General features: G+C 41.2%; 2 protein-coding genes across 2 annotated transcripts; both read right to left on the reverse strand.

Moving 5' to 3' along the window:
- Window positions 1–4,560: 4,560 nt before the first annotated feature.
- On the reverse strand, window positions 4,561–24,636 carry LOC133614508 (THAP domain-containing protein 5-like). The gene is made up of 5 exons (XM_061972509.2): window positions 24,112–24,636; window positions 18,770–18,953; window positions 12,679–13,325; window positions 7,729–7,915; window positions 4,561–4,875 (listed from the first exon to the last, which is right to left on the reverse strand). Exons 1-5 carry the CDS (start codon window positions 24,183–24,185, stop codon window positions 4,774–4,776), a joined length of 1,194 nt encoding a protein of 397 aa, XP_061828493.1. The 5' UTR covers window positions 24,186–24,636; the 3' UTR covers window positions 4,561–4,773.
- Window positions 24,637–26,617: 1,981 nt separating this feature from the next.
- ppp5c (protein phosphatase 5, catalytic subunit) lies at window positions 26,618–36,477 on the reverse strand. Its single transcript, XM_061972508.1, has 13 exons — window positions 36,267–36,477; window positions 34,058–34,299; window positions 33,542–33,689; window positions 33,346–33,467; window positions 33,202–33,267; window positions 31,550–31,648; window positions 31,369–31,474; window positions 31,163–31,305; window positions 30,958–31,045; window positions 28,068–28,108; window positions 27,801–27,979; window positions 27,638–27,719; window positions 26,618–27,548 (listed from the first exon to the last, which is right to left on the reverse strand). Exons 1-13 carry the CDS (start codon window positions 36,325–36,327, stop codon window positions 27,486–27,488), a joined length of 1,440 nt encoding a protein of 479 aa, XP_061828492.1. The 5' UTR covers window positions 36,328–36,477; the 3' UTR covers window positions 26,618–27,485.
- Window positions 36,478–72,089: the final 35,612 nt, after the last annotated feature.

Below are 72,089 nucleotides of genomic sequence, written 5' to 3' on the forward strand. Positions count from 1 at the left end.
AAATGCGCGAGCAAATTGTTGAACAGTTTAAGAAAAACCTTTCTCAACCAGCTATTGCAAGGAATTTAGGGATTTCACCATCTACGGTCCGTAATATCATCAAAGGGTTCAGAGAATCTGGAGAAATCACTTCACGTAAGCAACTAAGCCCGTGACCTTCGATCCCTCAGGCTGTACTGCATCAACAAGCGACATCAGTGTGTAAAGGATATCACCACATGGGCTCAGGAACACTTCAGAAACCCACTGTCAGTAACTACAGTTGGTCGCTACATCTGTAAGTGCAAGTTAAAACTCTCCTATGCAAGGCGAAAGCCGTTTATCAACAACACCCAGAAACGCCGTCGGCTTAGCTGGGCCTGAGCTCATCTAAGATGGACTGATACAAAGTGGAAAAGTGTTCTGTGGTCTGACGAGTCCACATTTCAAATTGTTTTTGGAAACTGTGGACGTCGTGTCCTCCGGACCAAAGAGGAAAAGAACCATCCGGATTGTTATAGGCGCAAAGTTGAAAAGCCAGCATCTGTGATGGTATGGGGGTGTATTAGTGCCCAAGACATGGGTAACTTACACATCTGTGAAGGCGCCATTAATGCTGAAAGGTACATACAGGTTTTGGAGAAACATATGTTGCCATCCAAGCAACGTTACCATGGACGCCCCTGCTTATTTCAGCAAGACAATGCCAAGCCACGTGTTACATCAACGTGGCTTCATAGTAAAAGAGTGCGGGTACTAGACTGGCCTGCCTGTAGTCCAGACCTGTCTCCCATTGAAAATGTGTGGCGCATTATGAAGCCTAAAATAGCACAACGGAGACCCCCGGACTGTTGAACAACTTAAGCTGTACATCAAGCAAGAATGGGAAAGAATTCCACCTGAGAAGCTTAAAAAATGTGTCTCCTCAGTTCCCAAATGTTTACTGAGTGTTGTTAAAAGGAAAGGCCATGTAACACAGTGGTGAACATGCCCTTTCCCAACTACTTTGGCACATGTTGCAGCCATGAAAATCTAAGTTAATTATTATTTGCAAAAGAAAAATAAAGTTTATGAGTTTGAACATCAAATATCTTGTCTTTGTAGTGCATTCAATTGAATATGGGTTGAAAAGGATTTGCAAATCATTGTATTCCGTTTATATTTACATCTAACACAATTTCCCAACTCATATGGAAACGGGGTTTGTAGTTCATTTAAATGTTGTTGTCATGTATTGGTTACTCAGGTCACGGGGCAAAACCGGAACCATTGTAGGGGGAACTTAAGGGAGGGGGACAAAGGATATGATGACATGTGTTATGTGTTGGACACCAGGAAGTGACGGAAGGAAGAGCAGGAATAAAAAGGCAGAAAAAGACAATAAGCTTTATTTGTGTATTATTTAAGCTTAGAGTGCACTAACTAATAAGTGACAAGTTGGGCACACAGCAGATGTAAGCCAGTAATTTCCTGATTAATCATGATTAAAAAATAATCCTTTGACAGCACTAGTTAAAAACCAATTCAATATGCTAAGCACATATTGCAGCTTGCAATGAAAGGCTTTTATTAATCGCGCCAACATTTATATTTTTCTCATTCCTTTTTGAGTCATTTTCATACACTTTTTGCTGTTTTTTTTAAGTGATTGTATTTTTTAGAACATGCATGTAATGGACCTTAGCCCTACTTTGGACACCCCTGATTTAGTTTAACAACAACCAAATAGAATTGAGTAGAAATAATATCACTAAATACACTGGGCTGCAAAGATGAATCAATCTGAAAAAAAGAGCTTTGATTTGTATTCTGTTGCTCTGATTAATTGTTGAATGATTGTGACTACCGTAATTTTCGGAGTATAAGTCGCACCGGCCGAAAATGCATAATAAAGAAGAAAAAAAACATATATAAGTCGCACTGGAGTATAAGTCACATTTTTGGGGGGAAATGTATTTGATAAAACCCAACACCAAGAATAGATATTTGAAAGGCAATTTAAAATAAATAAAGAATAGTGAACAACAGGCTGAATAAGTGTACGTTATATGAGGCATAAATAACCAACTGAGAACGTGCCTGGTATGTAAACGTAACATATTATGGTAAGAGTCATTCAAATAACTATAACATATAGAACATGCTATACGTTTACCAAACAATCTGTCACTCCTAATCGCTAAATCCCATGAAATCTTATACGTCTAGTCCAGGGGTCGGCAACCTTTACCAGTCAAAGAGCCATTTTGACCCGTTTCACAAAATGAAGAAAACAATGGGAGCCACAAAACTCTTTTGAAATTTAAAATGAAATAACACTGCATACAAAGTTGTTTTTTTTGCTTTGTACTATGTATAAACCAGGGTTCTCAGACAAGCTGCCCGCAACTTAATTTGAAAATGTTATGTTTGTGCTGCCCGCGAGTTTTATATGAATGCCGCTTGACAGCATCACACTTGTCAACCCTCCCAATTTTTCCGGGAGACTCACGAATTTCAGAGAAACTATTCTCTCAAATGTCTGCTGATTTTCACCCAAACAACAATAATAAGGGCGTGCTATGATGGCACTGTCTTTAGCGCCCTCTACAATCTGTACAAACAGCTTGCCAGCCCAGTCACATGTTGTATGCGGTTTCTGCAGACACACGTAAGTGACTACAAGCCATACTTGGTCAACAGCCATACAAGTCACACCGAGGATGGCCGTTTTAACAACTTTAACACTCTTACTAATATGCGCCACACTGCATACTTGCCAACCTTGAGACCTCCGATTTCGGGAGGTGGGGGCGTGGTCGGGGGTGGGGTGGGGCGTGGTTGGGGGCGTGGTTAAGAGGGGAGGAGTATATTGACAGCTAGAATTCACCAAGTCAAGTATTTCATACATATATATATATATATATTTTTTTTTAATATATATATATATATATATATATATATATGTATATATATATATATATATAGATATCTACATCCTGAAAATATGCAAACAAACTGTGTTTAGATAATTGATACTACAAACTTGCATAAATAAATATTAAGGAATGTAACATAACTTGGCTTCTGAGAGCTTCAAAATGTAATGAATAAAATGCTAAAGTTGTTGATAAACAAACAATTATTTTAATAATTAAATATGGTCATTTTAAATGAATTATTATGATAATTTAAAATCAATTATTTCAAATATGTTTATTTTAATGTATAATTCTATGGCTGGATGTAATAAGGAGTCACGAAAAAATACAAATAAAAATACAATTAATTTTGATGTTTTTAGCAAAATATAGTAAAAATGTATTTTTTTTTTTTTTTTTAATTAATAAATATATTTATTTTTAGGTAAGATAAACATAATAATACAATTTATCTCTAGTCTGGATGATTTAGTTCTTGTCACCCTGTTGTCCTCCCGTCATGAAAAAAGGCTGTCCTCACTCAGGTCCGCATGGAGCTGGAGGGGGCGTGGCTTCCAGCTCCGGCTGAAAATCGGGAGATTTTCGGGAGAATATTTGTTCCGGGAGGTTTTCGGGAGAGGCGCTGAATTTCGGGAGTCTCCCGGAAAATTCGGGAGGGTTGGCAAGTATGCACACTGTGAACCCACACCAAACAAGAATGACAAACACATTTCGGAAGAACATCCGCACCGTAACACAACAGGTTTGGTGGTAGCGGGGGTGTATAATGTAGCCCGGAAGAGTTAGGGATGCATGGGATTCTGGGTATTTGTTCTGTTGTGTTTATGTTGTGCTACGGTGCAGATGTTCTCCCGAAATGTGTTTGTCATTCTTTGTTTGGTGTGGGTTCACAGTGTGGCGCATATTAGTAAGAGTGTTAAAGTTGATTATATCACAATCCTCAGTGTAACCTGCATGGCTGTTGACCAAGTATGCCTTGCAGTCACTTAAGTGTGTAAGCAGAGGCCGCATACTACATGTGACCGGGCCGGCACGCAGATAGCATGGTGTAAAAGAGGACGCGATGACATGTAGAGGACGCTAAAGGTAGTGCCATCACGCCACGCCCTCAATATTGTTGTCCGGGTGAAAATCGGAGAATGTTTGTCCCGGGAGATTTCCGGGAGAGGCACTGAAATCTGGAAACCTCCCGGAAAAATCGGGGGGGCTAAATGGGAGCTAAATAATATTATTTTATATTTTATGCTAATGTGTTAATAATTTCAAACTATGAAAAAAACTGCGACTTATAGTCCGAAAAATACGGTAATACAAATGTATAAACATCTTGACCGCATGGAGAGGCTGGAACTTTAAATATGAGGCCATATTTCCCACACAGCTACTGCAATAACACACAAGTGGTAGTGTGTTTTGTTTTTAATAATACATACATTAACTGTGCAATTTCAATGTTGATGATGTGCATTTATTACAAAAAATAATGAAAGTTATGACAAGTGGAAGAATTGCTGATCATTTCAATTATTTTCCCTAAAATACACATTGAGGCTATAAAGTGTGTTTTATCCGATTACTCGATTAATGTGTCAAACTATTGATTGGATTTAGATTTTTTTTAACTGCGGAGGAAAACAAAAGCGACACAAGCGGCGCTGAATGAGCGTTATATTTTAATTGGATTTCAGCTGAAACAAAAAAGATGGCTGCGATGAAAGAGTGAAAACTTCAAAAAGACATTCAATATTGTCCCCAGTTATCATCCAGAAGTGTGCAAATATCACAGTTTGTCAAGCCACACCCGCGTTTCAAACGATTATTACAAAAATAACAGTAGTGTTTGTCTTTCTTTGGCCCCTGAGTGTGGAGACCTTCACAGCTTCTCCTCGCCGCCGTTCAGAGAGTAAAAATAGGCCGCCTCGTCTTCCTCGTAGATGATGGCCACCGTCTCGCTGGCGCTGGTCTGTATGTACGCCTGAGGAGAGACAGCGCCACACACATACTTTTCTTATTATTTACAGCGGCCCGTCATGTCATTTAACTATTTACTTCGGCCTGTGAAAGGCTGGAAATGATTCAGCACTTTCTGGCTAAATGTGTTTGTGCTTTCAACTTTGACAGAAAAACAAACTGCATGCATTTGCAATAGCATATTTTCAACACTTTAATATTATTTTATCTGAAATGATCTGAAATTATTGCGTCATTTGATGTGGCTCTCCACATCAGCCACCGTCACATAATTTAAATTGGCCTGTCAAATCATTTTAACGGGCCCGCGATATCATTTAATTTGGCTTGCCCCATAATTTAAATTGGGCAACCACGCCATTTAAAATGGTCAGCCACGTTACTTAAAGTTGCCCGCCACACCACTTAATGCGGTCCTTCACATTATTTAAATGTGGCTGCTGTATCAAATAAATTGGCCCGTCATATCATTTACATTGGCCCGCCATATCATAGAATTTGGCTCGCCACATAATTTTAATTGGGCAGCCACGCTATTTAAGGCGGTCCTTCACATTATTTCAACTCGGCTGCTGCATAATTTAAATTGGCTCCCCATGTAATACAATGGCCCGCCACATCAATTATTTTGGGCCCCTATATCATTTAAATTGGCCCGCCAGGTCATATCATCTAATGTGGCCTGAATTTAAAGTGCCCAACCATATCACATAATGTGGCCCCCTTAACGTCATTTAATGTGACCCGCCATGTCACTTAATGCGGCATTTTCACATCATTTGAAGTGGCCCGCCACATCACTTATGCGGCCTTTCACCTCATTTGAAGTGGCCCGTTACATCACTTAATGCGGCCTTTACATCATTTGAAATGGCCCGCCACATCACTTATGCGGCCTTTCACATTATTTGATGTGGCCTGCCACATCACTTATTGCGGCCTTTCACATCATTTGAAGTGGCCCGCCACATCACTTCTGCGGCCTTTCACATAATTTGAAGTGGCCCGCCACATCACTTATGCGGCCTTTCACATAATTTGAAGTGGCCCGCCACATCACTTAATGAAGCCTTTCATATCATTTAAAGTAACCTGCCACATCACTTATGCGGCCTTTCACATCATTTGATGTGGCCCGTTACATCACTTAATGCAGCCTTTCACATTATTTGACGTGGCCTGCCACATCACTTATTGCGGCCTTTCACATCATTTGAAGTGGCCCGCCACATCACTTATGCGGCCTTTCACATAATATGAAGTGGCCCGCCACATCACTTATGTGGCCTGCCACATCACTTAATGAAGCCTTTCATATCATTTAAAGTAACCTGCCACATCACTTATGCGGCCTTTCACATCATTTGATGTGGCCCGTTACATCACTTAATGCAGCCTTTCACATCATTTGAAGTGGCCCGCCACATCACTTATGCGGCCTTTCACATCATTTGAAGTGGCCCGCCACATCACTTATGCGGCCTGCCACATTACTTATGCAGCCTTTCACATCATTTGAAGTGGCCCGCCACATCACTTATGCGGCCTTTCACATTATTTGATGTGGCCTGCCACATCATTTGAAGTGGCCCGCCACATCACTTTTGCGGCCTTTCACATTATTTGACGTGGCCTGCCACATTACTTATGCAGCCTTTCACATCATTTGAAGTGGCCCGCCACATCACTTATGCGGCCTTTCACATCATTTGAAGTGGCCCGCCACATCACTTATGCGGCCTTTCACATCATTTGAAGTGGCCCGCCACATCACTTATAGCGGCCTTTCACATTATTTGATGTGGCCTGCCACATCACTTAATGAGGCCTTTCACATCATTTGAAGTGGCCCGCCACATCACTTATGCGGCCTTTCACATCATTTGAAGTGGCCCGCCACATCACTTATGCGGCCTTTCACATTATTTGACGTGGCCTGCCACATCACTTATGCGGCCTTTCACATTATTTGAAATGGCCTGCCACATCACTTATAGCGGCCTTTCACATCACTTATGCAGCCTTTTACATTATTTGATGTGGCCTGCCACATCACTTAATGAGGCCTTTCACATCATTTGAACTGGCCCGCCACATCACTTACTGCAGCCTTTCACATCATTTGAAGTGGCCCGCCACATCACTTATGCGGCCCTTCACATTATTTGATGTGGCCTGCCACATCACTTATGCGGCCTTTCACATTATTTGAAATGGCCTGCCACATCACTTAAAGCGGCCTTTCACATCACTTATGCAGCCTTTTACATTATTTGATGTGGCCTGCCACATCACTTAACGAGGCCTTTCACATCATTTGAACTGGCCCGCCACATCACTTACTGCAGCCTTTCACATCATTTGAAGTGGCCCGCCACATCACTTATGCGGCCTTTCACATCATTTGAAATGACCTGCCACATCACCTAATGCGGCCTTTCACATCACTTAATGCAGCCTTTCACATCATTTGAAGTGGCCCGCCACATCACTTATGCGGCCTTTCACATTATTTGACGTGGCCTGCCACATCACTTATGCGGCCTTTCACATTATTTGAAATGGCCTGCCACATCACTTATTGCGGCCTTTCACATCACTTAATGCGGCCTTTCACATCACATCACTTAACGCGGCCTTTCACATCACTTAATGCGGCCTTTCACAACGTTATTTAATATGGCCTGCCACATCACTTATTGCAGCCCTTCACATCATTTGAAGTGGCCCGCACATCATCCAATGTGGTCTGTCACATTATTATTATGTAATGTACGTCTGAGGGGAGTCGGCGCCACACATGGAATCACATGACTCGTCACAGGAGTCGCATTGAGCAAATGTCTGGCGTCCTCACCCTCTCCAGCAGCTGCAGTCGCTCTTCAGTCAGCAGGTTGCTTTGCCTCAGCTGGCTCACAGTCGCCTCAAGGCCTAGAAGCTTCTCCAGGTGGCGCCGGTGGCGCTGCTGCAGAACTTTCACCTTCTTCTGCAGCTCGGCCACGATGGCCTCCAGCTGCTTCTTGCTCAGATGGTGCTTGTGGTAGCTGGGCAAGGCGGGGGAAACGAGATTGGAATGGAGTCCAAGCTATGTTTTGGACTCAATGCATCATACAAGAAACACATTGTCCTACACGACAATTATGAAGACAAAATGGCAGTGATCAACCATTTTAAGGACTTAGTGACGTATACAGTATTACCATCTACTTACTTCTATAAAACACATTTTGATTGAATTGGTTCTATTTGAGGCTTACCAGCATGTTGCCAGCATGCATTCGAACAACCATGTTTTTCAGACCATAGGGCGAACAGGATTATAAGGTGCACTGCCGATGAGTGGGTTTATTTTCATACAAAAGGTGCACCGGATTATAAGGTGCATTAAAAGGGGTCTGGTTGGTCATTGAAGCACAGTACATCTGACTATGGCAGCCGTAATGCTCCGCATTCCTTCATGCGGCGTTGCTTCGTAGCTCAACAAAGTCGTACTAAAACATTTTGACATATTTTTGAGCGCCTTGTCGGTGTATGTTTTTTATTCTCAATGAAACAACGTTTTGGCGTATTTTGCTTACCGGTACTTGCTAGCGTCATTTATTGAACAGGCGTCAACCTGCAGTCCGCACGAATCCATCAGAACCGTGGTTACAGAGAGCCAACCCAGATTCAGGTGATCTCCTCAATGATTGTTAAAAAGGCAGTCACGTGACTTCAGAGCGCCATGATTGCTACCAACTTTGCTGCTGGTCCTATGCTGTACTGCACTTTCTCACCAGAAATGTATTTTATTTGAAGAGTTTTTCGCCACATAAACATGCGCTGCTTGAGGCTGACAAAGGACCCGTTTACCTATATCCTCTTGAAGACCCATTTTTTACGATTGTAAGTAGAGATATCCGATAATATTATCGGCCGATAAATGCTTTAAAATGTAATATCGGAAATTATCGGTATTGTTTTTTTTTAATTATCGGTATTGTTTTTAAAAAATTAAATAAACATAAAAAACACAAGATACACTTAAAATTAGTGCTCCAACCCAAAAAAACTCCCTCCCACATTTACACTCATTCACATCCATTCACACAAAAGGGTTGTTTCTTTCTGTTATTAATATTCTGGTTCCTACATTATATATCAATATATATCAATACAGTATGCAAGGGATACAGTCCGTAAGCACACATGATTGTGCGTGCTGCTGGTCCACTAATAGTACTAACCTTTAACAGTTAATTTTACTCATTTTCATTAATTACTAGTTTCTATGTAACTGTTTTTATATTGTTTTACTTTCTTTTTTATTCAAGAAAATGTTTTTAATTTATTTATCTTCTTTTTTTTTTTTTTAAAGGACCTTATCTTCACCATACCTGGTTGTCCAAATTAGACATAATAATGTGTTAATTCCACGACTGTATATATCAGTATTGGTTAATATCGGTATCAGGAATTAAGGGTTTGGTCAATATCGGAATATCGGATATCGGCAAAAAGCCATTATCGGACATCCCTAATTGTAAGACAAGATTGCGGACGACTATTGGACCAGAAGCCACATATGGCTGCGGAATGGAGAACTGAACAGAGCTGCGGTAGTGACATCGTTCTCTTTATGCGAATGGCTCACAAACAATTACCGTATTTTTCAAACTATAAGTCGCAGTTTTTTCATACTTTGGCCGGGGGTGCGACTTATACTCAGGAGCGACTTATGTGTGAAATTATTAACACATTAGCGTAAAATATCAAATAATATTATTTAGCTCATTCACGTAAGAGACTAGACGTATAAGATTTCATGGGATTTAGCGATTAGGAGTGACAGATTGTTTGGTAAACGTATAGCATGTTCTATATGTTATAGTTATTTGAATGACTCTTACCATAATATGTTACGTTAACATACCAGGCACGTTCTCAGTTGGTTATTTATGCCTCATATAACGTACACTTATTCAGCCTGTTGTTCACTATTCTTTATTTATATTAAATTGCCTTTCAAATGTCTATTCTTGGTGTTGGCTTTTATCAAATAAATTTCCCCCAAAAATGCGACTTATACTCCAGTGCGACTTATATATGTTTTTTTCCTTCTTTATTAAGCATTTTCGGCAGGTGCGACTTATACTCCGGTGAGACTTATACTCCGAAAAATACGGTATGTTGATTTCAGTTTTGGAGGGTTAACTAATCTTTCCAAGGAAAGTTTTTAGCAGCTGAGAGCTGAAAAACTGCTCCCCGCCAAGACATGGCTCCTCTTGGGACTATGACTAAGAACTTCATTGGAATCCCTATGAAAATATGAGTTGTACATTTATCTGTGAGTCTGACAAACATCTTTTCAATTGATTGATTCGCACACTGATTTTTTTAGACACACCGATTGCCTGTTTGTTTTGTGATTAAGAAGTCGAGTTGTAGGTCCAAAACTAATGAAGATTTTTGCAAAATCAGAGTAATACGTTTATTTTTAGTCGTTGAGTATTTTCTGACGTAAATTGCGCTGACAGGAGCATTAGTCAGCCAGCTGGTGAATTAACACGGCATGAATATAGAGGCGGAGTGCATCAAATACGGCCACTAAATTGCCACAAAATGATCCATCCATCCATCCATTTTCTACCGCTTATCCCTTTGGGGGTTGCGGTGGGCACTGGAGCCTATCTCAGCTACAATCAATGTTCAATCAATCAATCAATGTTTATTTATATAGCCCTAAATCACAAGTGTCTCAAAGGGCTGCACAAGCCACAACGACATCCTCGGTACAAAGCCCACATAAGGGCAAGGAAAAACTCACCCCAGTGGGACGTCAATGTGAATGACCATGAGAAACCTTGGAGAGGACCGCATATGTGGGTAACCCCCCCCCCTCTAGGGGAGACCGAATGCAATGGATGTCGAGTGGGTCTGACATAATATTGTGAGAGTCCAGTCCATAGTGGATCCAACATAACAGTAAGAGTCCAGTCCATAGTGGGGCCAGCAGGACGGAATGTGGGGTACACCCTGGACAAGTCGCCACCTCATCACAGGGCCAACACAGATAGACAGACAACATTCACACTCACATTCACACACTAGGGCCAATTTAGTGTTGCCAATCAACCTATCCCCAGGTGCATGTCTTTAGAGGTGGGTGGAAGGAGGGAACCCACGCAGTCACGGGGAGAACATGCAAACTCCACACAGAAAGATCCCAATCCCAGGATTGAACCCATGATTACTCAGGACCTTCGTATTGTGAGGCAGACGCACTAACCCCTCTTCCACCGTGCTGCCCGCCACAAAATTATACTTTGACAAAATAAAATCACGTTTTTTTGTAAATTTAAGAGCTGGAGTATATATAGAACTATATTTAGACTCATAATTTTGTTTGATTTTGTCAGGAAAACTAACGCCAGAAGGACTGAAATTGCATGCTTACAGGCACAGCCGCACACGTTATCGGTAGCAAAGATGGCGCCTCTCATTCAATTGGCCATACTCGCTATACATGGCTCTAGAATCTCTTATGTGTGAATGCCAACTACAGGTCACACTTATCATTACACAGTGTACCAAAAAAATTTGCTTTGAGGTCGTAAGCACAACCAGAATTAGTACGCACCGGGTTATAAGGCGCACTGTCCCTTTTTGAGAAAATTAAAAGATTTTAGGTGCGCCTTATAGTTCGAAAATACGGTATGAAATGATGTGTTAAAGGGGAACATTATCACCAGACCTATGTAAGCGTCAATATATACCTTGATGTTGCAGAAAAAAGACCATATATTTTTTTTAACCGATTTCCGAACTCTAAATGGGTGAATTTTGGCGAACTAATCGCCTTTTTATTATTCGCTCTCGGAGCGATGATGTCACAACGTGACGTCACATCGGGAAGCAATCCGCCATTTTCTCACTTTCGTCGGTGTGTTGTCGGAGGGTGTAACAACACGAACAGGGACGGATTCAAGTCGCACCAGTGGCCCAAAGATGCGAAAGTGGCAAGAAATTGGACGAAATTTGTTCAAAATACGAGGCTGTGGGGAAAGCCGACGAAATGGTCAGTCGTTTGTTCCGCACACTTTACCGACGAAAGCTATGCTACGACAGAGATGGCAAGAATGTGTGGATATCCTGCGACACTCAAAGCAGATGCTGACATCAACTCCAAAACTGGACAGATCCGCTTTCAGGAAAAGAGAGCGGATGAGGGTATGTCTACAGAATATATTAATTGATGAAAACTTTATTCATTACTCGCGGTTTTACGTAAATTGGTTAGAAGGCGATCGCCAAATTCGTCCTCGCTTTCTCCTGTGTCGCTGGCTGTCGTGTCGTTTTCGTCGGTTTCGCTTGCATACGGTTCAAACCGATATGGCTCAATAGCTTCAGTTTCTTCTTCAATTTCGTTTTCGCTACCTGCCTCCACACTTCAACCATCCGTTTCAATACATGCGTAATCTGTTGAATCACTTAAGCCGCTGAAATCCGAGTCTGAATCTGAGCTAATGTCGCTATACCTTGCTGTTCTATCCGCCATGTTTGTTTGTATTGGCATCACTGTGTGACGTCACAGGAAAATGGACGGGTGTATATAACGATGGTTAAAATCAGGCACTTTGAAGCTTTTTTTAGGGATATTGCGTGATGGGTAAAATTTTGAAAAAAACTTTGAAAAATAAAATAAGCCACTGGGAACTGATTTTTAATGGTTTTAACCCTTCTGAAATGGTGATAATGTTCCCCTTTAAAAACAGAACATGAGTAAAATATTGCCTGAATTAAATAAAACACAGAATAAATTTCTCACCAGTGCTCCTCCAGCTGGTGGTCTCGTCCCCGTGTGACGGCGGCATCCTGCTGGTTGTAGCCTCCATCTGCCCCAAAGTTGCGGGAAAGCAACGGCATCATCGCGTGTTTGGACACGATAGGTAGAGTGGACGCGATGGGCGCGGGGCTCAAGGCGGACGAAAGCACCATGTCCTGGGAGACCAGCAGATGGGCGCACACGTCGCTGGGGAGGACATTGGGTATGGTCTCAAAGTAAGCGATGACCTGCGTTTCGTGGTCTTGCTGGACGTGGCATGACTCCACCGTGGGGATTTCTTCCGTTGTTGGGTCTCTGAAAACAAGTCTGTGGGCGGAGGTGGGAACAGTGACGGCGATCTCGCCCAGCAGCTCATCCTGGCCGTCACAAGACAGAACCACCACCTCGCCGTCGCCGTGATCATTGACCGAGTGCATTACCGTCAAAGGCAGGTTTGCGGTATTTGAACCCATGACCACAGCCCACTGCTTGGATTCTGGACCCTCTCCCGACTCCCTCAAGTTGATCCCATGCATCTGTGACGAGTCAACTTGTTCTACCGTTCTGTCCACTGACGGTGCAAGACTTGGATTAGTGTTTGGGCAAAACACTTTCTCTTTCTTCTCAGTACCATCCATCACTTTGCGTTTCTACAAGGATAACAAAAAACAATGTTTTTGCAGAGGCTACATATGGAAGGAACTACTACCTGTACTTGCATTAGAATATAAGTGGACATTCCTAATCTACTAGATCCCATGTGTCAAACTCAAGGCTTGTGGGCCACATCTGGCCCGCCACGTCATTTAAAATGGCTCGTCGCATTGAATAATGTGGTCCGTCACATTATTCAATGTGGTCCTTCACATTATTTAATGTGGCCCATCACATTATTTAAAGTGGTCATTCACAATGTTTATTGTGGCCCATCACATCAACAATGTGGTCCTTCACATTATTTACAGTGATCCATCACATTTTTTAATGTAGTCCATTACATTATTTAATGTGGTCCATCACATCATTTAATGTGGTCCATCACATCATTTAATGTGGTCCATCACATTTTTTAATGTGGCCCATCACATTATTTAAAGTGGTCATTCACAATGTTTATTGTGGCCCATCACATCAACAATGTGGTCCTTCACATTATTTACAGTGATACATCACATTATTTAGTGTAGTCCATTACATTAGTTAATATGGTCCATCACATTATTTAACATGGTCCATCACATCATTTAATGTGGTCCATGACATTATTCAATGCGGTCCATCGCATTATTCAATGTGGTCCATCACATTATTTAATGTGGTCCATCACATTATTTAATATGGTCTATCACATCATTTAATGTGGTCCATCACATCATTTAATGTGGTCCATCACATCATTTAATGTGGTCCATCACATCATTTAATGTGGTCCATCACATCATTTAATGTGGTCTATCACATTTTTTAATGTGGTCCATCACATAATTTAATGTGGTCTATCACATTATTCAATGTGGTCCATCGCATTATTCAATGTGGTCCATCGCATTATTCAATGTGGTCCATCACATAAATTAATGTGGTGCATCACATAATTCAATGTGGTCCATTGCATTATTCAATGTGGTCCATCGCATTATTTAATATGGTCCATCACATTATTTAATATGGTCCATCACATCATTTAATGTGGTCCATCACATCATTTAATGTGGTCTATCAAATTATTCAATGTGGTCCATGACATTATTCAATGTGGTCCATCGCATTATTCAATGTGGTCCATCACATCATTTAATGTGGTCTATCACATTATTCAATGTGGTCCATGACATTATTCAATGCGGTCCATCGCATTATTCAATGTGGTCCATCACATTATTTAATGTGGTCCATGACATTATTTAATATGGTCCATCACATCATTTAATATGGTCTATCACATTATTCAATGTGGTCCATGACATTATTCAATGCGGTCCATCGCATTATTATTGGACTCTCACAATATTATGTCAGACCCACTCGACATCCATTGCTTTCGGTCTCCCCTAGAGGGGGGGGGTTACCCACATATGCGGTCCTCTCCAAGGTTTCTCATAGTCATTCACATCGACGTCCCACTGGGGTGAGTTTTTCCTTGCCCGTATGTGGGCTTTGTACCGAGGATGTCGTTGTGGCTTGTGCAGCCCTTTGAGACACTTGTGATTTAGGGCTATATAAATAAAGATTGATTGATAAAGATTGATTGATTATTCAATGCGGTCCATCACATTATTTAATGTGGTCCATCACATTATTTAATATGGTCTATCACATCATTTAATGTGGTCTATCACATTATTCAATGTGGTCCATGACATTATTCAATGTGGTCCATCACATCATTTAATGTGGTCTATCACATTAGTCAATGTGGTCCATGACATTATTCAATGCGGTCCATCGCATTATTCAATGTGGTCCATCACATTATTTAATGTGGTCCATGACATTATTTAATATGGTCTATCACATCATTTAATGTGGTCCATCACATCATTTAATGTGGTCTATCACATTTTTTAATGTGGTCCATCACATCATTTAATGTGGTCCATCACATTATTCAATGTGGTCCATCGCATTATTCAAAGTGGTCCATCATATTATTTAATGTGGTCCATCACATCATTCAATGTGGTCCATCACATTATTTAATATGGTCCATCACATCATTTAATGTGGTCCATCACATCATTTAATGTGGTCCATCACATCATTTAATGTGGTCTATCACATTATTCAATGTGGTCCATGACATTATTCAATGCGGTCCATCGCATTATTCAATGTGGTCCATCACATTATTTAATGTGGTCCATCACATTATTTAATATGGTCCATCACATCATTTAATATGGTCTATCACATTATTCAATGTGGTCCATGACATTATTCAATGCGGTCCATCGCATTATTCAATGCGGTCCATCACATTATTTAATGTGGTCCATCACATTATTTAATATGGTCTATCACATCATTTAATGTGGTCTATCACATTATTCAATGTGGTCCATGACATTATTCAATGTGGTCCATCACATCATTTAATGTGGTCTATCACATTAGTCAATGTGGTCCATGACATTATTCAATGCGGTCCATCGCATTATTCAATGTGGTCCATCACATTATTTAATGTGGTCCATGACATTATTTAATATGGTCTATCACATCATTTAATGTGGTCCATCACATCATTTAATGTGGTCTATCACATTTTTTAATGTGGTCCATCACATCATTTAATGTGGTCCATCACATTATTCAATGTGGTCCATCGCATTATTCAAAGTGGTCCATCACATCATTTAATGTGGTCCATCACATCATTTAATGTGGTCCATCACATCATTTAATGTGGTCTATCACATTATTCAATGTGGTCCATCGCATTAGTCAATGTGGTCCATCGCATTATTCAATGTGGTCCATCACATCATTTAATATGGTCCATCACATCATTTAATGTGTTCCATCACATCATTTAATGTGGCCCATGACATAATTTAATGGTCCACCACATTCAATAATATGGTCCATCACATTATTTATGTGGCATGTGAAAAGCTGGAAATATTAAAGCACTTTTTGGCTAAACGTATTTGAACTTTCAAATATGACGAATTAACTGCATGCAACTTTCTACACTTTATTATCATTGCAACAGAAACGATCCGTCCTGCAACATCATTTATTTTGTACCACCAACTTCATTTAATGTGGCCCACCACGTGATTTATGTAGCCTGGGAAAAGGCTGGAAATAACAAATGCACTTTCTTGACAAATGTATTTGTTCTTTCAATTTTTCCAGAAAAATTAACTGCATGCGATTTCATATTTTTATACTTATCCGACTGTGCAGCACCTTTTTTTTTGTTTAAATATGTGCTTGACCTCCTCAGTGGCCTTGTGGTTGGAGTGTCCGCCCTGAGATCGGTCGGTTGTGAGTTCAAACCCCGGCCGAGTCATACCAAAGACTATAAAAATGGGACCCATTACCTCCCTGCTTGGCACTCAGCATCAAAGGTTGGAATTGGAGGTTCAATCACCAAAAATGATTCCCGGGCGTGGCCACCGCTGCTGCTGCTCACTGCTCCCCTCACCTCCCAGGGGGTGAACAAGGGAATGGGTCAAATGCAGAGGACAAATTTCACCACACCTAGTGTGTGCGTGACAATCATTGGTACTTTAACTTTAACACCTTGACTTGCGATATCCTTCAAACTGTAGTTAAAAAATATAATAATCAAAAACAGCTATTATACGTTTTATTCATATATTCACTGTTACGGATGGATAAAATAGAGTTTGACACCTGTGCACTAGATGAAGTAAATATACTTGGAGATTGTACATAGAAGCATATATATATACACACACAGGTAAAAGCCAGTAAATTAGAATATTTTGAAAAACTTGATTTATTTCAGTAATTGCATTCAAAAGGTGTAACTTGTACATTATATTTATTCATTGCACACAGACTGATGCATTCAAATGTTTATTTCATTTAATTTTGATGATTTGAAGTGGCAACAAATGAAAATCCAAAATTCCGTGTGTCACAAAATTAGAATATTACTTAAGGCTAATACAAAAAAGGGATTTTTAGAAATGTTGGCCAACTGAAAAGTATGAAAATGAAAAATATGAGCATGTACAATACTCAATACTTGGTTGGAGCTCCTTTTGCCTCAATTACTGCGTTAATGCGGCGTGGCATGGAGTCGATGAGTTTCTGGCACTGCTCAGGTGTTATGAGAGCCCAGGTTGCTCTGATAGTGGCCTTCAACTCTTCTGCGTTTTTGGTCTGGCATTCTGCATCTTCCTTTTCACAATACCCCACAGATTTTCTATGGGGCTAAGGTCAGGGGAGTTGGCGGGCCAATTTAGAACAGAAATACCATGGTCCGTAAACCAGGCACGGGTAGATTTTGCGCTGTGTGCAGGCGCCAAGTCCTGTTGGAACGTGAAATCTCCATCTCCATAGAGCAGGTCAGCAGCAGGAAGCATGAAGTGCTCTAAAACTTGCTGGTAGACGGCTGCGTTGACCCTGGATCTCAGGAAACAGAGTGGACCGACACCAGCAGATGACATGGCACCCCAAACCATCACTGATGGTGGAAACTTTACACTAGACTTTAGGCAACGTGGATCCTGTGCCTCTCCTGTCTTCCTCCAGACTCTGGGACCTCGATTTCCAAAGGAAATGCAAAATTTGCAAGGTTGGGTGATGGTTTGGGGTGCCATGTCATCTGCTGGTGTCGGTCCACTCTGTTTCCTGAGATCCAGGGTCAACGCAGCCGTCTACCAGCAAGTTTTAGAGCACTTCATGCTTCCTGCTGCTGACCTGCTCTATGGAGATGGAGATTTCAAGTTCCAACAGGACTTGGCGCCTGCACACAGCGCAAAATCTACCCGTGCCTGGTTTACGGACCATGGTATTTCTGTTCTAAATTGGCCCGCCAACTCCCCTGACCTTAGCCCCATAGAAAATCTGTGGGGTATTGTGAAAAGGAAGATGCAGAATGCCAGACCCAAAAACGCAGAAGAGTTGAAGGCCACTATCAGAGCAACCTGGGCTCTCATAACACCTGAGCAGTGCCAGAAACTCATCGACTCCATGCCACGCCGCATTAACGCAGTAATTGAGGCAAAAGGAGCTCCAACCAAGTATTGAGTATTGTACATGCTCATATTTTTCATTTTCATACTTTTCAGTTGGCCAACATTTCTAAAAATCCCTTTTTTGTATTAGCCTTAAGTAATATTCTAATTTTGTGACACACGGAATTTTGGATTTTCATTTGTTGCCACTTTAAATCATCAAAATTAAATGAAATAAACATTTGAATGCATCAGTCTGTGTGCAATGAATAAATATAATGTACAAGTTACACCTTTTGAATGCAATTACTGAAATAAATCAAGTTTTTCAAAATATTCTAATTTACTGGCTTTTACCTGTATACTGTGACTGGACGTTGTGTATAGAACTAGTGGATTAAGACGATGTTCCAGTCATGTTTTTTTTTTTGTCTTACCTCGGCTTTCCGGAAGATGGTGGGCACGGCGTCACTCTCGAGGTAACGGATCCCCCAACGTACTTTGAAGCACGGCGCCGCAAAGTGCTCGTGGCAGATGAACTGGTGTCGTGAGGGAGTCCAGTTCTCCCGTCCCATGTTGCTCAGCCACAGCTGCAGCCGCTCAGGGTCCTGCAGGGGGAATCTAGGATGAAGCGAAGGACAAACTTTATGAATGATGTCGCCTAACTTGCATAATTCGCTGTGACACATTTGAATTAGGGATGGGCGATATGGCATGAAATCTATACTGCGATCTATATTGCAACTGCTATAACAATATATGTCACGATATATTGTTTGGTATATAAATGATAATAGAACCATTTTAAACTGGGTTACAAAGGCTCCTCATTTGGCTACTGACGTATTTGGTAACATATTGCGTCATTTGCGGTGATATTTCCTCAAAATTATTATTAATCTATTTGTTAATCTACTGTTAATATCTGGTTACTTTCTGTTGTAACAAGGTTCTATCTAAAGTTCTGCTAAAATTATTGTAATGCGGATCCTTATACATTTACATTCATAAATGATCAGCTGTTACAAGTGGCCCTCCAAGGGGAAGCCATAACTCAGTGTGGCCCTCAATAAAAATGAGTTTGACGTACGGTCCTACGGTGTTTACTGTATCACAGTGTTTCTTTTCCATAGGGCTGGGGCCCATTAATGGGCTGTGAGCGTCTACTAAAGGGCCGCAAAAAATTGTTTTTCTTAGCTGTGGTCTGTATGGGCCACAGCGTTAGTCAGTAGCAATACACTTTTCCACCACTTGTGGCAGTAATGACATTAGCAAACAGAAGTCTAGAGAACTTTTTAGGCGCAAACATTATGACTAAAGTGGTAAAGCTGTGTTTTCATTTACATTTTCATTTTGTCTAACTTTAGTTAAACATATTATCTATTACTTTAGTCTAACTTTATTTATTTTGGCACTGCATAATTGTATGTAAATGTACTTTTCATCAGTTATTTAGGAGTCCCTCCTTTTGCAGGATATTTTATTTGTATTTATTGTTGTAATCAACCTGACCTAAGCCTAACTTGATATTATTTGTAGTTAACACATTGTTAATATTATTTGATAAGGTTGAAGTTCTTCTCATTCAATGTGTTTTCTTTATTTTCATGACTATTTACATTGTAGATTATGACCGAAGGCATCAAAACTATGAATGAACACAAGTGGAGTTATGTACTTAACAAAAAAAGGTGAAATAACTGAAAACATGTTTTAAAGTTCAAAAAGTTAAAGTACCAATGATTGTCACACACACACTAGGTGTGGTGAAATTTGTCCTCGGCATTTGACCCATTCCCTTCTTCACCCCCTGGGAGGTGAGGGGAGCAGTGAGCAGCAGTATTCTAGTTTCTTCAAAATAGCCACCCTTTGCTCTGATTACTTTTTCGCACACTCTTAGCCCACTACGGAGCCCCTAAAGGGACATGGGGGAATTTTTTTTTTTAGGTATGTACCTCGTGCGCACGAGGAACTATCTCGTGCTCACGCAAAAGTTTATTGTGCGCTCGAGATAGATTCTTGTGCGCACGAGATGGGGAAAATATTTTTTTAGATAAGTTTCTTGTGCTCATGGGAAAACATCTCCTGCGCACGAGAAACCTTTGCGTGAGCACGAGATAGTTTCTCATGCGCATGAGATACATATCTAAAAAAAAAAAAATTCCCCCATGTCCCACTAGGGCAGTGGTCCCCAAACTACCGGTTCCAACCCGCCAGTGTCCAAAATCCGGCCCGCGAGAAGCCCCAGGTTGAATTGATTTATTTTTTTATTTTATTTTTTTTTAATATTGTTTTTTAAAATCTGTCCTTTCTAATCCATTTTCTACTGCTTGTTACTCTCTGTGTCTCCTAGCCGCTCAGGCAAATCATATTGTCTATAAATGCATTTTCCCATCGGTAACGTGACATCATCGGCAAAGTGCACACTCTTTCAGTCAATTAGTGCGTGACGAATATACTGTATTTATTTATATATATATATATATATATATATATATATATATATATATATATACACCCATACCCAAATGCAGCTGCGATAGGCTCCAGCACCCCCCGCGAACCCAAAAATGGACAAGCGGTAGAAAATGGATGGATGGATACACACACACAGCCTGGCCCCCGACCAAATTGTTTTAACCCAATGCGGCCCCCAAGTCAAAAAGTTTGGGGACCCCTGCTTTAGGGGCTCTGTAGCATTCTCTCGATGAGTTTCAAGAGGTAGTCACCTGAAATGGTTTTCACTTCACAGGTGTGATTGAAGCTCATCGAGAGAATGCCAAGAGTGTGCAAAGCAGTAATCAGAGCAAAGGGTGGTTATTTTGAAGAAACTAGAATATAAAACATGTTTTCAGTTATTTCACCTTTTTTTTTTGTTAAGTACATAACTCCACGTGTGCTCATTAATAGTCGTGATGCCTTCAGGGACAATCTACAATGTAAATAGTCATGGGAAAAAAAAAAACCGCATTAAATGAGGAGAAGGTGTGTCCAAACTTTTGGCCTGTACTGGATTTAATGAATACGATTAAAATCGAGAATAAGATTTCTAATTCAGTGTTAGTATTTGAGTGGGCACCTGGCCCTTCTGTAGTGGAAAAGTTGGGCCCAAAGGTCAAAAAGATTAAGAACCCTTGGTGTAGCACATGGTGTCAAACTCTGGCCCGCGGGCCAAATTTGGCCCGCCGGGTAATTTCACTTGGCCCTTGAGGCGATATCAAATTAACACGAGAGCTGGCCCGCCGATTATATACAGCGGCGGTGCCGCGGTAACACCGCATTCACCGCTAATTCTCATACTTGCCAACCCTCACGGGAGACTCCCAATTTTCAGTGCCCCTCCCAAAAATCGTCACGTCCCCGAGTGCTGTCACAGTCATAGAATATGTGCAGCTTTTGACACACACACACAAATGAATGCAATGCATACTTGATCTTCAGCGATACAGAACAAATACCCAGAACCCTTTGCAGCACTAACTCTTCCAGGATGCTACAAGGTGTGTGTGTGTGTGTGTGTGTGTGTGTGGGGGGGGGGGTGTATATTGTAGCGTCCCGGAAGAGTTAGTGCTGCAAAGGGTTCTGGGTATTTGTTCTGTTGTGTTTATGTTGTGTTACGGTGCAGATGTTCTCCCGAAATGTGTTTGTCATTCTTGTTTGGTGTGGATTCACAGTGTGGCGTATATGTCTAACAATGTTAAAGTTACTTATACGGCCACCCTCAGTGTAAACTGTATCGCTGTTGATCAAGTAAGCGTTGCGTTCGCGTATGTGTGCGTTCAGAAGCCGCTCATATCTTGTGACTGGGCCGGCACGTTGTTAGAAGGGATAAAAAGCGGACGTGACGACAGCTCGTAGAGGACGTTGAAAGCAGTACTTGGAAGGCACGCCCCCAAGACTGTGGAAAACGAGATATAATGACTGATGAACACCTTCGTTCGATAATGAAGGTTGCCTCAGATCAAAGCCTGATTAATGAACTAGCATCCAAGAAAAGATGCCAGGTATCTGGCTTGGGCACATCAGATTAGATCAGTGTGTTGCAAACGGAGCAGTTTAAAGTCCAGAATGGTTGGTTTATTCATTATTTTATTTTCAAATTTATTAGCCTGTGGAAAGTTAATGTTGATATTTACCTCAAAGGCTGCAAATAGAAAAGAGGCATTCCATTTTTATTTAAATTGTATTTGAGATGCCATTGATATTTTATTATTATTATTATTAGGGACCGCAATGTCCCTTTGGGACAGAGGACCCTATTGAATTTGTAAGGTTTTATTATTCTTTATTGTTATTCTTCATTATACCGCCGCCTCTTTGAGCTGTAATTTGACCCCCTTAACATGCTTCAAAACTCACCATATTTGACACACACATCAGGACTGTCGAAAATTGCCATCTAATAAAAAACAAACAAAAAAAACCCCTCAAAATGCGCTCTAGCGCCCCCTAGGAAAAAACACAGACAAAACGGCCTGTAACTTCCAGTAGGAATATCGTAGGGCCATGAAACAAAAACCTCTATGTAGGTCTGACTTAGACCTAGATTTCATACATTGACATCGTTCAACAAAAATCAACAGGAAGTTGGCAATTCCCCCTTCAAAACAAAAGTTTCGTAAAAACAGTCACTTTTGCCTCTTTGAGCTGTAATTTGACCCTCTTAACATGTTTCAAAACTCACCAAACTGGACACACATCAGGTCTGGCAAAAATTGCGATCTAATAAAAAACCCAACCCCAAAACTCCAAATTGCGCTCTAGCGCCCCCTAGGAAGAAAACACAGACACAACTGCTCCTAGGAAGAAAACTCAGACAAAACTGCCTGTAACTTCCAGTACGAATGTTGTAGAGACATGAAACGAAAACCTCTATGTAGGTCTCACTTAGACCTACTTTTCATATATTGACAACCCCTAGCAACAATCAACAGGAAGTTTGCAATTTCCCCTTCAAAACAAAAGTTTTGTAAAAACCGGTCATCTTTTTTCAAACATTATCTCCTCTGAGCGCGTTTGTTGTGTCGGCTTCAGACTAGCACAGGAAAGAGATTGAACCCTTCTGATTAAAAGTTGACAAAAGAGTTTTACTTACTGCTCTGGTTTGGATTTTATGTGCCGTCAAAGTCGGTCCCGTCCATCGCTGCTTGCAGCTTTAATTATTATTTGAAACTCGATTTTGCATGTCACTATAAAGTTATACAAGCCTTGCTTGTTCAATATTTAATGCAAAACTTGTTTGGGTCCCTACCAAAAAGGTTAATTTGTTCAACCTTGGCCCGCAGCTTTGTTCAGTTTTAAATTTCGGCCCACTCTGTATTTGAGTTTGACACCCCTGGTGTAGCATATTTAGCCATTCCTCCTCTTCTAGTGATAATACTTGAAAAAAACAAAAAAAAAACAAAGACCAATTTTGTTTGTGGCAGGCATGGGAAACACTACAATTAATAATTGATGAGTATGATATTAAATGGAGAGGGCAGTAGAACTCCAATTACTTGAGAAGCTCCACTTCAAACGATAACGGATCAGTAAACACAAGCAGTGATTGAATCGAAACTTAAAGAGTCTCAAAGGTCAAAACAAGACACAACGAACCCAACTCCTCCATAAAAGCATAAAATACCAACATCCGTGTTATTTCGACAATAGATAGGCCAAGCAGACATTTGTATACAGACATGTGTTGGTAGTAATTTGAAGAAGACGCGCCTTGTCACCACGACGACCTGAGAGGCAAAGGACTCAAACAAACCCAAAACCCAGCTCGTTAACTTACTTGTAGAAACTTTTCCGGTCGCTGCCGCCCGCTGAGTCATTTTTACAGTTGGGCACCGCGCAATATTTCGGCATGTCGTCCTTCGTCTCGTCGTCGTTGTTGTGTCAATCAGGTGTCTGCGCGTCCACAACAAGGTGAAACTCGTGCTGTATTGACAAGGCGCGGCGCATAGTTGACGCGTCGTGATCAGCTGTTTGGACCACTGACGTCATATTAGAGCGCTTGTTACTGTACGACTCACTGGCGCCAAAAACAACCTCACGAGAGCACACATGGCACTTCCACCTCAGCGATGTTGTTTCCCATTCCTTTTCATGTATGTGCGAAACGAGTTCCTCCAAACACGTTAACATAAGTTTCATGTCGGACTGCTTTTTTAAATAATGTTTTCTGCTTGATAGACGACGCATGCAGAGTTTAAACGCCAGGAAAAAGACACATCCGGTGACGCGGCTGGAAGTGATCTATGAGGTGTGTCAAAGTGATATACATATCTTGGTGACGACTCAAAAAGTCGTACATTGTGTTCGTCAATGTTCCTTTGAAAACGAGAGGCAATATAATTATTACGGGGAATATATTAGAATCGAATTTTCGTGTTTGAATATTTTCAGCGTGTTTACGATGAGCTAGCATGCTAATGTATACGATGAGCTAGCATGCTACCGTGACGTTGCAAAAACTGCGTCTTGATTTACCGACCAAAATTAAACTCAAGTAATTTACCGTTCACTGAAAATCTATCTCAAGAGAATTCTCTGTTGTAATAACATCAATTCAATGCACAGAAAAACAATTAACTTCTCAGGCCCAACTATTTGTCAACAATTGTTTAAAATATAATTGAGAAGCTGATCAGGCGGGCAGGTGTTGTACCGAAATCTGTTACCCATCGGAATTTGTAACTCCAGGGGGCGATGTTCCCATGGCGTTTGTTTGATGGTTAAACGGCAAACCCAAAGAGGAGGAGAAGAAGAACGCTTGCGTAAATGGCGTAAACTATTCTTAATGCTGAAACGTCACTTGTCAGAATTTCAGCATTAATAAATTACACATATTCTGGAAATCAATGACTTGCTTTCATTATAGTATGAGTCCATTGTATCAGCTGTTGATTCTCTCTCACACACATACATTTCCCGGATTAAAAGCTACCATGGAATGAAACGTCAGTTGTCAGAATTTCAGCATTAATAAATTACACATTCTGGAAATCAATGACTTGCTTTCATTATAGTATGAGTCAGTTATTATTAATGCTGAAATTCTGACAACTGACGTTTCAGCATTAAGGATAGTTTACGCCATTTACGCAAGCGTTCTTCTCCTCTTTGGGCTTGCCGTTTAACCATCAAACAAACATCATGGGAACATCGCCCCCTGGAGTTACAAATTCCGATGGGTAACAGATTTCGGTACAACACCGGCTCTACGATCGGAATGAAACTGGACTCTCCGGTGACGGTGGCAGAGAAGAGGACTGTGGAAAAACTAGTGAGCATCATGGATGATGCCAGTCACCCTCTGCATAGCGTTATTAAAGTACCAATAATTGTCACACACACACGAGGTGTGGCGAAATTATTCTCTGCATTTGACCCATCACCCTTGATCACCCCCTGGGAGGTGAGGGGAGTAGTGGGCAGCAGCGGTGGCCGCGCCCCAGAATCATTTTTGGTGATTTAACCCCCAATTCTAACCCTTAATGCTGAGTGCCAAGCAGGGAGGTAACGGGTCCCATTTTTATAGTCTTTGGTATGACTCACAACTCACAACCTACCGATCTCAGGCGGACACTCAAATCAGTAGCCAGAGCCTGTTCAGTGCTAGACTGCGTCATCCCAAGTGCAAGACTAATAGACTCAAAAATTAATTTGTCCCACACGCCATCAGACTGTACAACTCCTCTCTGGGGGACAGGGAGGTACTAGAATGACAGGGAACGCAAAGCAATAATAATACTGAAATAAACTGCAACAAAAAACAGTGCAATACATTTTAAAAGGTGCAATATACACATCACATCTTTCATATAATCGACAGTATTACTGGTTTCTGAATGTTTTCCTCTTCATAACATGGTCACTACTGCCTAGTTTCTCTTGCTATATTCTTACTTTTTACTGTTATATTTTTATTCTTATTGTTCCTTTTAATTTTTATTCTTATTGTTATATATTAAATTTTATTTCCATTTATACCTCCATTATTTACTTTTTAAATTATATTTCAAATCTGTACACTGCTGCTGGAATTTAAATTTTCCTGAGGGAACTCTCCTGAAGGAAATCAATAAAGTACTATATCTTAATTGAAAATTGTTTCCCATACATAAAAACTAAAACAGTGGAAACTACAAATGCTTTCAGTGTTGTACATGAATATATTGATTTTGAATTATTGCTGTCCCCCACAAATGACCCACACATTTCTACAACCACTGTATTGATTTTTTGTAATTTTTTTTTCTCCAAACGTTACATGGAATCTCAAATGATACAGAATATATACACATTTTTCTATTTATTGTATTTCTTTACCTAAAAAGTAGAGGGTCATTAGACAATGCAGCTGTGCGTTTCAACTAAGACAGGATACATTTTGGACGTTTTGTGTACTGGAGAACTCCACAAGTCAGTCACAGGTCATCGAACATGTTGAGGAGACTGGAGCAGTGTCTGTGTAGGGCCAACACCAGAACTGGTTGGGACAGTGAAGAGTGTGCAAGCTGTCGGGGTGGTAAGACAGAGCAGCAGTATTTTCCTCCGTGGGAAACTGTGCAAATTAAACGTTACCAAGTCTGTTCTAGCTAAAACCTCACAAATGGCAAACAGCACCTCTGTGTGGACCCAGAGTCAGTCTCTCTTTGTGAGCTGGGATCTTTTGTATATTTAGTTTTCATATTCCTGTCAAGTAATAAAACATGAAGAAAATGACATACTGGTTGGAGACACAATGATGGAAATGCCATCCTTAAGCGTTTCAGATGTGCGCACATGCTAACAGTATCTCTTGGAGTTACTCCTTGTGAAAACTTGACAATCATTCGACTACAGATCTTTGGTACGGACCAGATATTTGATTCCATCTGCTGAGTACATCAAACCTTTAAAAACCAAGCAGCTCCAAGGAGACACGTCTGGGATATTGGATTTGTGTACGAGGCGAGCAGACTGTGGAAATGGGGATTTTCCAGTTTGAACTGATAACCTTGTGGACTGGGCGGGTCTAAGCGATCTCCTCCCATCTGAACTACACCGCACCGTGAAAAGGGAGCGGGATCCCTTAGGCCAAAGCTGGAATCGAGGACACAAAGATTGAAGTGTGTTGCTTCGGGTCAGACGGGAGGTCGTCCTGACGAACCAGCGCCGCTTCTACATCATCCCCAACTGCATCAGCGTGTTGGCGTATGCCATGGGCTTGACATTCGGATGAGGCTGGAAAGAAGAGTGATGATGTCACTTTAACTGTTGAATTAAAGTGAAACAGAGGAAGTTGTCGTCATGCGGTGGACGGTGCTACTGACCACAGCAGTGAACTGGTGGAACTCTGGCTTGAGATCAGATCCCCTGAGGTGGATAAAAGCTCCTTTGTTTCCCATCTGGTCACTGGTTGGAGCAGAAGACGACACACGTTACGAGCGAGCAGCCCCAGTCGCTACTGACTATGCTCTAAAAACGGGTACGCACCAGTAGTTGGGTGCTGAGAAAACGGTGATGCACTTTCCTGAGTGAGTGACCTCGTAACCCTCAGCCTTGACCTCGTGACTCCGGATGATGTAGTCCAGTTTGTTCTGATCCAAGAAGCGCTCTGTCACGTCCGGCCCAAACTGACAGCTCACCCCTCGCTTGCTGATCGACCGGCCGTTCTACATCAAGCACACGCTTATTAATTAGTTCATTTTGGATTGAATGGGAAACAGGAAGACACAGATGAGGTTTTCGGGCGGTGCTGACCTGAGGTTGGGGGTCTGACCAGAGAAGGTCACACATGGGACCTGCAAGGAAGATGTTGAGATGTTCTTCTTTATAATCATCATTAGGGATGTGGCAACGATCAGCCGATTGTAATAAAAAGTATGTCATCGCCATTGTCTATTAATTACTTTTAAAGCCGATCCCCTGTGGCAGACATTGTATTTTATAGCCCCCCACCTGACAAAGCGGCTAGCAGCTAATTATGTCTCACCACACAATATAGCTGCTCCCCAAGTTAACAATACCGTATTTTCCGCACTATAAGGCGCACCTAAAAACCACAATTTTTCTCAAAAGCTGACAGTGCGCCTAATAACCCGGTGCGCTTTATTACGATTCATTTTCATAAAGTTTCGGTCTCGCAACTTCGGTAAACAGCCGCCATCTTTTTTCCCGGTAGAACAGGAAGCGCTTCTTCTTCTACGCAAGCAACCGCCAAGGAAAGCACCCGCCCCCATAGAACAGGAAGCGCTTCACCCGCCCCCATAGAACAGGAAGCGCTTCACCCGCCCCCGGAAGAAGAAGAAAAAACGCGCGGATATCACCGTACGTTTCATTTCCTGTTTACATCTGTAAAGACCACAAAATGGCTCCTGCTAAACGATCCGGTTCATAAAAAGACGCAATCTCTCCATCCGCACACGGATTACTACCGTATTTCACAGCAACTGAACCGCACTGTGGAACGGGAGCACGTACGGTGAATATTCGCTCCACAGGGAATGAAGTCATCCTTCACTGTGGTTCTAGCTTGCCATGCTAACTTCCACTCATGGTGATATTCAAAAGGAAGACCTTGCCAAAAGAGACCTTTCCAGCCGGCGTCATCATAAAAGCTAACTCGAAGGGATGGATGGATGAAGAAAAGATGAGCGAGTGGTTAAGGGAAGTTTACGCGAAGCCGGGTGGCTTTTTTCACACAGCTCCGAAGGCGAACACACCTTCACTAAGACGGGCAGACAGCCTCGGACGACATACGCCAACATCTGCCAGTGGATCGTAAATGCTTGGGCAGATATTTCGGTCACAACTGTGGTCCGAGCTTTCCGGAAGGCAGGATTCACAGAACAACAGCGACACTGACTCCCGATGACTTCTACGAGACGGAACCGGCCATTTTGGATCCCACGCTTGCGCAATTTTTCAATTCGGACACCGAAGACGAAGAATTCGAAGGATTTACGAATGAAGAATAACTTCAGAAGGTGAGCGCTATGTTTATTTTGTGTGTTGTGACATTAACGTTCGAGCAACATTATGTTACTATTGCTCTACACCATTTTGAATTTTACTATGTTTGTGATTGCACATTTGCGTACATTTTGGGACAGAGTTGTTAGAACGCTGGTTTTCAATATATTATTAAAGTTTGACTGAACTATCTGACTGTTTTTTTGACATTCACTTTAGCGCAGCGTTTTTTTGACATTCACTTTAGCGCAGCGTAGGCGCGGCTTTTAGTCCGGGGCGGCTTATTGGTGGACAAAATTATGAAATATGTAATTCATAGAAGGTGCGGCTAATAATCCGGTGCGCCTTATAGTGCGGAAAATACGGTAATCACTTCTATTACTGCAAATAAACTACACTTCTTAGTACCATTCATTATCAACTATCATTATAAAGAGAAATGAAAATATGAATGTATGATGTATCATATGGTATCTGTATGTATGTACAAAATAAACTTCAACCATAGTCATAATCATTAGAGGACGAGGCTAAACATGTTACACACCGAAAGCAAGTCAGGCGCAGACATGCTAATAGCTAAACTAACTGCTAAACTAGCTTTAAACACCACCAATAAATAAGTGCTTAGAAAAGTTTAAGAAGTGTAGATAGGTTTGTTACAGCAGATATTAACAAGGAGATTAATAAGAGGAAAATATAAAAACAGCTGTTGGTGTGTCAGCATTATGGCAATCAGTACGCGTTGTGTGGGAGTAGGGCAGCTCAATCCAAAAAATTGATGTCCATACGAAAGGTACTATCAGTGTATGATTGATATTAGAGTGATTGGGTCGATATTGTTACTCTCAGAAAATGTTTCTTTAATGTTTCCAAAATCAGCGAATAATTCTCTGAACTTAAACTAAATCATATTTTTTTATACATATAAAACACTTCCCTGTGGTCTACATAAAATATAATGGTGGTTATTTAGTCAAAATTTTGCATAGATTATGTTTGACAGACCATTTTCAAGCCGCTTTATGAACATCTCTTCAGGATACACCGTTTTGTGGGCGGCCTTAATTACATAGCTCCACTTCGACTGCATCTTCTCCCTGTCAGCCATGTTGTTGTTTTTAGCGCTTCCATAGAGAGTCTACTGACAGATATAAGTTAGAACTATACGCTACTTTCTATTAGAAATGGCAACAGCGGAGGATGCATGTGCATGTACGAGCCAGTCTTCCCCACAACAAGGAAATAAATAAAGGAGCTTATTGACTATAGCGTCGGATTACAATGGGGGACTCACGCAAAGCATTTTGGGTAAATTTCTACCATATATGGAAAATCCGCAAACATCACTTAAAATAATCGACACAAATGGGGCAAGGAAGACAATATCTCCGCAATGCCTCCATGGTTTGATTTCATATTTTCAGGACTTACGCAGATCCAAAATACAAAAATACAGGTACCAATAGGTAAGAATGGTTGGTTTTGCATAATAGGTTCCCTTTAAAGTGGGCAAAAATTGATTGATTTAAAACACTCGTAGATAGTCATTTTTGAATTTATTTAGTTATTGTGTACTGTTGACCATGTTTTGATTAAACAATTGTAAGTAATAAAAGAGATGGAACCTTGATCGGAACATCCTTATTCATCATCTTCAACTACTAGGAGATCATACCTGAGTCTGGAGGTTGTCTGTTCCTTTCGATCTTTCGGAGGTCTTCCAACGTGACTCCATCTTCACTGAACAGTCCCCCGTGCATCACCTGAGGTGCAACACGTCACAGGCGTTAATATTTTAACAGTTCCATAAAGTTTTGCTTTATTGACATGTGCTGTAAAAGTGTTAAATCATGTTTTAGGTAACATTGCATAATGCTCACCAGTATCTTGTTGTTGATACACTGAGCAAGCGGCAGCCACTGGAAGACCTCACTGAATAGCTGGAACATCTGCGCCGTGTATTTGGCCTTGACCTCGCCCTCAAAGCCGTACATCTGGTTCATGTTGTCCGTTTCGTGGTTACCTGCAAGTCAGCCAACCTTAGCTCACAACTCCAATTGAAACGGACGAACATGTGACGCCTCACCTCGAAGCAGGTGAAAGTTGTCGGGGTAGAGCAGCTTGAATCCAAAGAGCGTGAGAATGACCTCCAGAGAGAAAGAGCCACGGTCTACAAAGTCACCATTGAACAGCTGTGTTCACTTGAGTTAAGAACTTTAGTTGGAAGCACAAACTGAAGGCTGCGGCAGTCAGACACAAAAGGATACGTAGGGATTGCTCTCAGTCGGGAGGCCGTTCAACTCGAAGATGTTGAGGAGATCATAGTATTGCCCGTGTGTGTCGCCACAGATGGTTATTTTTTCTGGCTGTTGGATGACAGAACAGATTGAAGTATTTCATGAAGGAAATAAAGAACAAATTGAACAGTTCACCTCAGCTTTATATCGTACTGTGATGCTAACATGCATCAAATGTGAACTGCTTTTAGAGCTGCAGCTACCGATTATTTATGTAATCTATCGATTCATTTGTTCGATTAATCAAAACAATAGCTGGAAAAAACAAGGATTTTTCTAATGACATATTTCTTTCTATAAATGCACATAACATTGAAATTGAATTTTTGCCAAGGGAGCATCACTATACACAGTATTACATATATAAAAACATGAAAATATGTATGTAGTATGGTAAATTGAGTGACAATGTATTTTATGATTTAACACACACATTTAAAAAGGTATTAATGGGAGGTTTGATTTTTGGACAAACAACTCATCAGCATTAACATACAAACAGTAGATGCTAACATGCTCTCACATGTTTACATGTGATTGAATAAAACATTAATTCCTTATGTAAGTCAAACATAAAACAGCGTTCGATACCAAAATAGACTTTAACCTATAATATAAAATACTTCCGGGGTTGTGACCTCCGTTTACATTTCGTCAAGTCAAAATTATACCTTCTCACTGGCTACTAATAAATGCCCTACAAGTACAACTGGTTCGGAACCAACAGTGTTCGGATTGTAATCATCCAAATATGATCAGCAGCAAAGTGGACAGTCGTCAACGTTGTGGCTCGGAGAGCAAACAGAGGCGACAACAAGTAAGGTCGCTAAATGGTTAGCTAACTAGCAGGCTTGTTTCACTGCTGGTCGTCTCCCAGTCCTGCAACTCAGTGCAGCTGAGGCAACCGTTCAACATTTTTTGTTTATATCTTATTTGTATTAATATTTCATTTAAAAAAATATAGAAGTGATATTTTGTTGCGAAAATCTATTTCTAAAAACGCGGATATCCGCGTTTTCGCAGACAGAAAGACATCCGACAAGCGGTAGAAAATGGATGGATGGATTTCGCATGCCTGCACTTAGTAGGCTGTCAGCGTTAGCCAAGCTAGCCGCGGGCTACAAACAACGTACCGGTACACCATAAAAAAACAAAAAACATGTCTGTTTATTTTACGTTTTGGGTAAGCACAGAAAGTAATAAGTATTATTTTCGGAGGAGAAGCGCTGTGATCAAAGTATTTTAAAGTAATAATGGATGTCTGTTTTTTCATGGTGAACTGCTTACAAAATGAATGAGTTAAAATCTTGTCAGTGGTCATATGAATCAATTCCACCAATTTTACTTATTTAAAAAAAAAAATGGTTCCAGTTTGTCTCTGTACAATCCCTTTTCATCAGTTTTTGCTCCCTATTGCACGGTACTACAAATACAGTACAGCTATGTAGACAAAAGCTTTATCCAGCAGAAATGGCAGCCACAGCCCCACAATGCATCCTCTTCCACTTATTTCCTAAAATCACGTGCCCTTTCGAGCCGTATAGGTGCACTACTCTCATGTGCACTCTGTTGCAACAGTCTGCTTTACTAGCTATCTTGAGAAGTTTGAAAGACATTCTCACCTCTTTTATCGCAATGTCAACAAGACTTGGTAGTTTGGATAAAAGATCTTTAACTTGCACCAAAATCTGTAAAATAGAACAAACAACTTATTGCATGCACAAAAGTTTCCTTCATTGTGTCTTTTTAAGCAAGTAAGTGTTTACCTGATACGCACACTTTCTGTGCAGTTTCTTCTGCTCTTTGAACCATTCCATCATTTCCTTCATGAACTTCATTGTGACCTTTCCATCCTCCAGTTTGGGCCCGGCGTAGTCGTCCTCGATCGCTGCCGTGAGAGAGAATTGTCATTTCAGAGCAAACATGTAGGGATGCATGCATTGATTTTATTTTTACACTCACTCATGCTTTCAATGTCCAGAGAGTCGACGACTGACTTTTTGATCTCGTCGCTGGCGATGGCTCTCTCGAAGGCCTTCTGTTTGACAATCTTGTTGCATTCCTGATATTTCATTTTTGCATCCTTGTCGTTCGGTCGAACACGCACCACCTGTCATGACATTACACATTATAAAATGTTTATGTATTGATTCATTGGTCCAAGTGCTATTTTAAGGGGGCTTAATCCAAAAATGAACATCCATCCATCCATTTTCTACCGCTTGTCCCTTTTGGAGTCGCGGGGGGTGCTGGAGCCTATCTCAGCTGCACATTATTTCTTATATTCCAATAAATGAAACAACACCAGATAAGAATTGATGCCAGTTCTTGCACGCTCAACCACTTTGGAATTATGACTGGATTACAGGCTAATCCCCGTTTCAAACTGTGGAGATTAAGATCTACACACATGCTTAACCTGGCCAGGTCTACATGGTTCTTTCTTCCTTACTCAGTTTCAGGCTGTGCTGTTCTTACCGTCTCATAGTCCTTTAATGCAGCCTTGAACTTGCCCAGCGCCATGTTGGAAGTGGCCCTGCGGTAATATCCTTTGATGTAATTTTTATCTATATCCAAGGCCTTGGTCGCATCCGCCAAGGCATAGCCGTAGCACTCAGTGCGCAGGTATGCCAGACTGCGGTTACTGTAGTAGATGGCATTGGATGGATTGAGGTCCAAGGCCTCTGAGTAGTACTTGATTGCATTATCATAGTCTTTATCTGCAAAACACAAAGCACATTTTCACTGGATAAAATACTACTATACTATACTTGAGACAGTTTGCAATCAAGACATTATAGTTTATCTGCAACAGTTGATAAACAGTAGTGATGGGTCCGGCAACACTGATGCATCGGCGCATGCGTCGAGTTCATAGAGCAAAACTCTATGTCGGTGCGCATACCGCTTTTAGAAAGTCACGTGACCGATCATGAGCTGTTTCGGTCACGTGACCGATACGCGAACTGTGTCGAACTGACGCTTGCGCGCCAAACTGTGTTTATAAGGAAGCGCATCTGTCAACGAGATGCTGCTGCCAACAGAATCGCCGCACTTCAGTCGTTGGTCATTTGTAGTTTATCGTCGTCGAAGATCATGGAGCAGCCTCAGGCAAAAAGAAAGATTTCCGCCGTGTGGGAATATTTTGATCATATATCGGAAAAAAAGGTATTTGTGTTAATTTCCTTGTCGTTTCATCCTGTTCTCTCAAAGTTTCCACTTTATCTCTTAGAATTCAAAATCTCTTCAAAATGATTCTTAGTTTACTATTCATATTTTCTGCAGATTAAATGTCGCATTTGTACGACAGAATTGTCGTACATTAACAAATCCACCTCCTCAATGCTGAGGCATTATATGGCCAGGCATGAAAATTAAGTTCCAGAGACACCCAGGATAATAACTAAGAAGAGAAATCGTCTAAAATGTAGTACGTTGGAAAAACTGTGTTTTTTGGATAAAAATGTGCAAAAAAAAAAAAAAAAAAAAAAAAAAAATCCCAGTCCACAAGCATCCTCATTCACAACACGTTCTCTTAGATTTCCATGTTATGATACATGTTCACATTATTTATTGACTGTATCTAAAAAAGATACAAATATATTTTTATTTAAATGAGGATATGAAATAATCCTAAATGAAATACAATGACTTGGTTTATATTATTGTATATACTAGGTCAGTGGTTCTCAAATGGGGGTACACGTACCCCAGGGGGTACTTGAAGGTATGCCAAGGGGTACGTGAGACTTTTTTTTTAATATTCTAAAAATAGCAACAATTCAAAAATCCTTTATAAATATAAATAAAAACCTATTTTTTTTCCAAATAGTTCAAGAAAGACCACTACAAATGAGCAATATTTTGCACTGTTATACAATTTAATAAATCAGAAACTGATGACACAGTGATGTATTTTACTTCTTTATCTCTTTTTTTCAACCAAAAATGCTTTGCTGAATTAAAACAATTGTCACAGGTGGTACTAGGTCATGACATCAGTGTCAGTTGAGTCGGTCCATAGGTTGCCTGTAGGGATTTTTAATGTCCAGCCGATGTCAGTATTTAGTGACACAGTATCGACACAGTATCAATACAGTTTTGCAATGTGTCGAAACGCTTCATGACGCCTCATCAACCCATCACTAATAAACAGTTAAAAAGCTGAGCAATATGATATGTTGATCACAAACTTAGAATATCCCCCAAAGACAAATTATTATTTTAATTGTTAATGTGTTATATTCCCATTAGAAGAACGCTATAAATAACATATGTAAGGGTGGCAAAATCGATATAGCGTGACACCTTAATTATGGTGGTGGGGCTCACATGCTTCCGTTGGCCATTAGAACATTCTAGCAACTGCTCCGAACAACGTTTTATACATTTTTATAACTTATTGAGTAAACGATGGCAAATTGGCCAGTGAAACACAGTTATTTGCACGGGGCAATAACCACGCGGTGTACCTCAAAGCCGAGCAGGGTAACCGCTCTCAGGAGTTCAATGAATGGGCTTCACGCTTTAGCACGCTCGCTGCGCACTGCTAGCCTAGCTTCACATTGACGTGTGGCTGTTAGCGTTTAACAGCAATAGTTAATTCTCAAATGCAAACGCTAGATAGGCTTTATTTTGCCTTAAGACACCAATTAAAGCCGCCGACTTGACAGTGTTGCCAGCTCACCTTTAAAGTATTTATTAGCCTTCTCCTTGAGTAGCTCAGCATCGTTTACTCCCTCCGCCATCTTCTTCTCGCTGCCGTATTCCGATGCTTACACCATTGACGATTGTCGCAAAGTAGCAACGTTGCCAGACAGGTAATGGCAAATTATCGTACCAGAAGCGGAAAATTATCGCACATAACCGATTTAACGTTGAGCAAGACTATCTAGTATAGTATAACATTTTCATATATCGTTTATAGTGTAGCTCGTGATGCGGTTTTGCCTTTAAATAGACAAACAGCACCGTCGGAGGGAGACCAGGCCCCCATGTGTCTGTGGAAATGTACGTGAGACTTTACAATGCACAATATCAAGTTGGAAGGCGCGGAGTAGGTTGTGTCCCGTTTGTGTTTGCTGATACCCATGTGTTGAAGGGGAAACATTATCGCATTTTATGAGAAATGTGTCAATAATCCTCCTGGGAGAAAAATTGTCGTACACATGCAAACACTATCGTACGTCTGGCAACGGTGAAGGGATATTTTCCTTGACGGACGATTTGTAAATAAGCGTTTTATGCGTTTACTGAATGCTTTAAGTGAAAAAACGGGGGGAATTATTGCACTGTTATTATTATTTACAAAGCAGGATGTTTTTATGTGACGTTTGGTACTTGAACGTTATCTACAACACTAGCAATTATGACATTGATATATTTACTATATAGATCAGGGGTCCCCAAACTTTTTGACTCGGGGGCTACATTGCGTTAAAATTTTTTGGCTGGGGGCTGGGCTGTATATAAATATATTAGAGATTTATCGCCGATATTATCGATATTATGCGTTAAAATGTAATATCGGAAATTATCGGTATCGTTTTTTTAAATTATCGGTATCGTTTTTATGTTTTATTTTCTTAATTAAATCAACATAAAAAACACAAGATACACTTACAATTAGTGCACCAACCCAAAAAAACTCCCTCCCCCCTTTACACTCAGTCACACAAAAGGGTTGTTTCTTTCTGTTATTAATATTCTGGTTCCTACATTATATATCAATATATATCAATACAGTCTGCAAGGGATACAGTCCGTAAGCACACATGATTGTGCGTGCTGCTGGTCCACTAATAGTACTAACCTTTAACAGTTAATTTTACTCATTTTCATTCATTACTAGTTGCTATTTAACTGTTTTTATATTGTTTTACTTTCTTTTTTATTCAAGAAAATGTTTTCAATTTATTTATCTTATTTTATTATTTTTTTTTTTAAAAAGTACCTTATCTTCACCATACCTGGTTGCCCAAATTAGGCATAATAATGTGTTAATTCCATGACTGCATACATCGGTTGATATTGGTATCGGTAATTAAAGAGTTGGACAATATCGGATATCGGCAAAAAGCCATTATCGGACATCCCTAATATATATATATATATATATATATATATATATATATATATATATATATATATAGGGCAGCACGGTGGAAGAGGGGTTAGTGCATCTGCCTCACAATACGAAGGTCCTGAGTAGTCTTGGGTTCAATCCCGGGCTCGGGATCTTTCTGTGTGGAGTTTGCATGTTCTCCCCGTGACTGCGTGGGTTCCCTCCGGGTACTCCGGCTTCCTCCCACCTCCAAAGACATGCACCTGGGGATAAGTTGATTGGCAACACTAAATTGGCCCTAGTGTGTGGATGTGAGTGTGAATGTTGTCTGTCTATCTGTGTTGGCCCTGCGATGAGGTGGCGACTTGTCCAGGGTGTACCCCGCCTTCCGCCCGATTGTAGCTGAGATAGGCTCCAGCGCCCCCCGCGACCCCAAAGGGAATAAGCGGTAGAAAATGGATGGATGGATATATATATATATATACATATATACATATATATATATATATATATATATATATATATATATATAATATATATATATATATATGTATACATACATATATACATTGTCTTTATATTCCAGCGAGTTAATCCATTTTGTCATTCAACATTAATGTTCATCAACATTTAACATTGTCACGTTATCGATGGGAAAATTATTTTTTAGACAATATGATTTGCCTGACGGGCTAGGAGACACTGAAAGTAACAAGCGGTAGAAAATGGATTAGAAAGGAAAGATAAAAAATAAAAATTTTTTTAAAAAAAATTAACTTGGGACTTCCCGTGGGCCGGATTTTGGATGCTGGGGGGCCAGATCCGGCCCGCGGGCCGTAGTTTGGGGACCCCTGATATAGATGTACAGTGAGGTCCACAAGTATTTGCACACCCTGCAATTTTGCAAGTTTTCCCACTTAGAAATTAGGGAGAGGTCTACTCTGAAATGTTCATCATAGATGTATTCCCACTGTTAGAGACATAATCTAAAAAGAAAAATCTGGAAATCATATTGTATGTTTTTTTAATGATTTATTTGTATGTTACTGGGGTTCATAAGTATTAGCACACATGAGAACATCTGTTAATATTTAGTGCAGAAGCCTTTGTTTGCAATTACAGAGGTCAAATGTTTCCTATAGTTTTTCACCAGGTTTGTACACACGGCAACTGGGATTTTGGCCCACTCCTCCACACAAATCCTCTCTAGATCTGTCAGGTTTCGTGGCTGTCGCCGAGCAACACAAAGTTTTCTATTGGATTTAGGTCTGGAGACTGGCTAGGCCACTCCAGAACCTTGATATGCTTGGTATGGAGCCACTCCTTGGTTATCCTGGCTGTGTGCTTCATGTTGGAAGACCCAGCCACGACCCATCTTCAATGCTCTGACTGAGGGAAGGAGGATTTTGGCCAAAATCTCACAATACATGGCCCCGTTCATCCTCTCCTTAATACAGTGCAGTCGTTGTGTCCCCTTTGCTGAAAAGCACCCCCAAAGCATGATGTTTCCACCCCCATGCCTCACTGTAGGGATGGTGTTCTTGGGATGATAGTCATCCTTCTTTTTCCTTCAAACCCGACGAGTGGAGTTTATACCAAAATGTTCTATTTTGGTCTCATCTGACCACATGACTTTCTCCTATGACTCCTCTGGATCAATCAGATGGCCATTGGCAAACTTCAGACGGACCTGGACATTAAGCAGGGGAACATTCCGTGCGATGCATGATTTTAAACCACTACGCCGTAGTGTTCTACTGATAGTAGCCTTGGAAACAGTGGTCATAGCTCTCTTCAGGTCATTCACTATAGTTCTGGGCTGATTCCTCACTTTTCTTATCATGAGTTATGCCCCACGAGGAGAGATCTTACATGGAGCCCCAGTCCGTGGTAGATTAGCAGTCATGTTTAGCCTCTTCCATTTTCTAACAACTGCTGCAACCAAGCTGCTTCCCAAATGTCCCATAGCCTTTTCCAGCTTTGCAGAGCTCGACAATTTTGTCTCTGATCTCTTTTGGCAGCTCTTTGGTCTTGCCCATGGTAGCAGTTGGACCTTGACTGACTGTGGGCTGCACAGGTGACTTTAATGGGCTCAAAGAGGTGGTGGGTGGGTGATTAGTTGTGGGGTAAAGGTGGACTGACAACTCTTTGAGAGTCATAATTCTTGCTGATTCTTATGTGTGCAAATACTTATGAACCCCAGTAACATACAAATAAATCATCGGATTTTTCTTTATAGATTATGTCTCTAACAGTGGAAATACATCTATGATGAACATTTCAGACCTCTCCATAATTTTTAAGTGGGATAACTAGCAAAATTGCAGGGTGTGCAAATACTTGTGGACCTCATTATATATATATATATATATATATATATATATATATATATATATATATATATATATATATATATATATATATATATATATATATATATATATATATATATATATATAATATAATATAATATAATATACTGGAGGCTCCAGCACCCCTGCAACCCCGAACGGGACAAGCAGTAAAAAATGGATGGATGTATACTGGAATTTAAACAAGAAAAAATGGAAGCATTCTGTAATTACGTATGTATGCGTTTTGCGTTTTGAACCAGCAGAGGGCGTTAAAGTCAATATCATCCTCATTTTAACTGGCTAGTGTTTGTGATTGCAATGATCAGGTCAACCACGCGGTGAATTATACATAACACCCCATCTCATTGGGGCATGAATGACCTGGAGGATGACTTCATTTTTTTCTGATTGATGTCCTGTGCAATGGCAAATAAAAAAAAAACAAGTCTCAGAACAAAGTACAACAAAAAAAAAACACAGCTTTGATTTATTTTGTTCTTCTTCCAGGTGCCTCCAGGGGTGAGGATGTTGCTCAGGAAGTTTCCTGCCATCTGAACCCAGCAGGTGGCCTCCGGCCTCCGCAGATGTCAGAGAGAAGGGACAAACAAAGTGCAGGTGCTCATCCACACAACTTCTCTCACACAGCGTCTGACACATTGTCGCCTCAATTAAGCGCTTTGCAAAAAAACATCACGCGGCCTGAGGTTGAGGCTCAATTTTCCTTTGCCAGAACTCGACTGGTCGGACTAATGAGAGTGGCGCCCGAGGAAGGAAAATGCAGCTTTTTATTTAAAAGTTTGTGGCTGTCTTCGTTAATGAGGAGAATATGAGGTCTTTAATAAATTACTATGACATAGAGGATACAGCCCAGTCCGGTCTCCTGCTCTGACTCACAAAGCACATCCCACAGTAAAGAGTAAGAGTCGGACCAGCCAGGTGAGTCACCGTGACCCCTGGTGAACGCTTACTAACCCCACGGTGAGTTCACTTTCCCTCAGCCGGATTACCCATGACTAGTGTCTCCCTCTGAGTCGTAGAACACGTCTCGCTCGCTCTCCGACGGTTTTACTAGTACAAGAGCGAAGGTGGGATGACTTTGACTGAGATTGAGGTGACGTGACCGCCCCACGCGAGAGTAAACGCAGACAGTGAGTGGGAGAGACGGTGTGGGAGGGAATCTGGCAAGCCGGGAGCACGGAGGAGGGAAATCGCCGTCCTCTTGGGTGCGCGATGCTCCGGCATTGGAGGTCCTGAGAGAGTTAAAATAAACAAATGCTGTAGTGTGGAGTTGAGGGGGCAAGCACATGAGACAGATGAAGGCTGCTGGGAATGTGAGTGACATTCCAGGGCGGCGAGCCAACGAAGGATGAGGCCTAGAGTGAGGGCGGTGTATGTTACATAGACCCGATCTGGGCCTTTCCCCTATTTATTATTCTGTAGCATGTACAAGCCCCACTGAATTGGGTTGTTTCTAACATCTCCAGGGGCTGTTTTCCAAAGACTTCCTCCCCGGAGCTGAAAGATAAGATGAGAAGAAGTGTGCAGATTCTTTCCAACGTTTACATACTTTAGGAGTCCTTTATCTTATCTTGGGTTATGCAATCTTAAATACTTAATACATCACGGGTTATCAGCATTTATGTCTGTGGCCCTGCAAACCTTTTTACGCAACACTGGGAGGAACTCAGCGAGTGAGTTCATGTTGTACAAACCAGTAAAAATACACATTAACAAAGTGTATTTGCTGTATGTCACGGATTAGTTGCTGCCGAGGGGGCGCCCACGTTCGACTGAGCTACAAGCATTATATCCCGCACTCTTCCTGGTCTAACCATGTAAGCTCCGCCCCATTAAAAAAGTACACAGCAAAATTATGGAGGGTCAAATGTAGAGATGGGTACTGAATTCTGTGCTTTTATAAGTACTGACCGAAGTGCATAGGTGCTACGGGGCGACTGACTCATGTTAAATCAAACTACCATTTTTCCATAACTTTGTTGCAAGTGACATTAAATCCGGGAAACAATAAGCCAAGCACTCAGTGCGGACTCAGACGGACTGCCTCAAGGTAATTTTGCAATTTCCCATACCAACAAAAGAAGAAGAAGGTGCTCAAAAGTACAGTAAGGCCATGTCTACACTAAGTCGTTTAACCCCTTAAACAAATAATTATTTAGCCTCAACCCCGTTTCAGCAACACTACACCATCGTTTAAGGTCCCGCTCCTCGGACAAATCTTTACACGGGTAAGTCAGCCGTGTAATTCTTGAATCTCCGGCACTTAGCTTTGTATGGACTCATTGATTGTTTACAAAGTGAGTTCGGAGAGGAAGTGACACAGGAAAAGACATCAGAAAGAACAAAGATGGAGGCGGATCATCCAGACATGCCCGTGTTTCTCCTTCTTCTACATGTACTGACGCTTTTGGAAATCACAAATCAATACCTTAAGAGAAGGCAACGGGCGATTGCAACTATTTCGGATACAACACCTCTCAGACGGCAAGAGAACTTTCAATCAATCAATCAATGTTTATTTATATAGCCCTAAATCACAAGTGTCTCAAAGGGCTGCACAAGCCACAACGACATCCTCGGTACAGAGCCCACATAAGGGCAAGGAAAAACTCACCCCAGTGGGACGTCGATGTGAATGACTATGAGAAACCTTGGAGAGGACCGCATATGTGGGTAACCCCCCCCCCCCCCCTCTAGGGGAGACCGAATGCAATGGATGTCGAGTGGGTCTGACATAATATTGTGAGAGTCCAGTCCATAGTGGATCCAACATAATAGTAAGAGTCCAGTCCATAGTGGGGCCAGCAGGAGACCATCCCGAGCGGAGACGAGTCAGCAGCGCAGAGATGTTCCCAACCGATGCACAGGCGAGCGGGCCACCCCGGGTCCACAGCACTTCATCCATGGCCACCGGACCTGTGCCCCCCCCCACCCCCTCCACAAGGGAGAGGGGAGCAGAGGAGAAAAAAAAAGAAACGGCAGATCAACTGGTCTAAAAATGGGGGCTATTTAAAGGCTAGAGTATACAAATGAGTTTTAAGATGGGACTTAAATGCTTCTACTGAGGTAGCACCTCTAATTGTTACCGGGGGGGGCATTCTAATGTCCGGGTCAGCTGTGAGTCTATTTACCGAAAAATTTGGTCCCTTCCTCCTGTGGATGTGATCGTGATAGCCAGTGTGTGACTACAAATATTGCTTTATGGATGTGACTGTGAAATGGCCAGCCACCGTGCATGATGCCCGCATCTTTGCTAACTCCGCCATTAGCGCGCAGCTGAAAGATGGAACCAAACCCCCGTGTCCCAAACAACTGCTGGAAGATGAAGATCCGGTCCCTGTTTTTCTTTTGGGTGACCCAGCTTATCCCCTGATGCCATATTTCACGAAATAATACCCCAACGGCGGAGTCAACCCACAACAACAATACTTTGGGTATTCTCTGTCTCGATTAATTGTTGTAAAATGTTCTTTATCGCATTGTGTACGTTCTTAGGTCGATTAAAGATTTTAATTAATTTATGATGGCTCAGATGTGATTCTCTACAATAGGGCCCACAGCACACTGGATTCTAGTTAATTGAAATACCACAACACTGGATATTGTTCAAAGGAGATATATTTTAATTAAAAAACTTGCACACAAAACACAGCAAACAAATGTAAAATGCACAGCAAACTATTTACAATATAGCTCTTTTAAACAACTTCACAGTGAAGTAAAGTCATCTACTGGAGAGCAGATGGACGCTTTTTTTTCTTCGCGCATACGTACTTGGTCGCGTTGCGCCGGCGGACGGAGGGGGGCGCGGGTCTTAGACGGTGGCATTGTTGTGTGCGGACACGGATAAGATTAGGTGTGATTTACCCTGGATAACTTTAGCCGGTTTAGTGTAAACGGGGCCTAATCCAATTCAATCCAATCCACTTTTTTTGTATAGCACATTTAAACATCACAAATGTTTCCAAAGTGCTGCACAACAATATTAAAAACAATATTCAAATATTATCCTTAGCTCCACCAATGACTGAATTAAAAAATATATATATAAAACCAATATAAAAACAATATAAAAATAAATATGATTAAAAACTATTTTAAAGGGTAAAAACAATTAAAACAATAAATTGAAATCAAAATTTAAAAACACAGAGGACCACACAAGTCACGTAGTGTTAAACGCCAGATAAGAAAAGTGGGTCTTAAGATGAGACTTAAAACACTCCACTGTGGGAGCAGTTCAAACATGGAGGGGCAGAGTGTTCCAGAGCTTAGGGCCGACCACAGAGAAGGCCCTGTCTCCCCTGGTTTTAAGTCTCGTCTTGGGCACCACAAGCTGGAGCTGGCTGTCGGACCTCAGAGCGCGCACAGGAGTGTACATTTGGATGAGGTCCGAGATATAATGAGGTGCCAGTCCATGCAAAGCTTTAAAAGCAAACAGCAACATTTTTAAATCAATTCTAAAATGAACAGGGAGCTAGTGCAAAGTCTCAAGAATTGGGGTTATATGCTCGCGTTTCCTGGTCCCTGTTAAAAGTCTGCCGCGTTCTGGACTAACTGCAACCGGGAGGGAGCTTTTTGGCTAATGCCAGCATAAAGTGCATTGCAGTAGTCCAGGCGACAATAAGACGAAATAAAAGCATGCACGACTTGTTCAAAAAGGTTAAAAGATAACAACGGTTTTACCTTCATTAAAAGACGAAGATGATAAAAACACAATTTTAAAACGCCATTGACTTGTTTGTCAAGTTTAAAATCACTGTCTATAGTGACGCCAAGGCTGGTGACTTGCCTAAGACTCCACTTTTCAAAAGATACTAGCTCGATGCTAATTTACATTGGGTTTGCCATAGACATGCCACTGAATAGCATTGGCAATTTCAACACTTGCAAATTTGGTAACGAATACTACAGCCAAGATGCAAGTCATAATCAAACAGCTGGTGTAAGTACAATATTAACAGTACTTTGTAGGGCTCAACTAAAGAAAATACGCATTGAACTTAAAAATAAAATAACTTATAAGCTGAATTGTGTTTCATTTTATCCGTTAAACCATATCCAATTACATTTCCAATCTGCAAAGTATGTGAAAATATCGTCTAAACAGCCACAAAGCGCTACAATTTAAAATGGTCTGAAATGGAATATTCCGCTCCAAAATACTTTGGCAATTTTCGTAGATTCAGGATCTGATGATGTCACGGTGGGAACTCCTCTTCACTCTGACCATATCAGCAGATCACTCATAGTGGAAATACACAAAAATGGGAAAGACATGTGCTGTTCATCATTTACAATCCCTAAACAAAAACACATTATTTTTTTAATGCGTTCAGCTAACAATGGATTCAACGGGGGCTCCTCTATTCTACCCACGTAGCCCTCTGAAAAACATCCAAAAACCGCCAACAGTACTCCATTTACATCTTGTGACCTGAATATTAACCAAGCATTAGCGATATTTGTTATTATAAGCGCTAACGTTAAGGACCTATTTTTAACGGAGCATTGATCACAGAGAGCAAACTAGCTTATGGTGCTATATTGACATACTGAGTCGGCCAATGTCCTGCTGCTGGTGGTGGCTTTTTCCATATTTTCATGGATAAATGTCTGCCATTCAGATATTATTTCAACATCCTTGGCTGTAGTTAGACTAATTTTGCTTTGTATGGTGCAGACCATAGCAGTGATACGCTCTAACTGCCCCACCACGTCGACTACATGCTTGGTCATATTGTTGGTGATTTCTTTTTTTTAGTTCAATGAATATCATCCACTTCTTCTCAACATTTCTCCCTCACACTCACTTTCCTCCTTCCTATGCTTGGAAAAAACTAATTTATGTCAATTTCTAGCTATAAGCTAGGGCTAGCGACCATATGCTCTGTTTGGGTCTTAACGGTTTCAGTGTTACATTGGTTATGCCAACTAAAGGCAGGGATTCTTGTAATTTAAAATTTTGCTTGCAATTTAAAGCAGAACGATTAGCCGAGGGACAGCTCTTATGGCAAAACACTATTAAGTTAACATGATGAACATGTGTAGGTGACACAAGGCTCTTATATCCAAAAAATACCAACAATGCATTGTACATAATTGTCAAAAATGGCATTATTCTATCACATTTCCCAAAAATATGTGCATGGTCGCCCTGCAATGAGGTGGCAACTTGTCCAGGGTGTACCCCGCCTTCCTTTATAATTTTGCCAAAATAATAGAATGAAAAATGACACAATATGTTATTGCATACATCAGCAGACAAATTATGAGCCTTTGTTTGCTTACTTACTACTAAAAGACAAGTTGTCTTGTATGTTCACTATTTTATTTAAGGACAAAATTGTTGTTCGATTGCAAAAAAACCACGTATGTTTAATGTACTGTAAGATTTTTTGTTGAAATAAAGCCAATAATGCAATTTTTTGTGGTGCCCTTTTATTTAGAAAAGTATCAAAGTATCGAAAAGTATTGAAATACATTTTGGTACTTCAGGAGGAACAGTGTGGTTTTCGTCCTGGTCGTGGAACTGTGGACCAGCTCTATACTCTCGGCAGGGTCCTTGAGGGTGCATGGGAGTTTGCCCAACCAGTCTACATGTGTTTTGTGGACTTGGAGAAGGTATTCGACCGTGTCCCTCGGGAAGTCCTGTGGGGAGTGCTCAGAGAGTATGGGGTATCGGACTGTCTGATTGTGGCAGTCCGCTCCCTGTATGCTCAGTGCCAGAGTTTTGTCCGCATTGCCGGCAGTAAGTCGGACACGTTTCTAGTGAGGGTTGGACTCCGCCAAGGCTGCCCTTTGTCACTGATTCTGTTCATAACTTTTATGGACAGAATTTCTCGGCGCAGTCAAGGCTTTGAGGGGATCTGGTTTGGTGGATGCAGGATTAGGTCTCTGCTTTTTGCAGATGATGTGGTCCTGATGGCTTCATCTGGCCAGGATCTTCAGCTCTCACTGGATCGGTTCGCAGCCGAGTGTGAAGCGACTGGGATGAGAATCAGCACCTCCAAGTCCGAGTCCATGGTTCTCGCCCGGAAAAGGGTGGAGTGCCATCTCCGGGTTGGGGAGGAGATCTTGCCCCAAGTGGAGGAGTTCAAGTACCTCGGAGTCTTGTTCACGAGTGAGGGAAGAGTGGATCATGAGATCGACAGGCGGATCGGTGCGGCGTCTTCAGTAATACGGACGCTGTATCGATCCGTTGTGGTGAAGAAGGAGCTGAGCCGGAAGGCAAAGCTCTCAATTTACCGGTCGATCTACGTTCCCATCCTCACCTATGGTCATGAGCTTTGGGTTATGACCGAAAGGACAAGATCACGGGTACAAGCGGCCGAAATGAGTTTCCTCCGCCGAGTGGCGGGGCTCTCCCTTAGAGATAGGGTGAGAAGCTCTGCCATCCGGGGGGAGCTCAAAGTAAAGCCGCTGCTCCGCCACATCGAGAGGAGCCAGATGAGGTGGTTCGGGCATCTGGTCAGGATGCCACCCGAACGCCTCCCTAGGCAGGTGTTTAGGGCACGTCCGACCGGTAGGAGGCCGCGGGGAAGACCCAGGACACGTTGGGAAGACTATGTCTCCCGCCTGGCCTGGGAACGCCTCGGGGTCCCACAGGAAGAGCTGGACGAAGTGGCTGGGGAGAGGGAAGTCTGGGCTTCCCTGCTTAGGCTGTTGCCCCCGCGACCCGACCTCGGATAAGCGGAAGAAGATGGATGGATGGATGGATGGATTTTGGTACTGGTACCAAAATATTGGTATCGGGACAACCCTAGTCCATACATAATATTATGTCCTCAAATCAAATCTCTACCACATAAATAATCTTTCATAGTGCCCTCATTATGGGATCAAATATAGCTGTTTTGTTCTCATTTTGCATGTATAGTCACCACCAACCGCATGCGGGGGGTCATATTTATTTGAACCATCTGTTTTTTCCCCCAGTGGGCAGGACTTTAGAAACAAAATTGAACATTAAGAAGAAAATGTATCCTCTCTCACACCCCCCTTCGCAATTTCCTTCCCCCACCTCTATCTTGTTGGGTTCAGACGTTCGGTTCCTGGAGAAGTCTGCATTTCCAGGTCCCCTTTGAGTCGTAAATGAGTCGCGCCCCTCCCTCCCGTCCCCTCAGCGTGGCCGCTGTGCAGCCAACCTCCTGTTCATCAGTAAATCAACATCCTGAGGTGACACATTGCACGCTGAGCTGTGGGGGAGTGAGAGCTCGGAAATTTCATGTAAGTGGGAAAAAAAAGAAACATGGCGCGCTACCTGCCTGAGGAGCCTGGTGCTACTTTATTTTTTAATACCTTTCCACATTAAAAGCTGTTTTTAAGCGGGGGTAAAGAAAGGATCTGCTCATTTAGTTCCCAAAGTCATTAAAAATGGACTGGGTTATAAAAATAAGCCGGCAGACTATATTATACATGGTCAACGATAGCGAAGCACACCATGAGTCACACACGGACCGCGCGGGCTTGTGAAGCAAAAGGTAGAAAATGGCAGATAATTAAAACAAATAAAAACTAATTGCTCAGGGAATTGAAAGCAGACCAGATTCCTCGTAAATTAGATTAAGATGGAAAACGATGGCGCTCAATGAGCTCAACTGAAAAGTCTGACCTTACTAGGCCGATCTGTGGTTATTAGCAAAATCCACCACTTTATATTTCCAACCGTTTTTATTTCACGCTTGCTTTTTAGTACGTCTATGTCATCTCTTAGGACTCCCCCCCAACCACCCCCTCCACTGTTCCTTCCTGGTCACATTCTCACGAACCTCGTGCCAGTCCTCCGCTTCGTCTGGACTTGTGGACGCATCGTCCCGAACAGGAAATGAGGAACTGAAGCAAACAGACCGGAGTCTACTCGCCGGGCCCAAGAATGCAGAAGGCCACGGACGTGTGAGAAGAAGCTGGAGGTGAAAAGGTGGTTTTATTCCGAACGGGAGTGAGATGGGGAAAGGAAAAGGAGGCGTATGATCGTTGCAGCCAATAGTTGACTTCACGACTGACGCACACTTCGTTGAAAGTATGACATCGAATCCAGTATGTAGCTGACGTGAGGAGACTTATGGACGTTAGTGAGGATTTATGTGTGCGCATCACAAGCTTTGTTACTCAACTTCCCCACCATGCATTGCCTCCTTTCAGACTGCGCAATGAAGAAATTGCGTCATTGGTCAGGGAAAACCTAAATTCCCTCTTTATCTTGCTACCTTATGACAAGAAACACTCGCAGAGCGTCTTCCCAGAGTTGCAAAACGAGGGGAAAAACAATTTCTCCACTTTTTGTGGGGGTGTGATTATGTGGAACAGTGGGCTCTGGGCTTGAACCAGCGACCACAAATCCCCACCGAATTAGAGTTGAGTGCAACAAAATTGTGCTAAGAAGCTTTCAGCTGGTTATCCAGCGCAGCTCTTAAAGGAGAACTGCACTTTTTTTTTTTTTTTTGCCTATTCACAATCTTTATGAGAGACAAGAAGACCATTTTTTTGCTTTTTAACTTGCAAACATCATCTTGTTGTTGGTGGCTAGCAATGCAGCAAATGGGAGCAATCTATTCTACGTCTCAATCACTTTTAAAATGCATTCAAAAACCGTCATCGATACTTCATTTACGTTCCGTAACCTACAGTACAAGCCAAAAGTTTGGACACACCTTCTCCTCATTCAATGCGTTTTCTTTATTTTCATGACTATTTACATTGTAGATTGTCACTGAAGGCTTGATGCCTCCTCTCTATTCCCCTATCATACTAATCAATTATTAATTGTAATAACACGGATGTTGGTATTTACTGCTTTTATGGAGGAGTTGGGTTCGTTGTGTCTTGTTTTGACCTTTGAGACTCTTTAAGTTTTGATTCAATCACCGCTTGTGTTTACTGATCCGTTACATCATTTCAAGTGGAGCTTCTCAAGTAATTGGAGTTCACCTAGGTCGGGGGTCGGCAACCCGCGGCTCTAGAGCCGCATGCGGCTCTTTAGCGCCGTCCTAGTGGCTCTCTGGAGCTTTTTCAAAAATGTATGAAAAATGGAAAAAGATGAGGGGAAAAAATATATTTTTTGTTTTAAAATGGTTTCTGTAGGAGGACAAACATGACACAAACCTCCCTAATTGTTATAAATCACATTGTTTATATTAAACATTAGAGATGATAAATGCGTTAAAATGTAATATCGTAGATTATCGGTATCGTTTTTTTTTATTATCGGTATCGTTTTTTTAATTTTTATTAAATCAACTGGGAAGCGCTACAGGTGCATTAAAACCAAAACAAACAGGCTAAAGAACAGCTTCTTCCCCAGGGCCATAACCATCCTGAACGGACTGCCCCATTGTCCCTCATAACTGCCTTCTCTTCGGTGCAATAACCCATTCCACCAACCACCCTGTTTTTGTTTTTTTTTTGTTTTTTTTCATGTATATATTCATTTCACACCATATTCATTGCACTTCTACATTTTTTATATTTTTATATATTTGCACATTGTTTTTCTAGCATGCACACATCGCACTGTATGGAATGGCCTCAATCTCGTTACCTTGCGTAATGACAATAAAGCTGATTCTGATTCTGATTCTGATAAAAAACACAAGATACACTTACAATTAGTGCACCAAACCAAAAAACCTCCCTCTCCCATTTACACAAAAGGGTTGTTTCTTTCTGTTATTAATATTCTGGTTCCTACATTATATATCAATATATATCAATACAGTCTGCAAGGGATACAGTCCGTAAGCACACATGATTGTGCGTGCTGCTGGTCCACTAATAGTACTAACCTTTAACAGTTAATTTGACTCATTTTCATTAATTACGGTACTAGTTTCTATGTGACTGTTTTTATATTGTTTTACTTTCTTTTTTATTCAATAAAATGTTTTATATTTATTTATCTTATTTTATTTTATAAAAATTTTTTTAAAGTACCTTATCTTCACCATACCTGGTTGTCCAAATTAGGCATAATAATGTGTTAATTCCACGACTGTATATGTCGGTTGATATCGGTATCGGTTGATATCGGTATCGGTAATTAAAGAGTTGGACAATATCGGAATATCGGATATCGGCAAAAAGCCATTATCGGACATCCCTATTAAACATGCTTCACTGATTCGAGTATTTGGCGAGCGCCGTTTTGTCCTACTAATTTTGGCGGTCCTTGAACTCACCGTAGTTTGTTTACATGTATAACTTTCTCCGACTTTCTAGGACGTGTTTTATGCCGCTTCGTTTTAAGCACCCCTTTTTAAGTCCTCCAGCGGCTATGAAATTATAAAATGATGTTGCTGAATCGACAAAATGTCTAATATTTTTATTTCTGAATGTCCAAAATGTTGACACACACACAGGACTAAGGATTCTCTGTATATCGTCCGCACCGATCCTGTCAGTTTGCGCCTCCTTCTGACACATGCTCAAATAAAACGCAAAAATGGTAATGAGTGTTGATAAATCACATTGCGCTTGCTGTATAATATATTAGCGTGTTCTCCTTCCAGTATTGTGGGTGTTTTGCTAATCAGCATATATTCTGCATATTAAAACAAAAAAGCAAAATGGATTGCACGCCTTTTTCTGCTCACTTAACAAACGCAATCCACTTTGCACACGTTTAGTAGATCAGCTTTGCGCGTGCTATAAAGTTTCAAACCTGCCCTTAGTGTTTTGGTTGTGTTTTGAGCCCCGTTTGCGTTATTTTCGTGCAGAATTTGAAGCAATGATCCAATATGTCTGCTTGTAGCAATGCAGCTGAAGAAGGGTTCAGCCTAAATACAATTACAAATGAGGGGAATGTAAAGAAAGTATGGACCTCACTAATTCAATTGCGAAATGGAACAGACCAAGCGAGAGGAGTGTAATTTGCAGCAATCATTTCAATATTATTAACTTCGAAGAAGACGGGTTTGGGTCGGAGTTTGGATGGAAAAAACAAATGTGATCCTGAAAATTAGAAGCACACTCAAGGAGAGAAAGACGCAGTCAAAAAACGGAGAAAGAAGGGCAGACCCGGCGCACGAAAATGAGAGAAAAAGAAAGTAATCTGCTAGAATTATATTTTGTGTCCTCTTCTACTGATGTTTTCCTCAAGATGCCTGAGGAAACACAGTCCGTAAATGGCGATTATTTTTTACATTTATTTTTTGCTCATAATGTTAACCATATCAGTTTAGAAGTATGTAATCGAAATTTAAAAAATGCGAGGAAATCTCGAGATGACGTCACACCATGAGGGGGCGGAGTCTGGCAACGTAAAGGGGGCGTTCCAAGTACAGTTAGTTTTCTACCCATTACTCAAAAACTCATTGAATTCATGGGAGATTACTGCCAGATTACATGTCAGGGTTAATTAAAATTTGACATGCGGTCTGGATGCTCGTTGATTTTCAAATAGATCCGGGGGCCGGGAGTTTGCCACATGCGTCTTAAAGTGTCGGGAAGTGAGGTTTACCGCACAGCCACACTCACTGGCATCCGTAACACATGCGTCCCAATACTTTTGCCCAAACGGTGTAGTTTGTCAGCCACTAAATACACTTTTGACCCAGGGTGCCATGGCGACAACTAAAACGCTATTTTCTTTACTGCGAGCCAGTTATTCGAGGCATCAATCACGACTGTTGCCTTAATAAGCAATGTTAACAGAAAGTTTAAGAGCCTCACTTATGACTTTTTGTTTTGTTTTCACAGCTGTCACCCATGAAGTTTGTGGATGTTCAAACAGCTCACTTGGAGTCAGACAGGGCAGCGTGTGTGTTTACTTGCAGCCACACCACATAGTCGTACTAACGTGTCAGACAGCAAAGCTCATAAAACAAGTCCCGGTCCCAGGATTATCGATCAAAGTCACAGTGGCGCACCGACAGGGCTTTCATCCGCCCCTGCGGTCGCCATGTTGGCACCCGAGGCGGCGGCGTGTTGTTGTAGCTCGTATATTTTGCTACCACTGGGCATGAGAGCGCTGCATACACGGGCAAGCTTTCCCACAGAGAGGACCCCCTCTCCTCAGACCACAAGCAGGAGTGAGTCAGGGTGTGTGTTTGTGTGTGTGTGTGTGTGTGTGTGTGTGTGTGTGTGTGTGCACAGAGCCTCATGTTGCTTACACTTCAATGGGCCGCTGAAAGCGAGGTGGTGAATAGAGAGAAAGAAGCAGGTTGGTGAGGAAACCACCTGAAACGTGAGACCGTGTGGTGAGGGCAACATCAAACAAGTAAAAACTCTGTTTGCCGTGAGGATGGATTCAAAACAGCGTCGTTTCGGAAATGTTAAATAATCACAGAAAAATACATTTGACTTCAAAGATTATTTACTAGGGCTGTGAATCTTTGGGGACCCCATGATTCGATTCGATTCGTGGGGGTGACGATTCAATTCAGACTCCATTCTCGATTCAAAATGATTCTCGATTAAAATCTGTACTTTTTTTTAATAACGTCAGATGCCAGTTCTATGATTAACTACATTCTTCCATAAAATAGGTCTGATCAATTTCTATTAGTGTTGTCCCGATACAATGTATTTTGATACTTTTTGGCACTTTTCAGTACTTTTCTAAATAAAGGGGACCACAAAAAATTGCATTATTGTCTTTATTTTAACAAAAAATCCTACAGTTCATTAAACATATATTTTTTATTGCAATGGAAGAACAATTTTGTCCCTAAATAAAACAGGGAACATACTAGACAACTTGTTTTTAGTAGTAAGTAAACAAACAAAGGCCCTAATTAGTCTGCTGACATATGCAGTAACTTATTGTGTCATCTTTCATTCTATTATTTTGTCAACATTATTAAGGACGAGTGGTAGAAAATGGATTATTAATCTCTTTGTTCATTTACTGTTAATATCTATTTACTGGTGGGGCGGTGGACCGGTACCTTTCAGAGGCGGTATAGTACCGAATACGATTAATTATGTCAAAAGGCATTAATAATGTAACGACGGGGTCAAATTTTACTGCGTGGATCGTACTCTCAAGATGCAGACGGAACTACGATTGTAAGGTGCAGGTAAGGAAATTATTTATTGTTCATAAATCAGGCAGGAAATGCAGATAACAAAACAAGCGTGCCGATAGCACGGGAAGCAAAGCTAAGGAAAAGGCCAGCGCGAAAGCTTAGTATACAAACAGGCATAGGAATCAAAAAGTAGACGTCGTAACTGTTGCGTAGTGCAAACAAGAAATCCAGACTGAGTGTGGCGAAAAACGGGAATAAGTAGCTCTCTGATTAGTGCCCGGCAGCAGGTGAGCGTCCCTGACACTAATCAGAGGCAGGTGAAACTAGTCAGAACCCATGGCAACCAAAACACACAAACTCAAGGGTGCTGAAAACAGAACTGAGGGAGTCAAAACTAAACAAAACATGTTCCGGGCAACGGATCATGACAAATAAATCATGTTCTTTTCGCATACCTCTATAACTGATAACGGTAGTTCAGCCGGGATATGCTCATTTCAAAATGAGATTTACAGCCTTGTTATTATTTTAATTTCGATGCCCAGCCCTCTACCGTTTGACCAATTAAAAAGTCAGTGAGTGTGTCACATCCGGGTTGCCAGTTACGCACCACCACCTTCGTCTGGCTGCTGCCACTGGTAAAGTTACTAAACATATGTAAGACCTTAGTAAATCTAAAAGGCCTCGTTACGATTCTCAAGTTATTAATGACAAAGCCAGGAACAAAATTAGGATTTGTATCGGGGATGCCTTTGAAAGTTGGAGACGATTGAAGGCGGAGAATATGTTTTCATCTGACGCCATTCTTGCTCATTTCCTCCTTGATAGGCAAGTAAGGCATTTACGTTTTCTTATTACTTGTAATAAATGGAAATGGACATTTCGTATGTAAACTATACTGTCCAATACAGTACAGTCTATGATCTTGTCTAACAAAGCTAGTATGTTCGTGCAACGAATGCTTAGCATGCTTGCCCTGTCAATGACACATCGACATATAGGTTAACGGGGGAAATATATGTCCGTTAGCCTGTATGTCGATGTGTATTCCAACTGACAGGGCAAAATATATTTTTGACAAATAAAACCTATGTGGATATGGGTAGTATCAGTGCCTATTTCGTATTGCTGATACGCTGAGGAAGTTAGTTCCAACATTAGCATGGCTGTCATGGCAATGTGAAACGTATGGAGACAGCCAAATCACATGATAAAATAATTCCTCATTTGTGTTTGCATATTGTGGACTACATGTACCAAGTTATATGGCAATCTGAAACGTTTGAAACAGTAGCCTATAGGCATACCTTGGTAAAATATCTCCTCTTTAGTTTTGGGCGTACATCAGGCTGCTAAGCATGCTCTACTTATTTTCACCAGTACAACCATTGCTAGCGTTGGTTGTAGTTTGTTTTAGTCTCGGTTTTCTGATAGTACTTACAATAACCATATGAATGCCATTTGTTGTGATATTGTACTCAGGCATGACCTACTTCTTCCTGAAAATAGCCTAATTTCTGTGTAAAATGTGTTAGTTAGATATTTGTTATTGACAAAACGATTGTCTATTCAGCTATTATGGTCCCAGCACCTCAATCCCTAGTAAGAGGCAGTGGAAGTTTGAAGTTCCCTGGGGTAGCCTAGTCGATCATGCTGGATTCGGCTGCGTATCTGACCACCTCAGTCAGGGAGATAGGGAGGGGACTACAGAATTTTGACCGTGATTGCAGTACCATTTCTGGCCATATTCCTACATATGGCTCCTTTAAGAAAAAAATGGTTTTGTTTAATAAAATGCTTCCCAAGCATTAAATAAAGTCAAATACAAATAAGGCAATAAGAGAAGTATCCAACACTTTCTAAAGTAAATCTGTACAGCAAATATGGGCATCTACATCAACAATATATTTTGCCTGATTAGCTGGACAGGACAGGACAGAATAGAAAAAAAAAAAATCGATTTTCGATTTTTGATTTTCGATTTTTTGGAATCGATTAAAGGGACTGTTTGCAACTTTTTCACACTAACATTAAAAAAAAAAAAAAAAAAAAAAAAAAAATATATATATATATATATATATATATATATATATATATATATATATATATACTGTATAACACGAACACCATAGGCTAGCTTATGTTACAATTGTTGGTTTAACAGAACACATTTGTTTGAAATGTGTGTATATTTTTCACAATTACAAAGTTTATGTAATACATTTTTTTACCGGCCCTACTGTGTAGAATTTTTGGGGAAATTAGCGCCTTCTTAAAATCGGTGTATATGTTGCAAAAAGCTCCTTTAAGAATCGTTACAAAAAGAAATCGTGATTAATTTGAAACTCCATTTTTTGACACCGACTATTATTTACTGTAAATTATTGTCAAATGCTATTTTAGCAATCACAAGCCTAAAAAGCAAAAGCTAACGCCTCAGTTTAGCAGTTTTTCTTATAGAAAACCCATATTTTACGTGTTTTGGCCTTTGAATCACATTAGGTTTTGGAGCCTTTGGAGAACTCCAGCTGAGGTGAAACTTTTTTCTAAAACTAAAGCAAGACGAGATCTGTATATGGATGGGTAAAACTAAGCTTTTGTGCTTGCCTTACAAGAAATGTGCTGTCAGGAGTTGGCATGGCTGCGGTAGTTGTGACCTCAAGGTACAGGAGACAGGTGGCGAAATGCAGGCCAGAGTCTTGATTCTAGCACAAGAAAGTGCAGCAGGGCAGGCTGGCTGATAAGGAAGCCTGATTGGCAACCATGAATAGGTGTGCTCAGGTTGCAAATCAGGGACAGGTGAGGGAAACAGCGCTCAGCCCGAGCTAAAATTAGTTTGACACCCCTGTGTTACATAATTATAGTTTTTTTTTAACACAAGAATGGAGGAAATGTGACACTATCCATGTTTGTGTGGACATGACCATAGTGGGAGTTTATGTAATTTCGACTTAAATACTGTATCACCCACATTCATTAAGTTTAAAATATATGTAAACAAATATAACATTAAAAGACCTTAAGGAGAGACTCCAGGATCTGCATGCTGAAACATAGGACGTGTGCACAATCAATCAATCAAACTTTATTTATAAAGCGCTTTTCATACACAAAAGAAATGCAATGCAAAGTGCTTTACAAATTTTTAAAAAATTCCTTGATGACCAAGATTCTCCATTATCACATACGCACGCAAATACCAAACACAAACACACACACATAAAGACATACACAACTATATGAACAAATGAATGCATGGCTGAGTACAGAGGGGACATGTGAGTAAACACTATCACAGGAGCCATCTGCACCAGGAGGCGCCCATATGTTAGACGGCTTCCTCTGAGGAACGTTGGAAAGTAAAAATAATAAAACCTGTTAAATAGTCAGAACCATGAGTAGAGATAAAGGATAAAATACAAGTAAGACATATGAAATAAAAAAAAAATAATAATAATAAATAAATAAATGAATAAAAGATCTCCCAAAAGTCAAAAGCCATGTGGTAACAAAGATGCTCTAAAGTCAGACAACTTGCCATCTAAAATACCAGCTCGAGGCACAAAGACTTTCTGCAACTATCCATTCTCACACTGACACACCATCCAGGATGTTGGGTGGAGGGGGGGTTCTGCGGGGGGGCGTTTCCTCTTCCTGTTGCTGTTGGACTTTCCTGTCAGTTAGTATTAACTACTAATAGAACTTTGGGTGCCTTCCAGGCTACCCTTCTTTAATCTCTGGAGAGTTTGAGTCCTCCCAGTGAAGTATGAGATCACGTCCTGTGCAACACCAGGGTGGCCAGCGTGGGGATGGGAGCGTATTCAGGCCGCAGGTACATGAGGAGGACACGTGTTCGTCAGATGGCGAACAAGCGCCGACGCTCGACATGAACGTCCTCTTTGTCATCAGACACTTTAGCATCATCAAATTCTTTGTTGACGCTAGTGGGGAAGATGAGCTGTTTGTTTGTGTGTGTGTGTGTGTGTGTGTGTGACCTACTTCATTGAAAGGAGCCTTTTGTTTCCTGCTCACGCTCGTTACTTCGTTTTCTCTGTCATTCGACCAGATACGACCTTGTTAGGGCGACATTGGCATGCACTCCTTCAACACCCCACCCCTGAACTCCCTTCATCATCTGCTTAACTCGGTGTGATGTTCAGAGTTTCCGCCGTCATGGCAACAGGAACAAGCAGCGGCAGGGTGTGTTGTTAAATCTAACCACAGCACATTTAAAACGCCCCAACGGTGGCTTCTTAAACTCTCCAAGGTGTTTGACGTCCGTCACAAAACTAGTGAAGTATTTCAATGAAGTGCATGCAGGGAGGGGGGGGGGTTGGCTGTCACTATGTAGAATATTCTCATCAGATATCACTGCTGACTGTAAACTCGACTGTGGCCACTCCCCGTTTATTTAGACTGCAGTGCCAAATAACTGCCTGGCGGCCATACCAAGATGGCTGCCAAATGGCGGTACACACAGCTAAACATCAGCTTTATTAGACAGACGGATTAGTGTTTATTACAATCTAATATACATATATGTACATACAGTACAGTGCATCTGGAAAGTATTCACAGTGCTTCACTTCTTCCACATTTTGTTATAATGCAGCTAGGGCTGGGCGATATATCGGTATACTCGATATATCGCGGGTTTGTCTCTGTGCGATATAGAAAATTACTATATCGTGATATTCGAGTATACGTTCTCACAAAGTTGCTTTTAGCTGCTGGCATTACACTACAGGCTCTTCTCACTCTTTCTAGTCTCTCCTTCTCACAGAGACATAAACAAGCGCACCTTCTTACATACGTCACATACGTATACGCCCTCACGGAGCAGAGAGGTAGCAGCATGGGTAACGTTAACTGTGGTGCGAGTGGTAATACGAGAGAAAGAAGGTGCGAATCTGGTAACCAATGAAGGAATAATTAATTCCCAAGAAAAACAGCACGGGTTTCATCGTCTGGCGGTGGTTTGGCTTCAAGTGGGAATAAGTCGAACAGACAACCGTAATTTGTCAAGTGTGGGGCAAAAGCGTAGCTGCGTAATGCTACAAAAAGTAGCATTACTGCTAATATGTAGCATCATTTGAAAAGTCACCTGCTAGAGAATGAAGAGTGCTTGAAACTCCGCATGTCAACATCTCCGTTCGGTGCCACACCAACAAAATGCAGAGGCAACCATTTCCACATCAACACCGTATAAAAAAAATAGTCCACGACATAAGGAGATAACGTCCGCCGGAACCTACCACTTTGCGAAGGACGTACACAATTTGATTTCCTATTATGCAGCTCAGTTTTATTTGACAGTTATTGACATATCTTGTGTGACATCATGCACAAAAGTGCACTTTATTTGTTTTAAACTATTGTAGTGGCGTTCTGTACAAAAAGTGCACTTTAATTTAGTGTTGTTTTGATAAGTCATCTTAGTGACTTCATGCACAAAAGTGCACTAATAGCTTGTTTTAAAATGTCTCTGACAATCTTGCACTTTCTGTTTTGAAATGACATGAATGTTTGTGCCACTGCTTAATAACTGTTTAATAAATACACTTTTGGTCTATTGACTTAGTTCTGATTTCCCTCTCTGCATGAAAGTTTAAAATGAGCATACATTAATGCAGTATGAACAAGAATGTTTTAATGTAGACAAGTGGTTCTTAACCTGGGTTCGATCGAACCCTAGGGGTTCGGTGAGTCAGCCTCAGGGGTTTCGGCGGAGCCCTCGCCGCTGAGCTCAAGACACACCCAACTCATCGTTTAAATAAAAACTTCTCCCTATCGCCGTATTATGGATACCCCCAAACATTTTTCCCCCTGATTTGCAGGTGTGTAATTTGTTGTGAGTTCATGCACTGTTTGTGTCGTTCTTTGAACAAGGTGATGTTCATGCACGGTTCATTTTGTATACCAGTAAAAAAAACATAACTTTGTCTTGAATTTGAAAAAAAACCCATCTAATTTTTCACTAAAAAAAGGGTTCGGTGAAGGCGCATATGAAACTGGTGGGATTCGTTACCTCCAACAAGGTTAAGAACCACTGATGTAGACACATAGAATCATCATGTGGGCTCTGTAGAATCATCATGTGGGCTCTGTACCAGGGAGGTCGTTGTGGCTTGTGCAGCCCTTTGAGACACATGTGATTTAGGGCTATATAAATAAACATTGATTGATTGATTGAGTCATCATACTGCTGTGATTATATGCATCAAGTGTTCATTCAAGGCTAAGGCAAAATATCGAGATATATATCGTGTATCGCAATATGGCCTAAAAATATCAAGATATTAAAAAAAGGCCATATTGCCCAGCCCTAGTTGCAGCCTTATTCCAAAATGGAATAAATTCATTTTTGTCCTCAAAATTCTACACACAATGCCGATGAATGACAATGTGAAATTTTTATTTTTATTTTTTAATTTTGCAAATTTATTAGAAATAAAGAAATCACATCTACATAAGTATTGAATACGATGCCACAAGCTTGACACACCTATTTTTGGGCAGTTTTGCCCATTCCTCTTTGCAGCCACTCTCAAGCTCCATCAGGTTGGATAGGGAGTGTCAGTGTGCAGCCATTTTCAGATGTCTCCAGAGATGGGATTCAAGTCTGGGCTCTGGCCAAGCAACTTAAAGACATTTACTGAGTTGTCCTGTAACCATTCTGTTATGGCTCAAGCTCCTGCCGCCACACAGCCTGCTGTGCGCTCCTCTGAGCGCCCCTCTGGACATGCCCACGGGCGTTCCTCTCCTGCTGCGGCCGCGCGGAGTGCACACAATCAGCAAACAACACACCTGCTGCTGATGAGAGCTTCAAGCCAGCGTGTCCTGCGTTCCAGTGCCAGAACGTAGCTAATTGTCTTCGTACAGTAAGCCCTACATGTCTCTAGCTCCCCTCGCTTATGTCTTCCTTGCTCTCAGTGTTTCCCCCCCTCTGTGCTCATTGTGTCCTGTCCTGTGTCGTCACCCTGCAGTTCCTCTTTGTTCCCTGGATTCGTGCTGTGTGTCTCGTCTCCCCGGATTTCCTCTTGTCTTCTTGCTGCCTCCCTGGATCTCGACCGTTCGCCTGGACACGGACTCTGACGCCTCGCTTCTGCCCCTGATCTCTTGCTTGCCCACGGACCTCTGAGCTTGCCTTGCCCCTTCTGGACTTACGCACCTCTCACAACATGCACATTCAACTCACCAGCTAGACACACCACATAGTCACACCATACACGTTTGGATTTATTACACAATTTTATTATACTAATAAGTACGCCTCAGGCTAAAGGACGCCCCGGCCTCAGTGCCGTCTTCTTCTCCACCGTACGTAACACATTCCTTTGATATCTTGGTTGTGTGGTTCGGGTCGTTGTCCTACTGAAAGATGGACCATCGCCCCAGTCTGAGTTCAAGAGCGCTCTGGAGCAGGTTTTCATCCGGGATGTCTCTGTAAATTGCAGCATTCATATTTGCCTCTATCCTGAGTAGTCTCTCAGTTCCTGTTGCTTAACACCATCCCCACAGCATGATGCTGCCACCACCATGCCTCACTGTAGGAGTGGTATTGGCCTGGTGATGAACTGGTTTCCTCCGAACATGATGCCTGGCATTCACGAGTTCAATCTTTGTCTCATCAGACCAAAGCCATTTTTTTGTCATGGTCTGAGAGTCTTTCATGGGCATTTAACCAACATTTTACAAAGGAATGGCTTCTGTCTGGCCACTCTACCTACAGGCCTGATTGGTGGTTTGTTGCAGAGATGGTTCTCCTTCTGGAATATTCTTCTCTCTCTACAGAGGAATGCTGGAGCTCTGACAGAGTGACCATCGGGTTCTTGGGCACCCCCTGACTAGGGCCTTTCTCCCTTGATCGCTCAGTTTAGACAGTCAACCAGCTCTAGGAAGAGTCCTGGTGGTTCCAAACTTCTTCAATTTACGGATGATGGAGGCCCCTGTGCTTATTGGGACCTTCAAGGCAGCAGATATTTTGTATACCCTTTCCCAGATTTGCGCCTCGAGACAATCCTGTCTTGGAGGTCGACCGACAATTCCTTTGTCTTCATTCTGCCATGCACTGTCAAGTGTGGGTCCTTCTATATAGACAGGTGTGTGCCTTTCGAAATCATGTCCAACCAACTGAATTTGCCACAGGTGGAATGTCTCCAAGTAAGCTGTAGGAACATCTCAAGGACGATCAGTTGAAACAGGACGCACCTGAACTCACTTTGAGCTTCATGGCAAAGGCTTTGAATACTTATGTATATGTGATTTCTTAGATTTTAGTTTTTAATACATTTGCAAACATTTCTAAAAACAACCTTTTTCACATTGTCATTATGGAGTATTGTGTGTAGAATTTTAGACTTAGACAAACTTTATTGATCCACAAGAGAAATTGTTCTTAGAGGACAAAAATAAATTAATTCCATTTTAGAATAAGGCTGTAACATAACAAAATGTGGAAAAAGTGAAGTGCTTTGAATACTTTCCGGATGCACTGTAGTCTATGTAGTCTATGTGTTTATCCAGAAATGTCTAACATTTTTTTATAATCATTAGACCACTACTTCTTACTGTACAGTATATAGTGGAGTGGGCATGATAAGTTGTCGGAAGGGGGCGTGAGAAAATAATACACAAGTCTTCAGCTAGGTGGCATGTAGGTACTGGTGCCAGCTACTCTGTAAAGTGGTTTGTACAGATAAATAAATGAATATTATTAGGTTCTCAATCGTATTTCAATTTAGGGGAGGCGTGAAAAAAAACGATGTCCCGCTCGAGGTGCATGACAAAAAAAATATTGAGAAACACTGCCGTAACTAAAGGCTAGGCTGCACTGTTGTAAGTAGTGTTGTACCAATACCAAAATGTATTTCGATATTTTTCAGTACTTTTCGATACTTTTCTAAATGAAGGGGACCACAAAAAATTGCATTATTGGCTTTATTTTAACAAAAAATCTTACGGTACATCAAACATATGTTTCTTATTGCAAGTTTGTTCTTAAATAAAATAGTGAACATACAAGACAACTTGTCTTTTATTAGTAAGTAAACAAACAAAGGCTCATAATTTAGCTGCTGACATATGCAGTAATATATTGTGTCATTTATCATTCTATTATTCTGTCAAAATTATTAATTACTGTTAATATCGGCTTACTTTCTCTTTTAACATGTTCTATCTACACTTATGTACACAAAAATGTAATAATCACTTATGTTTCTGTTGTTTGGATAATTTACATAAGTTTTGGATTATACCACAAATTTGGGTATCGATCAGACACCAAGTAGATATAAGGGCCCGGAAAAGGGTGGAGGGAGGAGATCTTACCCCAAGTGGAGGAGTTCAAATACCTCGGAGTCTTGTTCACGAGTGAGGGAAGAGTGGATCGTGAGATCGACAGGCGGATCGGTGCGGCGTCTTCAGTAATGCGGACGCAGTATCGATCCGTTGTGGTGAAGAAGGAGCTGAGCCGGAAGGCAAAGCTCTCGATTTACTGGTCGATCTACGTTCCCATCCTCACCTATGGTCATGAGCTTTGGGTCATGACCGAAAGGACAGGATCACGGGTACAAGTGGGTGGCGGGGCTCTCCCTTAGAGATAGGGTGAGAAGCTCTGTCATCCGGGAGGAGGTCAAAGTAAAACCGCTGCTCCTCCATATCGAGAGGAGCCAGATGAGGTAGTTCGGGCATCTGGTCAGGATGCCACCCGAACGCCTCCCTAGGGAGGTGTTTAGGGCACGTCCGACCGGTAGGAGGCCACGGGGAAGACCCAGGACACGTTGGGAAGACTATCTCTCCCGGCTGGCCTGGGAACGCCTCGGGATCCCCCGGGAGGAGCTGGACGAAGTGGCTGGGGAGAGGGAAGTCTGGGCTTCCCTGCTTAGGCTGCTGCCCCCGCGACCCGACCTCGGATAAGCGGAAGAAGATGGATGGATGGATGCACGTTGGTCATAATTTAAGTCCTCATGTGTCCAGGGACATATTTCCTGAGTTTATAAACATAATATACATAAAAAAAACGAGAGAAGATGTGATGCCAAAAAATATCGATCAAAGTAGTATCGACTAGAGTGGATGTTAGGTGTAGATCCACCAATGGCGTTTGTTTACATTTTGACGCCGGTGAGCTACGGTGTGTAGTGCAACATGTTTAGCTATTCCTCGTCCTGCAGGGATGATACTTGTAAGAAACGTACTTTATTTGTCGCCGAGGATTAGTGATTTAGAAGTAGCTAAAACACCGCAGACTTCGGCTAGAATTTAGCCGCTAGTTAGTTAGCCATGTTTTAAAGCACCTCTTCCTGAGGGCATTTCAGTTTTATAACTTCACCTTTATCTTTAGTTTTTAAGCCAAAATGCACCCGTTCTCCCTTTTCTGTCTACACACTGTGTCTGCTTGTAAGTACTCCGTGATTGTGCGCTGCCGAACATGCTCCTCTGCTCGTAAAATCAGCAATGTCATGACATGGTTGACTGGTACTTTTCAGAGGCGGTATAGTACCGAATATGATTCATTAGTATCGCGGTACTATACTAATACCGGTATACCGTACAACCCTAGTTGTAAGTAAATGTATTTTTGTCCCTCACTTAAAATGTACAGTGTGGGAAATTATTACTGTGCCTACCGCACCGAGATGTTTCATACCTGAAAATCAAATTATGAATACATGTATGGTTACACCCCTACTGTCAAAATAAAGTACGGCGTCAATCAAAACGGAAAATGAATATTTTACTGAAGGCACAGTTTCAGATTGTGTACCTGAACTTTTAAGAGAGTTTGTGCTCTTTTGTGATTGAGACGGTACGAAATAAACCAAGCACTTAAATTCGCAGGAAGTGGGTGTCAAATAAAAGGATGACTCAGCTGACTTCGACCTCCAACGCCCCCGACAATCCCAAACACCCCCGCCCTCTCTAATTAGACAAGCCACTTGTTTGTTTTTCGCCCCGTCTGAGCGTCTCCGTTTGCGCCCTTTTGAGAGGAGAGCATCCCGGGATCATGGCGCCGATGACTCATCGCGCTCTCCTCCACCCATCGTTCTTGTGCACTTGAGCTCACAAGGTGTAGTGGAGTAGAAAACAGCTGTGTGTACACCGAGGCAGCATCGTCTGCTTAGGTGTGTCAGGACTGCGCTTTGTCAGTTGCTTTTTTTGTATTATAGAGACATCCGTACACACATGTTGCTTCAAAGGATAGAGTGTGTCATAAACACAGAGAGACTGGGAAGGAGGAATGTGTTGTTTGGTAAATTCAAAGCCGGCGCAGTAGGGAGGGGCGGAGGACAGATTTTCGGTTTGAGGGGTTTAGAATTGACCCGCGCAAAACTTTTGCTGTGTGCCAAATCTTGCACATCCCTACTAAAACTAAGTATATTTGAATGCATGAGTGCGTTCAAAATGAGAAGTATGCAGTGCACCGTCAGTACCTGCTGGGTGCACTCGTAACAGTCAAAATGGTGAGAGCGTAGTGTGGACACATGCCATCCTCAATAGACGCCATCTTTGCAATGCGGCGGAAAGTTTGGATATAAACTCGAAACGTCTCATTTGAAGTAGGGGCCACACACGAGCAAGACATATGAATCACAAATTTGTGTTTGATTATTGTACGATCAAAAAGTGGGGAGAAAACTGGCAGATATTGGCTCTGTCCAGGGCCAGTATCTGCCTGTACACAGGGCCCCGTGATCCATGGGGGACGCCCGCCTTGCATGAATAAGCGCATGCAAAATGTCAATTAATCAAAGATAGGGTACTTCATAGGGCTAGAAAGAGATATACAGTACAGATGTACAGGCTAAAAGTTTGGATCAAACCTTCTCATTCTATGCATTTTCTTTCTTTTCATGACTATTTACATTGTAGATTGTCACTGAAGGCATCAAAACTATGAATAAACACGTGGAGTTATGTACTTAACAATAAAAGGTGAACTAACTGAAAACACTAAGTTGGCCCTAGTGTGTGAATGTGAGTCTGAATGTTGTCTGTCTATCTGTGTTGGCCCTGTGATGAGGTGGCGACTTGTCCAGGGTGTACACCGCCTTCCGCCCGAATGCAGCTGAGATAGGCTTCAGCACTCCCCGCGACCCCGAAAGGGACAAGCGGTAGAACATGAATGGACAGATGGATGTTTTATATTCTAGTTTCTTCAAAATAGCCACCCTTTGCTCTGATTACTGCTTTGCACACTCTTGGCATTCTCTCGATGAGCTTCAAGAGGTAGTCACCTGAAATGGTTTTCACTTCACAGGGGTGCTTGAAGCTCATCGAGAGAATGCCAAGAGTGTGCAAAGCAGTAATCAAAGCAAAGGGTGGCTATTTTGCAGAAACTAGAATACAAAACATGTTTTCAGTTGTTTCACCTCTTTTTGTTAAGTACATTGATTGATTGATTGAAACTTTTATTAGTAGATTGCACAGTGAAGTACATATTCCGTACAATTGACCACTAAATGGTAACACCCGAATAAGTTTTTCAACTTGTTTAAGTCGGGGTCCACTTAAATTGATTCATGATACAGATATATACTATTTTCATAATACAGTCATCACACAAGATAATCATCACAGTATATAAATTTAATTATTTACATTATTTACAATCCGGGGTGTGGGATATGGAGGGGGGGGGGGGGGGGGGGGGGTCAAGTTTGGTTGGAATCAACACTTCAGTCATCAACAATTGCATCATCAGAGAAATTGACATTGGAACATAACTCCACATGTATTCATTCATAGTTTTGATGCCTTCAGTGACACTCTACAATGTAAATAGTCATGAAAATAAAGAAAACGCATTGATTGAGAAGGAGAGTCCAAACTTTTGGCCTGTAATGTATGTATATTTGAGACAATACCACAATACCAGTATCTTTTGATGTGCCTATGTTACGGCTATTCGCTATTTGCCGGGGGCCTGGCAGGCACCGTAGCTGAGGAAGTGAGCGGTGCGCGTCTGAAGTCTTTACCGACGGCTAATCTTCATTAATCAGAGTTAACACGAGCCGTCAGAGCCGACAAACTGCCGCTGCTAACTGCTAAAACTAACAAAAACAGTTTAACTGAAGTCAAACGTCGCTTGGCAACAGACACCGCCTTTTAAAGGCACACACACTTCTCTGAACTGCATATGACTTATATGTGAAGGTTTTTTTCAAGTAAAGCAATAATTACTTTCCCTATTAAAGAGTAATTGTATTAGTAGTTCAATTACTTTTTTAGTTAAGTAACAAGTAACTTTATTAACTACTTTTTAAAAGTAATTTTCAGAACACTTAGTAACAGTAATGTGGTGCTGAGTTTGAATTTGAGACGTTGAGAGACTCGGAGTAGAGCCGCTGCTCCTTCGCTTGGAAAGGAGCCAGCTTCGGTGGTTCGGGCGTCTCGTGCGGATGCATCGTGAGCGTCTCCCTAGGGAGGTCCTCGTTGCACGTCCCACTGGGAAGAGACCCCGAGGAAGGCCAAGGACCAGATGGGGGGGATTACATCTCCTCTCTGGCCTGGGAACGCTTTGGGATCCTCCAGGAGGAAGTTGCTAATGTTGCTCTGGAGAGGGAAGTCTGGGGGTCTCTGCCGGAGCTGTTGTCCCCGCGACCCGATTCCGGATAAGCGGTTGAAGATGAATGGATGGATGGATGGATGGATGAGTTTAAACTAAACACTTTGCCCATTTTGTTTAAAATACCGATATATATTGTTTACCGCGATTTGGCCCAGCCCCAGTGCTTCATATGAAATAGTACTGCAAACGTGTTCTTAGCCCCTTCCTCAACTCTGGTGTCAGTCCTGGTCATTCCCGGTCAGTTAAATGGGCCTGCTCTCGGGTCTAGACTCCAGTAAATGTAAGTATGGACAGGTGCAAACTAATACAGCAATTGTATCGGACGAGCCAAGTGTTGGCGGTAATGCTAAATGGTTTCAATTCACTCTTAAGTGAAGGAAAAAGAAGAAGTGAGTCAATTTTGTGGAGGTTATTCCCGGTAAATTGGGCACTGAAAACTTTGCCACAAGTATATAGTACCGTGTACATATGTGTACTGACAAAAGTATTTGAGACAGCAGTTGTCCACTTTGAATTGGCAGATCAGCTGGCGCAGCAGACACCAACGCTAGAGTAGCACAGAAAGGTACCGCTCAGTAAAGCAGAGGCAAATTCATTAATTAAAGGAAATCTTTTGAAAGAGTGGCAAGTACACTGGGACATGAGTACAGCAGGAACACACCCTTATGCAATACGGAACACAGTACAAGCGGGAAGAACTGTAAGGGGGAGCACAAAAGAAGAAGGCTTAGAATAGGACACACCAGGCTGACCTTATTAACTAACACCCAGCATGGTTAGGTGACAGCTGCAATTGCAGGAACATGCAATCATTCATTGTGAGAAGTACAGTACAAAAAGGAGAAAACTAAGAGAAGATGTTAGAAAACATGAACAGAAGGAGGTTACTCTCAAAGTGGTACTAAGCAGCAACCACAATTTTTTAACTAAGTTTCTAGAAGAGACGGGTAATGGAATAGAATTGAGTATAAGAAGGTATGAATGTATGAATGTGAGGGAGGGAACTCTGGTTTACACTCCAATACAGTAGGTGGCGGTAATGCACGTTTAACGTTGAAGAAGAAGCAGCAGCAAAACATTCGTAGATCAACAGTCGCTTTTGCTTTCATACTTAGAATTCAGGGTCCTAAACACTGTCTGGTTTCACGTCTAAAATACTCGTCAGACTGACACATTGCTTTCAACACAACAGAGCAGGAGAAGTGAGTGTTGAGTGTAAAATCCACACATCTTCTGACACTACCTAGGATGTTTGTGTGTGCGTGTGTGAGTGTGTGTGTGCATGGGTGTGTTCTTGTATTTTTACCCTTCTTGAGACATCAACAAGGAAAAGTACCTTCCATATGAGGACCGGTGAACAAGTTAGGACATAAATCATGGTCCAAATAAGGAAAACCATTGCATCTAATAGTGAATGTCTCATTTGCACCCCTCGTGGTGAAATCTATCAACATTAGGGTAGTCCCAAAAAGAAGGCATGTTTCAAATTGACTGTGTGTCGGTTTTAAAAGTGCTCCCCCTCTGGTCAACATATGAAATAACAAGTGTGTGTAAAAATTTGAAGTGCTCCCCCTCTGGCCAACATATGTAATAACAAGTGTGTAAGAAATTGAAACGCGCCCCCTTTGGCCAAAATTAATTAAAAAAAACAAATAAATATGTATATATTGACATACTGTAATAACTTGCAGTAAATAATTAAGTTTAAAAACCAATTACAAACAAAAAATTTAAAACATTTTTTTTTACTGAAAGCCGTCTTTTTCTCACAATGTGTCGACTTCTTTCTTATAAAATTGGGAACAATTTCTCCTATTTCTGTTTCTGTAATGCAATATTTTCTCGTAAATTTATTACTTTTTTAATGTAAAATTATTACTTTTTTAATGTAAAACTATTACTGTTTAATGCAAAATGGTGACATTTATCATATAAAATTCTGACTTGTATCATAATATTGCCAATTTTTTTGTTGTTCTTGTAAAATAGTGACATTTTTGGAGTAAAATGATGACTACTGTCATAATTTTGCCAAGTAAAATTCCGATTATTATTATAATGTTGCCAACATTTTTAAGTTTTATTATAAAATTGTGATTTTTGTTGAGTAAAATTACGACTCTTTTCATAAAATTGCCAAAATGTTAAGCTTTTCTTGTAAAAATTGTGACTGCTATTGAGTAAAATTCCAACTTTTATCATAATATTGCACAAATTCTAAGTTTTTCTTGTGAAATTCCAACTCATTTTTCACAAGCTTTTTTATATTTGCATAGTAGGTATATATTATCCATCCATCCATTTTCTACCGCTTGTCTCTTTTGGGATCGCGGGGTATTAATGTTGTAAATACAAATGTTTATATACTGTATCTAGATAGGGTGGTCCTAAAGAGGTAGGCATTTTTCGGAGGTCTCAAGAAGGTAACAAATACAAGAGAGAGTGTGTGTATGTGTGTGTGCGTGTGTGTGTGAGGAGGGAGCAAAGAGATGAATAATGGCGTGTGATCTGCAGGCTAAAATGACTTGACACACTGAAGGTCACTTTGGGGTTCAAGTTAGGCCCTTTGACCTCGTCGCGTTTTATGAGCTTCTGTGTCATCATGGCTCCGTCCAACCAGCTCCGTCTAAAACTACACGTCCAAGGCCCTCAGCGGTTGTGTGTGTCACTGGTAAAATGTTTATTTAGTTTTGTGTGGAATAACTTTGGTATTGGTATTAGTTTATGCATAAAGTTACTCCAACATATGTGAAATGGAGTAGGAAGAAGCAGATCTTATTGAATCCTGCACCTTTCCTGCACATTTCTTCACTTCCTGTCTCAACCTGTAAAACAAACGAATGATTAAATAAATACTAATAAAATTCACATGAGTAAGATAATAAGTGGTGGTTTACATAATTTGCTCAATTTGCATAAATACCTTTGTATGGGTGGATAATAGTGATGTACCGATCGATACAGAAATATCGAGACCGCCGATACTGGATTTTATACTCTTATATTGATCCTCCAATAAAACTATCAATACTTTTGATACTTTAGGTCAGGGGTGTCCAAACATTTTCCATCAGGGGCCGCATACTGAAAAGACAAAGTATGCAGGGGCCATATTGATATATTTTCGTTTAAAAATGCTATAAACAGAGTGTCAGCTTTGTATTGTAGGTGACTAAGTATATTATTACCAATTATTAGGTCGAACATTTCAGCTTTTTGTCATTACATACCGATTTATTGCTCTTTTTTCTTACATTTTTCTTATTGTTTTTTTGCCCCATGAACAGTAATAATTGAATGAAAATAACAATAATAATACGGTTGTGTAACTGCATAACCTAGTCAGTGTATCAAAATTCTGCCTTCACGAAATATTAATGTTCACATAATAAACATTTAACAATGTTTATTATGGTTGGTGTATGTTTTCAAATGAATAAATAAGTTAGTATTATTAAATTTTTTACTTAACTAACCTAACTTTGTTTATATTTTAAGTACATTTCATTTTTATTTTGAGAGCTTCTAATATTTTGGATCAGGGGTGTCTAAACTTTTTCCACCAAGAGCCACATACTGAAAAGTCAAGCATAGATTAATATTTTTTAATTAAAAAAAAAAAAAAATTCTGTGTTACAAGTGTCTAAGTATACTGTTATTAATTATTAGTTTAAAAAGTTCAGCTTTTTCTCATTACATTATGATTGTTTTGCTCTTTCTTCTTACATTTTTACTGTTTATTTTTTTTAATAGATATGTTATTATTTGAAGATACACAACTTAAATTTTTTTAGCAAACACGTTATATTTGCACAAAGTATCGGTATCAGATCGGGATCGCTGATTCCAGCACAAATATTACAGGGAAAAAAAATCAGTGGTATTGCACATCACTATTAATAGACTCGGAAAATGGGGACTCAATTGCCCAAGCAAAGAACCTCACCCATTAGTGACGCAGTGCTTTTTTTCTATTGAGTATAATAACTGCAAATTAATCCAGCATGGGGCCAAAGAAAGTTGCAAGTGCCAACACTTTGATGAAGAATGTGAGAAACATTACTGAATTCAAGAAACAAAGTACAAGGTAGAGTAAAAAGAGGAAATGGGGAGATGTAACTGGAGTGACTCAAAGCTTGTTTTCGCAGCACTCAGGCATACTTTCCCTTTGTATGCTTCACTTTGAAGACTTCCATCCCGTGTGGCTCCATGATGACACCCTGATGATGATGATGACATGAAGGCGCACACAGCTAACGTTAACAAGATGTTTGGACAAGATGGTGAAACCTGTCTTTAATAGCACATCTGTGTGGTCTTCTTCAGCTGCCATCTCGCCCTCATTTGTGTTTTCTACCCGCACGGGCCATCAATGTTTTGTTCTGGCGATGACTCAAAATGGTCCGTGCGTGATCTTCAAAGAGCTGCAAAAACGTTGGCAGCGAGATTTAAGGGAATACGTGAAGAATAGAAATGTGACAACGCCGTCAAAGAGTGCGATAAACATCTGGCGGTAATCTGCAGGTGTTAT

The sequence above is a fragment of the Nerophis lumbriciformis genome, linkage group LG17 (genome assembly GCF_033978685.3).
Source record: "Nerophis lumbriciformis linkage group LG17, RoL_Nlum_v2.1, whole genome shotgun sequence".
Taxonomy (NCBI): Eukaryota; Metazoa; Chordata; class Actinopteri; order Syngnathiformes; family Syngnathidae; genus Nerophis; species Nerophis lumbriciformis.

Bases quoted from the DNA above. Each gene is read 5' to 3' on its own strand.
- ppp5c (XM_061972508.1), bottom strand. From the start codon at position 36,327: ATGGCGGAGGGAGTAAACGATGCTGAGCTACTCAAGGAGAAGGCTAAT. The intron at 31,475-31,549 runs GTATCCTTTTGT...AAGTGAACACAG, and splicing joins CGACTGAGAGCAATCCCTAC to CTGTTCAATGGTGACTTTGT. The intron at 27,980-28,067 runs GTCAGCACCGCC...TGCTTGATGTAG, and splicing joins GGTCAGACCCCCAACCTCAG to AACGGCCGGTCGATCAGCAA.
- LOC133614508 (XM_061972509.2), bottom strand. From the start codon at position 24,185: ATGCCGAAATATTGCGCGGTGCCCAACTGTAAAAATGACTCAGCGGGC. The intron at 13,326-18,769 runs GTAAGACAAAAA...TTATCCTTGTAG, and splicing joins CCATCTTCCGGAAAGCCGAG to AAACGCAAAGTGATGGATGG. The intron at 7,916-12,678 runs GTGAGAAATTTA...CGCCTTGCCCAG, and splicing joins CACCAGCTGGAGGAGCACTG to CTACCACAAGCACCATCTGA.